The sequence below is a fragment of the Scylla paramamosain genome, chromosome 8, assembly GCF_035594125.1.
Source record: "Scylla paramamosain isolate STU-SP2022 chromosome 8, ASM3559412v1, whole genome shotgun sequence".
In the NCBI taxonomy this organism is placed as follows: Eukaryota; Metazoa; Arthropoda; class Malacostraca; order Decapoda; family Portunidae; genus Scylla; species Scylla paramamosain.
Window position 1 is genome coordinate 6867184 of NC_087158.1, and position 72089 is coordinate 6939272.

The 72089-nt window shown below is 33.0% G+C and overlaps 1 long non-coding RNA gene across 2 annotated transcripts; it reads left to right on the forward strand.

Annotated features, from left to right (window-relative positions):
* Positions 1-19809: 19809 nt before the first annotated feature.
* Positions 19810-41523, forward strand: LOC135102743 (uncharacterized). 2 transcript variants are annotated; one of them, XR_010269758.1, is made up of 4 exons: positions 19810-20369; positions 22075-22206; positions 36283-36765; positions 40991-41523. It is a non-coding gene; the product is annotated as an uncharacterized LOC135102743 (long non-coding RNA). The 2 variants fall into 2 exon arrangements; XR_010269757.1 differs by lacking the exon at positions 40991-41523 and adding an exon at positions 39239-39371.
* Positions 41524-72089: the final 30566 nt, after the last annotated feature.

The following is a 72089-nucleotide window of genomic DNA, read 5'->3' on the forward strand; positions in this document are numbered from 1 at the left end:
TTCAGCATTTTGGTATGTAAGAAACTTTTCTAATACACACATTTGGTAAGGTATTTCTGTTTCAAAATTAAAAGTGTTATTCATGAATTTCAGCTATTTGATATGTAAGAAACTTCTTTATGTACACGAGTTTTTGAGTATTTTACCTTTTGGTTCTTGTCAAACTATATAACACTCATACACGTTTCTCGTAATGTCCTCTTCTTTGCTAATATAAAGTGCTTTCCATCCATTTTTGCATTTTTTGTAGGTAACAAGCTCAATATATCTTTTTGGTAATGTTATTCTATTTCTTCATATTGATTGGTTTGCATCCGTTTTAGCGTTTTTCTACGTAAATCACTGAAAAAAAACATGTTTTAAGTAATATTGTTGAGATTGCAGAAAAACACTCAAAATACAGGTTTCTCGTAAAGTCGTGTAATTTCCCCATATAGGTGGATTTGCATGCACTTGAGAGTTTGTACATAACTCCAGAAAAAGAAGCTAAAATTATTTCTTTTATAATGATTTTTTTTACAAAATTTCCATGAATTTTGCCATCTCGGTACGTATGAAGATGAATAACAAAATTTTTTTCTCTCTCTCTATAAAGTGTTATTTGTGGGTTTTAGCTTTTTCGTACTTAAGGAACTTAAAAACACTCATAATACACGATTTTCGTAATGTCCTTTCATTTTCCAAACATAGGGTTCTTTGCATGTATTTAGGCATTTTTATATGTAACATGATCAAAAACGTGCAAAATACATGTTTCTGGTAATGTTATTCTGTTTCTCCATAAAGGGTGTTTTGCATGCGTTTTAGCGTTTTGGTATGTAAGAAGCTCAAAAACACGTAAAGGCAGGTTCTTGGTAAAAGTTGGTTTTATTCCCATATAATGTAATTGCCCTCCTTTTTAGTGCTTTATTGCCTATCACGCTCAAAAACACTCAAAAGACACTTTTTTGGTAATGTCATTTTTTTCCCACATAAAGTTAGTTTCGTATGCAATTTTTGGTTTTGGTAACTAAGAATGTGAAAAGCACTCAAAATACATGCATTTGGTAAGGTTGTTCTGTATTCTTAATTAAGAGTGTTATTTCTGAGTTTCAGCATTTTGGTATCTAAGAAACTTCTCCATATACACCGAGTTTTTGCGATTTTTGCCTTGTGGCTGTTGTGAAACTAAAAAACACTCATTATACACGTTTCTCGTAATGTGTTTTTTATTTCCCAATATAGAGTGCTTTCCATTTATTTTCGCGTTTTTTGAGGGTAAGAAGCTCAAAAACACTCAAAATGTACCTTTTTGGTAATGTTATTTTATTTCTCCATATTCGTTGGTTTGCATCCGATTTAGCGTTTTTCTACGTAAAACACAGAAAAGACACTTTTTCAGTAGTTTTGTGAGGGATTCCCACATTTAGTGACTTCCATATTATTTATCGTTTTGGTGCCTAACATGCTGAAAAACACTCAAAAGACAGGTTTCTGGTAAATTCGTTTAATTTCCTCATATAGGTGGCTTTGCATGCACTTTAGGGTTTGGTACATAACAGTCCGAAAAAAAAGCTAAAATTAAATTTTTTTCATAATTTTCTTTTTTCACATAATTTTCCTGAATTTTGCCAGAATTTTGGCATCTTGGTACCTATGAAGATGAATAACAAAAAAATAAATAAATTCCTATCTTTTTATATATTTTTTTTTCTATAAACATTGTTATTTATGGGTTTTAGCTAAATGGTACTTAAAGAACTTAAAAACACTCGTAATACATGTTTCTTGAAATGCCCTTTAATTTCCCAAACATAAGGTTCTTTGCATGTATTTAAGAGTTTTATAGGTAACATGATCAAAAACACTCAAAATACATGTTTTTGGAAATGTTATTGTTTCTCCATAAAGGGTGTTTTGCATTCGTTTTAGCGTTTTGGTATAAAAGGAGCTCAAAAACACTTAAAGGCAAGTTGTTAGTAAAAGTTAGTTTTATTCCCATGTAATGTGATTGCCCTGCTTTTTAGTACTTTATTGCCTATCATGCTAGAAAAAAAAAAACACTTAAAAGACACTTTTCTGGTAATGTCATTTTTTTCCCACATAAAGCTACTTTCACATAAAATTTGGAGTTTTGGTAACTAAGAATGTGAAAAACACTCAAAATACACGCATTTGGTAAGGTTGTTCTCTTTCTCAATTTAGAGTGTCATTCAGGAGTTTCAGCATTTTGGTATGCGTTTTGGTATATAAGGAGTTAAGAAACACTTAAAGGCAAGTTCTTGGTAAAAGTTGGTTTTATTCCCATGTAATGTGATTGCCCTCCTTTTTAGTGCTTTATTGCCTAACTCTCTAAAAAAAACCCTGAAAAGATACTTTTCTGGTAATGTCATTTTTTTTCCCACATAAAGCTAGTTTCGCATGCAATTTGGGGTTCTAGTAACTAAGAATGTGAAATACACTCAAAATACACGCATTTAGTAATGTTATTCTGTTTCTTAATTAAGAGTGTTATTCAGGAGTTTCAGCATTTTGGTATCTAAGAAACTTCTCCATATACACTAGTTTTTGCGTTTTTTGCTTTTAGGTTCTTGTGAAACTATAAAATACTCATTATACACGTTTCTCGTAATGTGTTTTTTATTTCCCAATATAGAGTGCTTTGCATCCATTTTCACGTTTTTTTTTTTTTTGTTGGTCACAAGCTCAAAAATACTTAAAATATACCTTTTTGGTAATGTTATTCTATTTCTTCATATTGGTCTGTTTGCATCCGTTTTAGCGTTTTTTACGTAAAACACTGAAAAGACACGTTTTCAGTAATTTTGTTTTGGATTCCCATATAGAGTGACTTCCATATTATTTATCGTTTTGGTGCCTAACATGCTGAAAAACACTCAAAAGACAGTTTGTAAAGTCGTTTAATTTCTCCATATAGATGGCTTTGCATGCACTTTAGGGTTTGGTACATAACAGTCCGAAAAAAAAGCTAAAATTAACTTTTTCGATAATGTTCTTTTATCCACATAATTTCCCTGAATTTTAACAGAATTTTGGCATCTCGGTACCTCTGAAGATGAATAACAAAAAAAAGTTATTTTCTTTTATTTCATTTATTTATTTTTATTTATTTATTTATTTTTTTTTTTTTTTCTTCATAAAGAGTGTTATTTGTGGGTTTTAGCTTTTTGGTATTTAAGTAACTTAAAAACACTTATAATACACGTTTCTCGTAATGTCCTTTCTTTTCCCAAACATAGGATTCTTTGCATGTATTTAAGCGTTTTTATAGGTAACATGATCAAAAACACTCAAAATACATGTTTTTTGTAATGTTATTGTGTTTCTCCATGAAGGATTTTTTTGCATTCGTTTTAGCGTTTTGGTATGTAAGGAGCTCAAAAATATTTAACGGCAAGTTCTTAGTAAAAGTTTTTTTTTATTCACATGTAATGTGATTGCCCTTCTTTTAAGTACTTTATTGCCTAACACGCTCATAAACACTAAAAAAAACATTTTCTGGCAATATAATTTTTTCCCCACTAGTTTCGCATGCAATTTTGTGTTTTGGTAACTAAGAATGTGAAAAACACTCAAAATACACGCATTTCGTAAGGTTGTTCTGTATCTCAATCAAGAGTGTTATTCATGAGTTTCAGCATTTTGGTATCTAAGAAACTTTTGCCTTGTTGTTGTTTTTGAAACTATAAAACACTCATTATACAGGTTTCTCGTAATGTCCTTTTGTTTCCCAATATAGAGTGCTTTGCATCCATTTTCGCGTTTTTTGTAGATAACAGGCTCAAAAACACTCAAAATATACCATTTTGGCAATGTTATTCTATTTCTTCATATTGGTTTGTTTGCATCCGTTTTACCGTGATTCTACGTAAAACACTGAAAAGACAAGTGCTAAGTGATTTTGTTTTGGATTCCCATATAGAGTGACTTCCATATTATTTATTGTTTTGGTGCCTAACATGCTGAAAAACACTCAAAATACAGGTTTCTGGTAAAGTCGTTTAATTTCCCTATAGAGGTGGCTTTGCATGTAATTTAGGTTATGGTACATAACTGTCTGAAAAAAAAGCTAAAATTAACTTTTTTCATAATGTTCTTTTGTCCACATAATTTCTTTGAATTTTGCCAGAATTTTGGCATCTCGGTACCTATGAAGAAGAATAACAAAAGAAAAAAAAAGAAAATTACTTTTTTTTTCTCTCTATAAAGAGTGTTATTTGTGGATTTTAGCTTTTTGGTGCTTAAGGAATTTAATAACATTCATAATACACGTTTCTCGTAATGTCCTTTCGTTTCCCATACATAGGGTTCTTTGCATGTATTTAAGCGTTTTTATAGGTAACATGATCAAAAACACTCAAAATACATGTTTTTGGTAATGTTATTCTGTTTCTTCATAAAGGGTGTTTTGCATGCGTTTTAGTGTTTTGGTATGTTAGGAGCTCAAAAACACTTAAAGGCAAGTTCTTGGTAAAAGTTGGTTTTATTCCCATGTAATGTGATTGCCCTGCTTTTTAGTGCTTTATTGCCTAACACGCTCAAAAACACTCAAAAGACACTTTTCTGGAAATGTCTTTTTTTTTTTTTTCTTTCCACATAAAGCTAGTTTCGTATGCAATTTTGGGTTTTGATAACCAAGAATGTGAAAAACACTCAAAATACACGCATTTGGTAAGGTTGTTCTGTTTCTCAATTAAGAGTGTTATTCATGAGTTTCAGGGTTTTGGTATCTAAGAATCTCAAAAACACTTATAATGCACGTTTCTCGTAATGTCCCTTTTTTTCCTCATTTAGGGTGCTTTGCATGCATTTTGGCATTTTTTTTTCACGGAATACCTGAAAAACACTGAAAATACACCCTTTTGGTAATAAGAACATAAGAACATAAGAAAAGTAAATATGCAAGAAGGCATCAGGCATACACGTGGCAGTACTTGTATGAAATATGCCTACGTATTTCCACCTATCATCCCCATCTATAAATGTGTAATTTTCTCTTACAGTTGCCAAATGTCTCAGCACTAACAGTTTGATTACTAAGTCCGTTCCAATCATCTACTACTGTATTTGAAAACCAATTCCTTCCTGTTTCCTTTTTGAACATCAAGTTTTCAGGCTCAAGCCTGAAAACTTGATGTTCTATTTTTCTTGTTCTATCATGGTTACAGATTCTAAGAATTTTCATTATGTTCCCCTTGTTATAACCCATATACCACTTAAAGACTTCTATCAGGTCCACTCTTAACCTACGTCTCTCTAAAGAATGTAAATTTAACAGCTTGAATCTCGCTTCGTAAGGAATACTCTTCATCCCCTGTATCCTTTTAGTTATTCTCCTTTGAAGTGATTCTAATAGACCTTTATTCTTCCTGTGATGTGGTGACCAGAATAGGACAGCGTAGTCTAGATGAAGTCTGACCAGCGCTAAATGTAACTTTAATATTACTGGGGGGTTTTTACTTTTAGCACTCTTGAAAATGAATCATAATACAAATAAAATTAACTATTTGACTTTGTTTCTGGCCTCTTTGCATTGCTTTCTTAGACGGAGTTCATAGCTAACTTTAAATCTCAAATCTTTTTCTAACCCTGAACCTACCAGAACTTGATTGTTCATTGTGTAACTATTGTGTGGGTTTCTTCTACTTACGCTATGTGCTTTGCATTTGTTGATATTAAACTGCATTTGCCATCTGTCTGTCCATTCGTTCATCCCATCCAAATCTGCCTGCAAGGCGATGGTATGCGATTCTGACCTAATTAATCTACATACTCTCGTGTCATCCGGAAATTTACTAACAACACTACTAATTCCACTATCCAAGTCATTGACATATATTACAAACAACATCGGCCCTAATACTAATAATCCCTTTGTCACCCCACTAATTACTTGACCCCACTCGGATTTAGAGCCGTTTATTACAACACTCTGTCGCCTGCCGCTTGGCCATGACCTTATCCAGATTACTTATAACCTTTTTCCAATTCTTAAATACTGTGGAATATATTTCATCTGGTCCTGGTGACTTGAACTTTTCTGCTTATCTATCTCCTGTTCCACTATCTCTTTACTTACGGTAATATCTGTCAGCTTCTCATTTTCTTCTACTCTAAATATCTTGTCACTATTCGGCAAATACTGCATGTTTTCCTGGGCAGACAGTTAAAAAATAGTCGTTCACAGTTTTACTAATCTCCTCCCAACAACTAAGCAGGTCCCATTCTGCTGTCTTTAAGGAACTATTGTTTCTCTATTCTTCGTCTTATATGCCTGGTAAAATCCCTTGGGGTCCATCTTCGCTTGGCTGGCTACCTTTAATTCATAACTATTTTTAGCTTTCCTTGTTAAACTCCTGACTTTTCTAATTCATTATATTATGGCCTTAAAACCACTTCCCCTGTCTTTAATCTCTTATATACTTCTTCTCTTTCGCCCTATGTAATGTTTTAACCTCTGTCATCCATTTAGGATCATTTTTCTGCGATCTTATTCTTCTGTAAGGGATATTCCCTAACTGTCCTGAATGTAATTTATCAACGAAATATTTATTTCGCTTCTCTATAAAGGGAGCGCTTTATGGAGCTTTCTTTATGGAGCGCTTTCCATGCTTTTCAGCGTTTTGGTGTCTAACACGTTGAAAAACACTCAAAAGACACGTTGATGATAATGTCGTTTCGTTTCCCGATAAAGGGGGCTTCCAAAGCATTTTGTCTTTTGGTTCTTAACAATATGAAAAAAAAGTTTTAGCAAAAGTTCTTGGTTGAGTTATTTTTCCATATAAAGTTCAAATCATGTGTTTTTGAGTCTGGGTACCTAAAAAGCTCAAAATCTCTTATAATACACTTTTCTCGTAATGTCCTTTCTTTTCTCCATGTAGGATGCTTTGCGTGTAAATTGGCACTTTTATACTTAACAAGCACAAAAACAATCAAAATACAAGTTTTTGGTAATGTTAATTTGTTTCTCCGTAAAGGTTGTTTTCCACGCTTTTCAGTCAGCGATTTCGGATGTAAGAAGGTGAAAAACACTCTAAAGATACTTTCTTGGTAATGTTATTTTATATTGCCAAATAGGGTGCTTTCAATGCTTTTTAGCATTTTGATTCCTAACACTCAAGTAAACACTCAAAAGACACGTTTCCTGTAATATCGTTTTCCTTCTTAATATAGGGATCTGCATGCATTATGATGTTTTGCTACATAATGTGAAAAACGCTCAAAATAAAGATTTTAGGTAATGTTGTTCTTTTTCTCTATATAGGGTGCTATTCATCCTTTTTAGCGTTTTGGTACTTAGGAAGCTTACTTAGGAAGCTCAAAAGCACAAATAAAACTTGTTTCTCCAAAGGTCTTTCCATTTACCTATATAGGATGCTTCCTATGTATTTTGACGTTTTGATACATAAAAAAAGAAAAAAAACACTCAAAAACACGTTTTTGGTGATGTTCTGTTTCTCTATTAAGAGATATAGAATATATTTAATTTTCATTCAGGCGGTTTAGTGTTTGGTACCTAAGAGACTCAAAACTCTGATAATGCACGTTTCTCATAATGTCCTATCGTTTCCTCATACAGGGTGCTTTACAGGCATTTTTAAGATGATGTACGTAACAGACTCAAAAAGTCTCAAAATACAAGTTTTTGGTAAGGTTTTTTTTCTGTTTGGTAAGATTATTCGTGTTTGTTGCACGTGTTTTAGCGTTTTGGAACGTAAAAAGTTTAAAACACTTAAAAGAAGTGCTTATTATTTTGCATTTCTATATAAGGTGCTTTCCATGCTATTTAGCGTTTTCGTGCCTAACACGCTGAGAAACATAAAAACACATTTCTTACATTGTTGTTTAATTTTCTCGTATAGCGAGCAAGCATTATGGTGTTTTGCTACCTGACAATGTGAAAAACATTCAAATTACACGCTTTTGGTAATGTTTTTTTCTTTCTCGATTTTTGCGTTTTGGTACCTGAGAAGCTAAAAAAAAAAAAAAAAAACTCGTAATACACGTTTTTTGTAATGTCCTTTCGTTTCCTCATATAGGCTGTTTTTGCTGCTTTGGTACCTAACAGGGTGTTTGCATGTATTTTGACATTTTAGTTCGTAAGAACCTAAAAAAAAAAAAAAACTCTAAAGGCACGTTTTAGTAAAGTTGTTTTGTATTCCCCTATGGGGTGATTTCGTTGCTTCTTACTGATTTGGTGCCTAACACGCCCAAAAAATAACAAAAGACAAGTTTCTAGTGATTTCGTTTCGTTTCTTCATATAGGTTGCTTTACATGCATGTTGGCGTTTTGGTAATTATCAATGTAAAAAAATACCCGTTTTTGGTAAGTTTGTTCTTTTTCTTCAGAGCACTATTGAAGTACTGATTTGGTACTTAAGAAAGTAATAAAAAAAAAAAAACATTTCTCGTAATGTCCTTTTTATTTCCATATGCAGGGTGATTTGTTTGATGACAGGCGATTTTGTACATAATAAGCTCAAAAAAAAAAATAAAAAACACAAAATACACGTTTTTGGTTAGTGTATTCTGTTTCTCTATACATGGTATTTTCATACGTTTTTAAAGTCGTTTCATATATCTATATATGGGTCTTTGCATGAATTTTGGCTTTTTGGTAACTAACAATGTCATAACACTCAAAATGCACGTTTTTTTTTGGCAGTATTGTTCTGTTTCTCCATATAGAGTGTTTTTCATGCGTTTTACCCTTTTGATACCAAGTAAATAAAAAAAAACACTCATAATACACGTTTCTCGTGATGTCTTAATTTTTCCCATATAGGATATTTCCGATTCATTTAAGCTTTTTTTTACAAAACACTCAAAATAATTGTTTTGTATGCGTTTTAGCGTTTTCGTATGAAAGGAGCTTAAAAACACTTAAAGGCTAGTTATTGGTAAAAGTTGGTTTTATTCCCATGTAATGTGATTGCCCTGCTTTTTAGTGCTTTATTGCCTAACACGCTCAAAAAAACTCAAGACACTTTTCTGGTAATATTTTTTTTTTTCACACAAAGCTAGTTTCGCATGCAATTTGGTGTTTTGGTAAGTAAAAATGTTAAAAATATTCAAAATACACCCATTTGGTAAGGTTGTTCTGTTTCTCAATTAAGAGTGTTCTTCATGAATTTCAGCATTTTGGTATCTAAGAAACATCTCCATATACACGAGTTTTTGCGTGTTTTGCCTTGTGGTTCTTGTGAAACTATAAAACACTCATTATACACGTTTCTCGTAATGTCCTTTTCTTTCCCAATATACGAGTAGAGTGCTTTGCAATTATTTTCGCGTTTTCTGTAGGTAACAAGCTCAAAAACACTCAAAATATAACTTTTTAGTAATATTATTCTATTTCTTCATATTAGTTGGTTTGCATCCGTTTTAATGTTTTTCTAAGTAAAACACTAAAAAAACACGTTTTCAGTAATTTTGTTTTGGATTCCCATAAAGATTCCAAATTATTTATCGTTTTGGTGCCTAACTTGCTGAAAAACACTCAAAAGACAGGTATCTGGTAAAGTCGTTTAATTTCCTCATGTAGGTGGCTTTGCATACACTTTAGGGTTTGGTACATAACAGTCCGAAAAAAAAAAAAGCTAAAATTAACTTTTTTCATAATATTATTTTTTCATATAATTTCCCTGAAATTTGCCAGAATTTTGGCATCTCGGTACCTATGAAGATAATTAACAAAAAAAAAAAAATTCCGTTTTAATTAATTTATTTATTTCTCTATAAAGAGTGTTATTTGTGGGTTTTAACTCTTTTCGTACTCATGGAACTTAAAAACACTCATAATACACGTTTCTCGTAATGTCCTTTCGTTTCCCAAACATAGGGTTCTTTGTATGTATTTAAGCGTTTTTATACGTAAGGTATCAAAAACACGTAATTTTTCGTAATGTTATTTTGTTTCTCAATAAAGGGTGTTTTGCATGCATTTTAGCGTTTTAGTATGTAAGGAGCTGAAAAACACTTAAAGACAAGTTCTTGGTAAATGTTGGTTTTTTTCCTATGTAATGTCATTGCCCTGCTTTTTTGTGCTTTATTGCCTAACACGCTCAAAAACACTCAAAAGACACTTTTTTTCTGGTAATGTCATTTATTTCCAACATAAAGCTAGTTTCGCATATAATTTCGGGTTTTGGTTACTAAGAATGTGAAAAATACTCAAAATACACTCATTTCCTAAGATTGTTCTGTTTCTCAATTAAGAGTGTTATTCATGAATTTCAGCATTTTGGTATCTAAGAAAAATCTCCATATACACGAGTTTTTGCGTTTTTTGCCTTATGGTTCTTGAAAACTATTAAAACATTCATTATACAATTTTCTTGTAATATCCTTTTGTTTCCCAATATAGACTGCTTTGCATTCATTTTTGCGTTTTTTGCAGGTAACAAGCTCAAAAACACTCAACTTTTTTGTAATGTTATTCTATTTCTTCATATTGGTTGGTTTGCATCCGTTTTAGCGTTCTACGCTAAAACTGAAAAGACACGTTTTCAATAATATTGTTGAAATTGCTGAAAACACCCAAAGACACGTTTCCTGTAAAGTCGTGTAATTTCCCCATATAGGTGGCTTTGCATGCACTTCCGGGTTTCGTACATAACTCCGGAAAAAGCTAAAATTATTAGCTATTATTAAAATTTATGTTTTTTTTCACATAATTTCCCTGAATTTTCTCAGAATTTTGGCATCTCGGTACCTATAAAGATGAATAACAAAAAAAAAAATCTATTTTTTTATTTATTTTTTTTCTCTATAAAGAGTGTTATTTGTGGGTTTTAGATTTTTAGTACTTAAAAATACTCATAATACACGATTTTCGTAATGTCCTTTCGTTTCACAAACATAGGGTTCTTTGCATGTATTTAAGCGATTTTATAGGTAACACGATCAAAAACACTCAAAATACATGTTTTTGGTAATGTTATTCTGTTTCTCCATAAAGGTTGTTTTCCATGCGTTTAACGTTTTGGTATGTAAGGAGTTAAAAAACACTTAGAGGCAAGTTCTTCGTAAAATTTGGTTTTATTCCAGTGTAATGTGATTGTTCTGCTTTTTTAGTGTTTTGTTGCATATAACGCTCAAAAACACTCAAGACACTTTTCTAGTAATGTAATTTTTTTCCCACATAAAGCTAGTTTCGAATGTAATTTGGGATTTTGGTAAAAATGTGAAAAACACTCAAAATACACACATTTGGTAAGGTAGTTCTGTTTTTCAATTAAAAGTGTTATTCATGAGTTTTAGCGTTTTGGTATGTAAGAAACTTCTTTATATACACGAGTTTTTGCGTTTTTTGCCTTGTGGTTCTTGTGAAACTATAAAACACTCATTATACACGTTTCTCGTAATGTCCTTTTGCTTCCCAATATAGAGTGCTTTCCATCCATTTGCGCGTTTTTTGTAGGTAAAAGCTCAAAAACACTTTTTGGTAATGTTATTCTATTTCTTCATATTTGTTGGTTTGCATCCGTTTTTGCGTTTTTCTACGTAAAACACAGAAAAAGACACGTTTTCAGTAATTTTGTTTTGGATTCACATATTGATTGACTTCCATATTATTTATCGTTTTGGTGTCTAACATGCTGAAAAACACTAAAAAGACAGGTTTCTGGTAAAGTTGTTTAACTTCCTTATATAGATGGCATGCACTTGAGAGTTTGGTACATAAAAATCCAAAAAAAGAGCTATAATTAACTTTTTTGATAATGTTCTTTTTTCCACATAAATTCCCTGAATTTTGGCAGAATTTTGGCATCTTGGTACCTATGAAAAACAATATAAAAAAAAAAAGCTATTTTTTTATTTTATTTTATTATTTTTTTTCTCTATAAAGAGTGTTATTTTTGGGTTTTAACGTTTTGGTACTTAAGGAACACTTAAAAACACTTAAAAACACTTAAAACACATGTTTTTAGTAATGTTATTCTGCTTCTCCATAAAGGAGTTTTTTGCATGCCTTTTAGCGTTTTGGTTTGTAAGGTCAAAAACACTTCAAGGCAAGTTCTTGGTAAAAGTTAATTTTATTCCCATGTAATGTGATTGCCCTGTTTTTTTTTTTTTTGTGTGTGATTTATTGCCTAACACGCTCAAAAACACTCAAAAGACACTTCTAGTAATGTCATTTCTTTTTCCAACATAGTTTCGCGTGCTATTTGGGGTTTTGCTACGAATGTGAAAAACACTCAAAATATACGCATTTGGTAAGGTTGTTCTGTTTCTCAATTAATACTGTTATTCGTGAGTTTCATCATTTTGGTATCTAAGAAACTCCTTTATATACACGAGTTTTTGCATTTTTTGCCTTGCGGTTCTTGTGAACCACAAGTTCTTTTGCTCAAAAATAATAAGACACTCATACACGTTTATCGTAATGTCTTTTTGTTTCCCAATATGGAGTGCTTTTCATCCATTTTCGCGTTTTTTGTAGGTAACAAGCTCAAAAACCCTCAAAATGTACCTTTTTGGTAATATTATTTTATTTCTTCTTATTGGTTGGTTTGCATCCGTTTTAGCGTTTTTCTACGTAAAACACCGAAAAGACACTTTTTCAGTAATTTTGTTTTAGATTCCCATATAGAATGACTTGCATGTTATTTACCGTTAGGGTGCCTAACAAGCTGAAAAACACTCATAAGACAGTTTTCTGGCAAAGACGTTTAATTTCCCCATATAGGTAGCTTTGCATGCTCTTTAGGGTTTGGTACATAACAGTACAAAAAAAAAAGCTAAAATTAACTTTTTTGATAATTGACTCATAATTTCCTGAATTTTGCCCAAATTTTGGCATCTCGGTACCTGTGAAGATGAAAAAAAAAGAAAAAAATATCGTATTTTTTTATTTTATTTTATTTTTTATTTTTTTTCTCAATAAAGAGTGTTATTTCTGGCTTTTAGCTTTTTGGTAAAGATCTTAATAACACTGATAATACACGTTTCTCGTAATGTCTTTTAGTTTCCCAAAAATAGGGTTCTTTGCATGTATTTAAGCGTTTTTATTGGTAACATGATCAAAAACACTCAAAATATATGTTTTTGGTAATGTTATTCTCTATCTCCATAAAGTGTGTTTTGCATGCGTTTTAGCGTTTTGGTATATAAGGAGCTCAAAACACTTAAAGGCAAGTTCTTGGTAAAAATTGATTTTATTTCCATGTAAAGTGATTCCCCTGCTTTTTAGTGCTTTATTGCCTATCACGCTCAAAAACACTCAAAAGACACTTTTCTGGTAATGTCATTTTTTTTCCCACATAAAGCTAGTTTCACATGCAATTTGGGATTTTGGTAACTAAGAATGTGAAAAGCACTCAAAATACACGCATTTAGTAAAGTTGTTCTGTTTCTTAATTAAGAGTGTTATTCATGAGTTTAAGCATTTTGGTATCTAGGAAACTTCTCCATATACAGGAGTTTTTGCGTTTTTTGGCTTGTGGTTCTTTTGAACTATAAAACATTCATTATACACTTTTCTTGCAATGTCCCTTTGTTTCCCAATATAGAGTGCTTTGTATCAATTTTCGCGTTTTTTTTTTTTGTAGGTAACAAGTTCAAAAACACTCAAAATATACCTTTTTTGTAATGTTTTTCTACTTCTTGATATTGGTTGGTTTACATCCGTTTTAGTGTTTTTCTTCGTAAAACACTGAGAAGACACGTTTTCAGTAATTTTGTTTTGGTTTGCCATATAGAGTGAGTTCTTCATTATTTATCGTTTTGGTGCCTAACATGCTGAAAAACACTTAAAACACAGATTTCTGGTAAGGTCGTTTAATTTCCTCATATGGGAGGCTTTGCATGCACTTTAGTGTTTGATACATAACTGTCCGAAAAAAAGCTAATATCAACTTTTTGATATAAATTTCTTATCATATAATGCCCTAATTTTTCCCAGAATTTTGGCATCTCGGTACCTATGAAGGTGAATACCAAAAAAAAAAAAAAAAAAATCCTTATACTTATTTATTTTTTTATTTATTTATTTTTTTTTCTAAATAACGAGTGTTATTTGTGGGTTTTAGCTTTCTGGTAGTTAAGGAACTTAAAAACACTCATAATACACGTTTCTCGTAATGTCCTTACGTTTCCCAAACATACTCGTAAGGTTCTTTGCATGTATTTAAGCGTTTTTATAGATAACATTATCAAAAACACTCAAAATACAGGTTTTTGGAAATGTTATTATGTTACTCCATAAAGTTTGTTTTCCATGCGTTTTAGCGGTTTGGTATGTATGGAGCTCAAAAACACATATTGGCAAGTTTTTGGTAAAACTTGGTTTTATTCCCATGTAATGTGATTGCCCTGCTTTTTAGTACTTCATTGCCTAACACGCTAAAAAACAATTAAAAGACACTTCTGATAATGTCATTTTTTTCCCTCATAAAGCTAGTTTCTTATGCTATTTTGGGTATTGCTAACTAAGAATACGAAAAACACTCAAAATACAGGCATTTCCTAAGGTTGTTCTGTTTCTCAATTAAGATTGTTATTCATGAGTTTCAGCATTTTGGAATCGAAGAAACTTCTTTATATACACGAGTTTTTGCGTTTTTGTACGTAAAACACTGAGAAGATACATTTTCAGTAATTTTGTTTTTGATTCCCATATAGAGTGAGTTCCTTATTATTTATCGTTTTGGTGCCTAACATGCTGAAAAACACTCAAAAGACAGATTTCTGGTAAGGTCGTTTAATTTCCTCATATAGGAGGCTTTGCATGCACTTTAGGGTTTGGTACATAACAGTCCGACAAAAAAGCTAAAATTACCTTTTTTGATAATATTCTTTTGTTCATATAATTTTCCTGAATTTTTCCAGAATTTTGGCATCTCGGTACCTATGAAGAAAAAAAAAATCCTATTTTTTGTTTTTATTTTCTAAATAAAGAGTGTTATTTGTGGGTTTTAGCTTTTTGGTACTTAAGGAACTTAAAAAAAACACTCATAATACACGTTTCTCGTAATGTCCTTTTGTTTCCCAAACATAGTGTTCTTTGCATGTATTTAAGCTTTTTTATAGATAACATGATAAATATCACCCAAATTACATGTTTTTGGTAATATTATTCTGTTTCTCCATAAAGTTTGTTTTGCATGCGTTTTAGCGGTTTGGTATATAAGGAGCTCAAAAACATTTAAAGGCAAGTTCTTGGTAAAAATTGGTTTTATTCCAATGAAAAGTGATTGCCCTGCTTTTTAGTGCTTTATTGCCTATCACGATCAAAAACACTCAAAAGACATTTTTCTGGAAATGTCATGTTTTCCCACATAAATCTGGTTTCGCATGAAATTTGGGTTTTTGGTAACTAAGAATATGAAAAACACTCAAAATACATGAATTTGGTAAGGTTGTTCTGCTTCTCAATTAAGAGTGTTATTCATGAGTTTCAGCATTTTGGTATCTAGGAAACTTCTCCATATACACGAGTTTTTTGCGTTTTTTGCCTTGTTGTTCTTTTGAACTATAATACACTCATTATACACTTTTATAGCAATGTCCCTTTGTTTCCCAATATAGAGTGCTTTGTATCAATTTTAGCGTTTTTTTGTAGGTAACAAGCTCAAAACACTCAAAATATATTTTTTTGGTAATGTTTTTTTCTATTTCTTGATATTGGTTGGTTTGCATCCATTTTAGCGTTTTTCTACGTAAAACATTGGGAACACACGTTTTCAGTAATTTTGTTTTGGATTCCCATATAAAGTGAGTTCCTTATTATTTATCATTTTGGTGCTTAACATGCTGAAAAACACTAAAAAGACAGATTTCTGGTAAGGTCGTTTAATTTCCTTATATAGGAGGCTTTGCATGCAGTTTAGGGTTTGGTACATAACAGTTCGAAAAAAAACAACTAAAATCAACTTTTTTTGATAATATTCTCTTATCATATAATTGCCTTGAATTTTCCCAGAATTTTGGCATTTCGGTACCTATGAAGATGAATAACAAAAAAAAAAAAAATCCTATTTTTTTTTTTTTTTATTTATTTATTTATTTTATTTTTTTTCTAAATAAAGAGTGGGTTTTAGATTTTTGGTACTTAAACTTAAAAACTCTCATAATATACGTTTCTCGTAATGTCCTTTTGTTTCCCAAACATAAGGTTCTTTGCATATATTTAAGCGTTTTTATAGATAATATGATCAAAAATACTCAAAATACATGTTTTTGGTAATTTTATTCTGTTTCACCATAAAGTGTATTTTGCATGCGTTTTAGTGTTTTGGTATATAAGGAGCTCAAAAAGACTTAAAGGCAAGTTCTTATTAAAAATGGGTTTCATTCAAATGTAATGTGATTGCCCTGCTTTTTAGTGCTTTATTGCCTATCAGGCTCAAAAACACTCAAAAGACTTTTTTCTGGTAATGTCATTTTTTTCTTACATAAAGCTGGTTTCGCATGCAATTTGAGGTTTTGGTAACTAAGAATGTGAAAAGCTCTCAAAATACACGCATTTAGTAAGGTTGTTCTGTTTCTCAATTAGGAATGTTATTCATGAGTTTCAGCATTTTGGTATCTAGGAAACTTCTCCATATCCACAAGTTTTTGCGTTTTTTGCCTTTTGGTTCTTTTGAACTATAAAACACTCATTATACACTTTTCTTGCAATGTCCTTTTATTTCCTAATATAGAGTGCTTTGCATCAATTTTCGCGTTTTTTGTAGGTAACAAGCTCAAAAACACTCAAAATATACCTTTTTGGTAATGTTTTTCTTTTTTTTTTTTTTAATTGGTTGGTTTGCATCCCTTTTAGCGTTTTTCTACGTAAAACACTGAGAAGACACGTTTTCAGTAGTTTTGTTTGGATTCCCATATAGAGTGAGTTCCTTATTTATTTATCGTTTTGGTGCCTAACATTCTGAAAAACACTCAAAAGACAGATTTCTTTTAAGGTCGTTTAATTTCCTCATATAGGAGGCTTTGCATGCACTTTAGGGTTTGGTATATAACAGTCAGAAAATAAAGCTAAAATTAACTTTTTTGATAATTTTCTTTTATCATATAATAGCCCGGAATTTTCCTAGAATTTTGGAATCTCGGTACCTTTGAAGATGAATAACAAAAAAAACAAAATCCAATTTTTTTTATTTTTATTTATTTATTTTTCTAAATAATGAGTGTTATTTGTGGGTTTTAGCTTTTTGGTACTAAAAAAACACTCATAATACATATTTCTCGTAATGCCCTTTCGTTTCCAAAACATAACGTTCCTTGCATGTATTTAAGCGTTTTTATAGATAACATGATCAAAAACACTCAAAATACATATTTTTGGTAATGTTATTCTGTTTCTCCATAAAAGGTGTTTTGCATGCGTTTTAGCGTTTTGGTATGTAATGAGCTCAAAAACACCTAAAGGCAAGTTCCTGGTAAAAGTTGGTTTTATTCCCATGTAATGTGATTGCCCTGCTTTTTAGTGGTTTATTGCCTAACACGCTCAAAAAACACTCGAAAGACATTTTCTGGTAATATTTTTTTTTTCCAACATAAAGCTAGTTTCGCATGGAATTTGGGGTTTTGGTAACTAAGAATGTGAAAAACACTCAAAATACAGGCATTTAGTAAGGTTGTTCTGTTTCTTAATTAAAAGTGTTATTCATGTGATTCAGCATTTTGGTATGTAAGAAACTTTTTTATGTACACGAGTTTTTTGAGTTTTTTGCCTTGTGGTTCTTGTGAAACTGTAAAACACTCATTATACACGTTTCTCGTAATGTCCTTTTCTTTCCTAATATAGAGTGCGTTTCATCCATTTTCGCTTTTTCTGTAGGTGACAAGCTCAAAAACACATCAAAATATATCTTTTTGGTAATGTTATTCTATTTCTTCATATTGGTTGGTTTGCATCCGTTTTAGCGTTTTTCTACGTAAATCACTGAAAAGACACATTTTCAGTAATATTGTTGAAATTGCTGAAAAAAAAAACACTCAAAAGACAGGTTTCTGGTAAAGTCGAATAATTTCTCCATATAGGTGGCTTTGCATGCACTTCAGGGTTTGGTACATAACTCCGGAAAAAAGCTAAAATTATTTATTTTATAATTATTTTTTTTTACAAAATTTCCCTGAATTTTTCCAGAATTTTGGTACCTATGAAGATGAATAACAATTTTTTTTTTCTCTATAAAGTGTTATTTGTGTGTTTTAGCTTTTTGGTACTTAAGGAACTTAAAAACACTCATAATACACGATTTTCTGAATGTCCTTTTCTTATACAAACATAGGGTCCTTTACATGTATTTAAGCGTTTTTATAAGTAACATGATCAAAAACACTCAAAATACATATTTTTGGTAGTTATTCTGTTTCTCCATAAAGGCTGTTTTACATGCGTTTTAGCGTTTTGGTATGTAAGGAGTTTAAAAAAACACTTAAAGGCAAGTTCTTCGTAAAAGTTGGTTTTATTCCCAAGTTGTGTGATTTTTCTGCTTTTTAGTGCTTTGTTGCATATCACGCTCAAAAACACTTAAAAGACATTTTTCTGGTAATGTCATTTAAGCGTTTTTATTGGTAACATGATCAAAAACACTAAAAATACATGTTTTTGGTGATGTTATTCTTTTTCACCATAAAGTGTATTTTGCATGCGTTTTAGTGTTTTGGTATATAAGGAGCTCAAAAAGACTTAAAGGCAAGTTCTTATTAAAAATTGTTTTTATTCCAATATAATGTGATTGCCCTCCTTTTTAGTGCTTTATTGCCTAACACGCTCAAAAACACTCAAAAGACATTTTTTTCTGGTAATGTCATTTTTTTCCCACATAAAGCTGGCTTCGCATGCAATTTGGGGTTTTGGTAACTAAGAATGTGAAAAGCACTCAAAATACACACATTTAGTAAAATTGTTCTGTTTCTCAATTAAGAGTGTTGTTCATGAGTTTCAGCATTTTGGTATCTACGAAACTTCTTCATATACACTAGTTTTTGCATTTTTTGCCTTGTGGTTCTTTTGAACTATAAAACACTCATTATACACTTTTCTTGCAATGTCCTTTTCTTTCCCATTATAGAGTGCTTTGCATCAATTTTCGTGTTTTTTTTATAGGTATCAAGCTCAAAAACACTCATTGTTATCGGTGGTATTGGAATTTTAGATTTATCAATTTATCAGTTATTGGTTATTGGGCAATAAATTTATTGCCAATTATCAGTCATCACTGATAAGGTTATTGTTACCGATTTATCAGTTATCATGATTAATTTTTTTCGTCATCACGACCAGCTATATATATATATATATATATATATATATATATATATATATATATATATATATATATATATATATATATATATATATATATATATATATATATATATATATATATATATATATATATATATATATATATATATATATATATATATATATATATATATATACACCACTTTCAAATTTTTCAACATTTATTTAGTTCTTGAAGTAATCTTATTCATTTCTCTAGTGCTACTTCCAAGTTTCTCTCACTCTATCACTTTGTTCTACGACTACCCATCTTTGTTTCTTTATCCTCTTGTTCCATTTCCAACATATGCTATTTCTTAGCTCCATTTGTCAATCTTGACTCCGTCATATTCATGTTAATAATCAGATTGGCTCCATTATATTCAGAATTTTCTGATAATTCTCCACTTTTCATTTTGCATGATTATCTTCATACATGCTTCATACATACATTATCTTCATGACATGCTGTTGCTACAATGAGACAGATCATTTGTTGTGGGGGCTGTTGAACCACACTTAACAAGCTGAGGGAAGTGTAAAATATGTGGTCATTTATATATTTTGGTTGTGTGCAAGTACGGTGAGACAAGTCATAAAGGTTCACATGACTGCTGTACTGACAGGTGTGACCCTTTTATTCAGTGTGGAGCCTGCAGGGGCTGACAGATGATATGGAGTGTTTAAGTCACTATAACAGCAGTTTTGTTTTGTATCTGATGAAATTTTTAAGGATGCTAATGAAGGTCAGTATTGACTTTTTTTTAAGGAGGCAAGATAAAAGATATTTTGTAGCTTTATTCATCCATATACAGTATGTACAGTATTAGTAACAAGGGGAACCCACCAACCTCCTTGTAATCTCCTAAATTTCATTTTCATCTTCCTTTTTCCATTCTCCCTTTATTGCATATTTTCAGAAGTTCTTATATCCTTACCCACTGTCTTTTTTCTCTTCACCTCCCCTTTCCTTCTGTTCCATTTCCTGGTGATGGCACAGAATTATCAACAACAAGCTTTTGATGGCTGAGGATGAAGCCCGAATGAACCAGATACAGGCCAGGTCATTAGCAGCAGGCATGGCCGCCGTGCCCTCCAAGCCCGGGTGTTGAACCTGAGACCAAGCCAGGTAGGTGTGTGGCCTGTACACCTAGCCACTTGTACTTCTTGTGCTTCACTTCCTATGCTGTCACATGAAACATATTTATTCCTTGTTTTCACAATGTTTCACTCTTAATTTTTGTACTTGTGTTTTGCTATGTATGTATGGCAGCATGTCCTCAAAACACTAAGCAACATAAGAGGAAAGGAAATGAGGTGGTGATTTATTATTTCTCTTATATGACAATAAAAAAGTTGTCAAAGGCATGTCAAGTTTGTGTGCAGGATTCTGTATTTGAGTGTTGAAGCATGTGTAAATTCACTTGATAAGTATTTAGCTTTTTAAATTGATGTTTGGATGATAATGTGAAGGTTAACATGGCATTGTACTAATCTCCTAAAAAAAAGGCTGGGAACCATCTGTTCATAATGTGTGTAGGAGGCTCAAGGTATCAGGTGTTTAAGCTTTTAGATTGTGATTTGATAGGAGGAGTTATGTTAAGAAGGTCACATGACCTTGGTTGTTCATGTTGTATAGAATGTTTTCCAATTAAATTTCTTTCAGTCTCCCTATCTTTTTTACAGAGATGTAGTTTAGATATTTGATTCCAAAGTCAGTTAAGTTTTTCTTTTTTCATTCCTGATCAACTCTGTGCTCTTTCATAAGAGGCATTGATCTGTGCCTTTTCATAGAAGCATGGTCCATGACCTAGTGACATGCAAGGTTTATTGAAGGGACCTGAAAAAGAACCATTTTACAGTGATGAAATTATTCCTTTGAAAGTATTGACGGCTGATCTCTTTCTATAGGTGAGGGTTAGTGTTCTCTACTGTACCAAATACTGAACTGTCTTTTGTACTATTTCTCCATCTGTATCCTACCCAGTAAAGGTAATAGACTGAGGAACTCCCCACCTTTGTTAATTTTTACTAAGTATTGTCCTAGTGGTAATCAGATGCAGCATTGATTTGCTTAGGAGTTGGGTATCTGAGAATGAGTGGTTATTGGCACCAAGTGCAGCTCAGTTGTGGGTAACTCCAGTTGTTGGGAGCATTCCATGGTACACAGATGGTGGGATAGTCTTGCCTTGGACTCTTACAAATGTGTACTATGTCCCAGTGAGTTTTGTTTTTATTTGACATGAATCCCAAGTTTATTTAGGCATTTCAGGGACTTATTGTGGGTGATGGAGATCTCCACAGCACTCTTCTCTTGCTGGGTGGGTAGCTGTAGAAAAATTCATATGAATACAGATGTCAGATGTAGGTAAAATAGAGAAATGTTGATTTGAATGTGAACTAAATCCCACAACTTATATTATCTTTGATAAGAAAGGTTTCATTTAGACCATGAAAATTGGATAAAAGAAGCTGAACATTATTTTACTGCAACAAGAAGGCACACAAAGTGAAGGAGATCGCATACTTGACTTTAGTTTGTTGTTCCTTTGATGGGGAACTTGTATCATTGTTAAAAGCTTAAATCCTGTAAAATAGCATGGATCCATCTGAATCTTTATTCAGTCAAAAGTTTATATGATGTGTAGACTATTCAAGCTTGCCAGCCTGGAGCCTGGAGCCTGCTTGTTGTAGAGTTGTCCTATGTTCTGTAGATTTGCTTGATATTATAAACAATTATGATAAAATTTTTGTAAACAATTTTGTTCTTTATTTCTGTCAGTATCAGATTCAGTATTTTCTCCATCTTATGGCAGCATATATTTTCAACACAGAGTGAGGGCAGTGTCATTCCTCCTGTCAACTACCCCAACTTCTACTCCCAACACTACCACAGCAATGAGCGGTCTGGTGTGGTGGCTGAGGATTCTTTTGAAGAGGACAACGCTTCTGCTTCATCTGAGCAGGTCAGAAGGTGGATGGCAGCAGTATTAGTAGCAGACTGGTGTTACCTTGATGCTACTGCTACATTTCATTATTTGCATAGTTTTTTCAGTTGTCATGGACTTTATGTAATATATATAAAAGTATATGAAGCTCAAGAAACTTGTTGATAAGGTTTATGTTCAGCATACAAATTGTAGGATGCAAAGACAAGGATTGAAATATCATTGCCACAATTCCTGACAAAGCATTTGGTGCCACAGAATATTCAGCAATGTAATGTTTGTTTGGCAAACAAACCAGTTTCCCTGAATGATAGCTTTATTTCTGCAAGTTAATACAGTCTCTCTATGGGGGAGAGTTTGGAGACAAAAGCCAAGCATATATATATATATATATATATATATATATATATATATATATATATATATATATATATATATATATATATATATATATATATATATATATATATATATATATATATATATATATATGTGGTTTGTGAGCCAAGCATACTGATCATTACACTATCATGTGTAGTTTTAATATGTAATTTAGATCAAGGACAGTGCAGTGATAGAGGAAAAATTGTTCACTAGATTTTTTCAGAGAAGTTTTATGACATAAAGGATTAATTGAACGATCAGTATATATATTGGCTTACTAGCTGCATCTCTTTAACACAGAAGTGCATCGCTGTTGTGGGAGGGAAGATATGCAGTGTTTCCCTGCCATCTGTGGGAGTTACATTCCAGAGCCTCCTGCAAATAGTTAAAATCTGTGAATATGGGAAACCATCCCTATAAGGATCAGAACTACCTATATTTATAGTTTAAACCTTAAACTATGCATCTCACATTTACTAAGCAATTCACTTTAAGACAATAAAAAACAGTTATTATATGTATAGTACATGATATTTTAATTAAAAAATACAGTGCACTATAAAATAAAACGGGAATAAGTTGATATGTACAATAAACCCTTGATATAATGAACTTCTATTACCAAATTTCAGGTATAACAACCTATTTAAGGCTGCTGTCTGCTGTCTCTCTCTCTCTCTCTCTCTCTCTCTCTCTCTCTCTCTCTCTCTCTCTCTCTCTCTCTCTCTCTCTCTCTCTCTCTCTCTCTCTCTCTCTCTCTCTATACACATATATAGCAAATTTTCATCTCAAGTGACCCATTCTCCCCCCATATGTGTTCATTATATCTTGGGTTACTGTAATTTATAACTGAAAAAATAATTTGGGCTCTTTGGGCTGAAAGACTGAGCTGGTGGTGACACCTGGCAACTCTGAAAACTCCCCATTAGTTAGTTTAGGTTAGGGAAAACTCTGCAAATATGCAAAACCATGAATATGTGAGGGAACGCTGCTATAGGCTATCTCTTATTTGTTGTAGATGTATTCCATTCTATTGGCATAGAACGATAGGAAAATGGCATCAAGGAAGTAGGGATGCCACCAAACTAAGGAAATAGAGAAGTCAAAATTTAGTCATTGCTCTGTTTTGTGAATTGGTAGATATTGTGCCTGGTGGCTCCACTTCACCATTCCTCAAATCAGGGCGGTCAAGTTCTCAACTTAAGCCAAAAGTATTCTAAAAAAGTAGCTTGAGAAAAAATATGTATTTAGTACAGTCCATGTAATGAAAAGGAACTAATCATGATTAAACAAAGAACTCTATGTTCTCCTTTATGAAAGAGAGAAATTCATATATTATAAATATGGGAGGTATGTATATTACAGTCCCTGTATTGAAGGGGAACTCATCATGATTGAATGGATAACTATGTTCTCTTTTATGAAAGAGTGAGAAATTCATATATTATAAATATGGGAGGTATATATATTACAGTCCCTGTACTGAAGGGGAACTCTTCATGATTGAATGGATAGCTATGTTCTCTTTTATGAAAAAGTGAGAAATTCATATATTATAAATATGGGAGGTATATATATTACACTCCCTGTATTGAAGGGGAACTCATGATTGAATGGATAACTATGTTCTCTTTTATGAAAGAGTGAGAAATTAATTATGAGCGAAACAAAGTTTACTATGGAGGTTGTTGTTTCGTTTTGAGGGGCCTGGCTTGGTCTGACCATAACCCTATTCAATCGCTAATATCTCCAGAACTACGTGGCTGATCGTAACAAAATTAGCATCATATAATAGCACACCTCTATCAATTTTTTATGATATAGCTTTCATCTCTTCTATTGGGTGAAGTTAACTTACTAAAAGTAGAAGGGTGTCAGAAATGGGATTTCTCAAAAACTACTCAACCAGTTTTAATGAAACTTAAGAGGTGTCATGTTATAATTTTAATAAAATTCCTTACGTCAACTTTGAAGTAGCACTGTACATGCACAAAGTCAAAATTACAACTTTTTAAGTAATTAACTGATCAAGCTCAAATTTTTGTTGGTAATAAGAGTAATACAAGTTATGATGAAAAATCATGTGAAATTTGCAACACTACTGTGCATATGCAAAATACAATACAAAACTTTTTGTAAAGTGACCATCAGTTTTCTGCAATTTTCACCAATTTTCTTTTATCTCAATGAGAGTGGATAGATACCACTGAACACAAAATGAAATTTCCTACCAAGTGGTATATAGCACAACCACTGGGCTCTTGTAGAGTTTTGAGCTAGAGTGATTTGAATATTAGGCAAGTGCATGATGTGTGGGGTGCCTGAAGTTGCCTCTCTCTCTCTCTCTCTCTCTCTCTCTCTCTCTCTCTCTCTCTCTCTCTCTCTCTCTCTCTCTCTCTCTCTCTCTCTCTCTCTCTCTTCTTGAAATACCCCTTCCACTGATGCATTACTGACATCTTTGCTCGTTAATCGCCTTCCAAGGCATTTTACTGGTATATTATAACTTTTCTTCATTAAATTGTGTAACATTTGCTGTCTTAGATATAATTTTCTATCTGTACAACATCACCTCTCCTCTAGTAAACCTCATCTTTATTTATGATATGCATGTACAGTATTATGAATAAAATAATAAAAAATAATTAGGTAAAAACCAACTTAAAATTTTCTTGATGTGTCCTGTTGGTGATGCTCATCAAGGCTAGTGTCTTCTGGTATCAACCCTAAGTCTCTTGAGACCCCCCCTCAACTTTTTCTTCATTAATTTCTGCAACATTCACAGTCTTAAATCTAGTTTTCAATTTCTAGAACACAATCTCTCCTCTACTAAACCTCATCTTCTTTTCCTCACTGAAACATAGGTGTCTGAGGCAACTTACAATAGCCCCTTTTCTGTTCCCTCCTACTTTCTTTATTCTCATTTTCAATCCAAAGCTGAATGTTGCGTTTATGTGCGCAATGACTTAACCTGCTGTTGTGCCCACACTCTTGAATATTCCGAGTTTTTCACCATCTGGCTACTATTACAGAGTCACTCTCAAACTAAATTTATCTGTGCTGTATACCTCTCACCTAACTCCTCAGACTATAAGAAATTCTTTGACTACTTAACCTCCAAAGTGGAGCACATTCTGACTCACTTCCCTTTTGCAGAGACCTCCATTCTTGGAGACTTCAATGTTCACCACCAGCTTTGGGTTTCCTCTCCCTTCACTGACCATCATGGTGAACTAGCCTTCAACTTTGCTATCCTCCAATTGGTGCAACACCCTGCTCATATCCTTGACCGTTTTGGAGATACACCCAACATTCTTGACCTTTTCCTAACCTCTAATCCTTCTGCTTATGCTGTTACCCTATCTTCTCCATTGGGCTCCTCCAATCACAATCTCATATCTGTATCTTGTCCTATTGCTCCAATCCATCCTCAGGATCTCCTAAGGAGAGGTGCCTCTGGTGTTTTGCCTCTGCTAGTTGGGGGGAACTAAGGAGGTATTTTGCTAAATTTCCTTGGAATGACTACTGCTTCTGTGCCAGAGACTGTGTGCCGAGCGCATAACGGAGGTGATAGTGTCTGGCATCGGGCCCTACATTCCTCACTCTTTTTCTCGACCTAAACCTTCCAAACCTTGGTTTAACACAGCCTGTTCTCCTGCTATTCATGATAGAGAGGTAGCTCACAAAAGGTACTTGAGCCTTCCATTACCAGAATCTCTTGCACTTTATATTTCTGCCCATACCTAAACTTTCCAAACCTTGGTTTAACACAGCATGTTCTCCTGCTATTCATGATAGAGAGGTAGCTCACAAAAGGTACCTGAGCCTTCCATTACTAGAATCTCTTGCACTTTATATTTCTGCCCGGAACCATGCCAAGTCTGTTCTCCGACTAGCCAAAACTCCTTCATTAATAGAGTGTCAAAATCTTTCAAGATCTACCTCCCCTCGTGATCTCTGGCACCTAGCCAAAAACACCTCCAATAACTTTGCTTCTTCTTTCCCTCCTTTATTTCAACCAGATGGTACCACTGTTATCATATCTATCTCTAAAGCTGAACTCTTTGCTCAAACCTTTGCTAAAAACTCTACCTTGGACAATTCAGGGCTTGTTCCTCCCTCTCCTCCATCCTCCATGCTACCTATTAAAATTCTTCACAATGATGTTTTCCATGCCCTTGCTGGCCTAAACCCTCAGAAGGCTTATGGACCTGATGGGGTCCCTCCTATTGTTCTCCAAAACTGCTCCTCTGTGCTTGCACCTTGCCTAGTCAAACTCTTTCATCTTTGTCTATCAACATCTATCTTTTCTTCTTGCTGGAATCTTGCCTACATTCAGCCTATTCCTAAAAAGGGTGACCGTTCTAATCCCTCAAATAACCATCCTGTTGCTGTAATTTCCTGCTTATCTGAAGATTTTAATGCATCAACAGGAAGATTCTTAAACATCTATCACTTCACAACCTTCTATCTGATCAACAGTATGGGTTCCGTCAATGCCACTCTACTGGTGATCCGGCTTTCCCTACTGAGTCTTGATTATCCTCTTTTAGAGATTTTGGTAAATCTTTTGCTGATGCCTTAGACATATCAAAAGCTTTTGATAGAGTGGCACAAAGCTTTGATTTCCAAATTACCCTCCTACAGCCTCTATCCTTCTCTTGGTAACTTGATCTCGAGTTTCTTTTCTGACCATTCTATTGGTACTGTGGTAGATGGTCACTGTTCTTCTCCTAAATCTATTGACAATGGTGTTCCTCAGGGTTTTGTCCTGTCACCCACTCTCTTCCTATTATTCATCAATGACCTTCTAAACCAAACTTTTGTCCTATCCATTCCTATGCTGATGATACCACCCTGCACTTTTCCGCGTCTTTTTGTAGACGTCCAACCCTTCAGGAAGTAAACAGTTCACACAAGGAAGCCACAGAATTCCTGACTTCTGATCTCTCCAAAATTTCTGACTGGGGGAGAGTGAACTTAGTATTGTTCAGTGTCCCAAGAATTCAATTCCTCCGTCTATCAACTCGACACAACCTTCCAGACAACTATCCCCTCTTCTTCAGTGAAACTCAACCATCCCCCTTCTCTACACTGAACATCCTCAGTCTGTCCTCTGTCCTTTAATCATAATCTAAACTGGAAACTTCACATCTCATCTCTAGCTAAAACAGTTTCTGTGAAGTTAGGCATCAGTCTTCTTCACCAGTTTTTCTCACCCCCACCCCTCCTTATCCGTCCATGTATGTAGTATGCTATCTTTTAGATAGGGTGTAATCAAAAGTTTTCCATCTCATCAACTCCTTTCCTCTAACTGACCATCTTCAGCCTCATTCTCATTGCTGCAATGTTGCATCTCTTGCTATCTTCTACTGCTATTTTCATGCCAACTGCTCTTCTTATCTTGTGAAGTGCATGCCTCCCCTCCTCCCTTGGTTTTGCTGCATAAGACTTGCTTTTTTCTCTCATCCCTATTCTGTCCACTTCTCTAATGCAAGTTAACCAGTATTCTCAATCATTCATCCCTTTCTCTAGTAAACCTTGGAACTCCCTGCCTGCCTCTGTATTTCTACCTTCCTATGACTTGAACTCTTTCAAGAGTGAGGTTTCAAGACACTTAACTTGTATTTTTGACTAACATTTTTTACTGTTTGGGGACTGGCACCTCAGTGGCTGTTTTTTTTTTTTTTTTGCTGGAATTTTTGTTTCCCTTGGCCTGTGCCACTCCTACATGAAGGGGAAGAAAAGAAAAAAAAGGGAGGTAGATCTGATCAGGGACTGAACCAGGAATGAACATACCAGAATACCAAGCCTTAACTAACTGGACCATGAGGTACCTCACAGCTAATCTAGCTTTGGCTCATATTTGTGTCCTATCACTGCATTACATGGCTCTTCCTTCTAGGTTAATTTCTGATGTTTCATTAATTTAATGTGCTACAATAAGTATCCAAACAATCCAAAGTGTGTGTCTGGGAAGTGTGGTTCTGGTCTTGCAAGGTTTACCAGAGTATTCACTAGGAAGCCCCTGCTCCATTCATGTTTTCTCCCTTTTTTGGGTGGGACACTCATTTCCTGTTTGACTCAACAAAACAATGCCATCATAAGTTCGTACTAGGCTTTATTCTTTCCCCTATATGAAATCTTTTAAGACCATCCCACCACCATGTTGCCAATGTCATAGTTAAACAAAGAAATACATTTCCTATTACAAAATTAAAAATTATGAAAAAAAAAAAAATATATATAAACATGGGAAGTGGATGTGACCAGGGATTGAAACCAGATCTGACAAGCTTAAAGGACAAGCCTTTAGCTGACATAATCATAAAGTACATCACATCTAGTTTAGCTTTAGCTCATGTTTTCACATCCTAGCTGAGGTCTAAAAATGTGTACTAAGCATTTATGTTCCTTTTTACATAAGCTACTGTTGTTATTTGTCGACAGTATATAATTTATTTAGAGCTGCCTGTTATTTATTTTTCCAGTTTTTAGAGTAACATCTCTCAGGTATCAATAATTTTAACCCCCTGAGCAACAAGCAACACAGTGGTGTGCATCTCAGGGCTCTGATGGGTAATGAATGTATGTGCCTCATGATTTTCAATCCTTAAATCAAAATGAAAGTGGGAGAGAGATATTTTGAACATAACTTAGCAACATTTACAAAGCTGCTCCCTACCACTTTTAGTGACTTGCCATCTGGTATTCTATACAAGGCAAGTATCATGGAAGGAGGTGATCTGCCCTCATCCTAATGAATGGCTAAGTGCAAATGCAAGCTAACCTCATCCACTCCCATTAAGTGCTGTTAGACAAGGAGTCACAGTGGAAGAACATTCCTTTTGATATGTGGGGAAAGCAGTGAGGGCAGGTGGGGCAAGTGAGCTGTAGCCAGTACTATATCCAGCATAATGAACACACCTTTACTTCCTGTTGAACTAAAATAATGAGTCAGACAAAAGTACCACTAGAATGGAGAAGGATAGGTGCTTCTTATGCTGTAAGTTTCATTATTCTAGAATCTGTACTAAATGAGATATAACTAGGAATAAGAGTTATTTTTCTCTAAAAACTCATTACAAGAAGAGGTTTCTGCACAAAACACCCGTTGCTTAGGGGCTAGCAGAAGTTTCTGCATACTGGTAGTCTAGCTGAGTAGGTAATGCTTTTTGAAAGGTGATTACAAAATAATTTTATTACTGTAATATTTAGAGGCACTAGATCATTGATTATGGGGTATTATGAGTGAAAGAATTCACTGAAGAGTGTCTCTGGTATAATTGGCACCCAATCACTAATTGCACATTATGAAGGAAGAGTAACAACTGTAATGTCAGTGTCATTATCAAATTCTGTCCCCCTCCCCACACACACATACACACACACACACAATGGGCAGCAGAATTCTTATAAAAGAAGGAATAATAACAGACAAACAATATGGCTCCAGGAAAAGAAAATCATGTGTAACAAATCTATTAAGCTTCAGCTCAAGAGTGATGACATCATGTAGGAAAGAGAAGCATTTGTGGACTGTATATAACTAGATCTGATAAAAAGCTTTCGACAAGGTTCCCCCATGAAAGACTTATGTGGAAACTTGAAAATATTAAGAGACTACATGGGACAAGTATAAAGTGGATAGAAAATTACTTCAAATGATGAGAAATGAGAACAGTAGCTAATGATGAAAAGTTGGTTTGGAAAAGAGTAAAGAGTGGTGTGCCACAAGGGTCAGTACTATCACCAATATGGTATTGTTCATTGTTTATATAAATGATATTCTTGAAAAAATTGATAGCTACAACAGCCTATTTGCAGATAATGCTAAATTACAGAAAGAAATAAAAAGTTGCAAAGACTGTGAATATCTACAAAATGACCAATAAAATTTGTGAATGGAGCAAAAAATGGGAAGTTAAATTCGATGTAAGCAAATGTCATATGATGGAGATGTGCAGAAGTGAATAGAAGACCACATTGGACATACAAGGTAGAAAACGAATATATTAAAAGGATCCAGGAAGAAAAGGATCTAGGAGTAGTAAAGCCAGATAACTTCCAACCAGAGAAGCATACAGGTAGAATATGGAGAACATTTACAGATTACTATGAAACATAGTACAGCTTCTTACCTCATGAACAAAAGTAAGATGAGAAAAATAATCCCTATGATAATAAGACCTAGATTGGAATATGCAGCAGTTGTGTAGTCTCTATGTAAGAAGCATGTAAACAAGTTAGGAAGAATACAAACAATAGCAACAAAAATGGTGGCAGAATTTGAGGAATTAAGTTATGAAGAAAGATTAGAAAAAATAGATTTACCAATACTGGAACAAAGGAGAGAAAGAGATTTGATAACTATCTACAAGTTGGCAAACAAAATGAAGTTGGTAATGACAAAACCATTACTAAAAGAGACAAGCAGTCATGACAGTAGAATGGGACACTCACATAAGCAGGGGAAAAGAAGATGTCTAAACAACACAAAGAATAGTTTTCCACAAAGACACACTGAAGTTTGGAATGGACTAAAAGAAGATATGTATAGTTTTGGCAACAAGTGTACACAAACTAAAGGAAAAATTAGATATGTATAGGTATGGAGATGGGACCACATGAGTGTAGCTCGGGCCCTGTAAATTACACCTAGGTAAATACACAACACAGTGCACACCGTGCATGGCTACATGGATTTGTTTCTGACCATTATAGAGATGTTGTGTGATGTTTCAATAAGTGTGATGCCAAGAATGGAGTGTTATCTGAACTAAATGTATACTATCTATGGTAAGAAATAGTGGTACAGATATTATAATAACTTTCTAATTAATTACTGATTTGAAAGGTATATAAAGACAGGTTGCCTGATGGGATCCCTCCTATTGTTCTCCAAAACTGTGCCTCCGTGCTTGCACCTTGCCTAGTCAAACTCTTTCAACTCTGTCAACATCTACCTTTCCTTCGTGCTGGAAGTTTGCCTACATTCAGCCTGTTCCTAAAAAGGAAGACCATTCTAATCCCTCAAACTACCGTCCTATTGCTTTAATTTCCTGCCTATCTAAAGTTTTTTAATCTATCCTCAAGAGGAAGATTCTTAAACACCTGTCACTTCACAACCTTCTATCTGATTGCCGTATGGGTTCTGTCAAGGCCGCTCTACTGGTGATCTTCTGGGTTTCCTTACTGAGTCTCAGTCATCTCTTTTAGAGATTTTGGTGAACCTTTTGCTGTTGCCTTGGATATATCAAAAGCTTTTGATAGAGTGTGGCACAAAGCTTTGATTTCCAAACTACCTTCCTATGGCTTGTGTCCTTCTCTCTGTAACTTCATCTCAAGTTTCCTTTCTGACCATTCTGTTGCTGCTGTGTTAGATGGTCACTTTTTTTTCCTAAATCTATTAACAGTGGTGTTCCTCAGGATTCTGTCCTGGCACCCACTCTCTTCTTATTATTCATCAATGACCTTCTAAACCAAACTTCTTGTCCTATCCACTCCTACACTGATGATACCATCCAGCACTTTTCCACATCTTTTCATAGACGTCCAACCCTTCAAGAAGTAAACATTTCACGCAGGGAAGCCACAGAACACTTGAGTTCTGATCTTTCTAAAATTTCTGATTGGGGCAGAGCAAACTTGGTATTGTTTATTGTCTCAAAACTCAATTCCTCCATCCATCAACTCGACACAACCTTCCAGACAACTATCCCCTCTTCTTCAGTGACACTCAACTGTCCCTCTTCTACACTGAACATCCTCGGTCTGTCCTTTACTTATAATCTGAACTGGAAACTTCACATCTCATCTCTAGCTAAAAACAGCTTCTATGAAGTTAGGCGTTCTGAGACATCTCTGCCAGTTTTTCTCACCCCTCCCACTGCTAACTCTATACAAGGGCCTTATCCGTGCATGTATGGAGTATGCTTCACACGTCTGGGAGGTTCTACTATTACTGCTCTTCTAGACAGGGTGGAATCAAAAGCTTTTCGTCTCATCAACTCCTCTCTTCCAGTTGACTGTCTTCAGCCTCCTTTCATCGCTGCAATATTGCATCTCTAGCTATCTTCTACTGCAGTTTTCAAGCTAGCTGCTCTTCTGATCTTGCTAACTGCATGCCTCTCCTCCTCCTGCAGCCTTGCTGCATAAGACTTTCTTCATTCTCTTACCCCTATTCTGTCCACCTCTCTAATGCAAGGGTTAACTGGTATTCTCAATCATTCATCCCTTTCTCTGGTAAATTCTGGAACTCCCTACCTGCTTCTGTATTTCCACCTTCTTATGACTTGAATTCCTTCAAGAGGGAGGTTTCAAGACACTTATCCTTTAATTTTTGACTACTGGTTTGGACCCTTTTCTGGAACTAGCATCACAGTGGGCTTTTTTTTTATTGGATTTTTGTTGCCCTTGGCCAGTGTCCCTCCTACGTAAAAAAAAAAAAAAAGAAAAGAAAAAAGGGGGGGGAAAGGGGAAAAAAAAAAAATTAATTGCACTATCCTATGATCATATTGCATCAGATATTATATGAGGTTCCCAGAGCCAGAGTGATCTATGTGCCCTTGTGGTCAAAATTACTATTTTATTGCATTGTCTTCCCCAACCTTCCTAACGTGACGAGAGAGAGTGCAGACATCAGAATGGACCCCACATTAGGGTCAAAATCCATCCAAGTGAAATTATCCACAGAACCTTTTTGTCACGCTTGAGTGATAGCTATCAGTTGCTGGGGCCAGAGAGAATAACTCCCTCGCCACAGCAGCACGAGAAGAGTCAGCCAATGACAGCTCATGCAGTGATTCACGTGTCACACTGAGACACTTCCCCGCCACGACACCCACACACTTCACACTCTCCCTCCCTCCAGCCTGCTTGCTATCCATAAATAACAGGCTGCTATCTTAATTTTACTCTTACACAACACATAAGCCTTTCATTATTATGACGGACAACAACATACCCCTGAGGAGCCAGAAGCCACATTCCCAGATGCTTCTAAGATTTATCTTAGTGGGCTATGAACATCTTAGTGCTGGTAATTTTTTAAAGCAAAATCATTCGCAACTAAGAACCATGGAACATTCATAGCTATGAATGGGTCAGGGCTTTCATAGCTCACTAAGACAACAGTTTCTCCTCAACAACAACAACAATGTGAACATATCCTTGTCTGAAAATAAAATCAGAAAAAAAAACCTGAAAGTAAGCATTAAGATGGGTTTTATTATCAATATCAAGTAGTCTTCAAACACACTGAATAGTCTTTTGCTTTGAATAAATCATGTGTGTTTAACTGACTTGCTAGTTGAGTACTGAAATCACATTTCTGGAAATTACACTCATTAATAATCACAGCAGCAACACACATGATCCAGTGTGTGTAGCCAACACAAACTAAGGCTAATTATAGTTAACCCAATCATTCCAAACATGACAATTGCAAATATAACTTTTTTTCATTATGTTCCTTAAAAAGAAAAAATAATTCTGTCAGGGCATTTTCTTTCACATTCACAAAAAAAAAATAAATAAAAATAAAAATAAAAAAATGTAAGTACAAAAGATGAGTGTTTCTTTTCTATGATCAATATTCCTGTGATAATAAGACAAGCAATTTTTTCCTAAATCTAGGTTCAAGATACATACTCATAAGAATATAAGAACATAAAAAATGGAAGCTGCAAGAAACCATCAGGCATACATGTGGCAGTTCCTGTATGAAATATACTTACCTATTTCCACCTATCATTCCATCACATCTCAACCTCCAGGCTAGATATACAGAAGATGGTATAACTATTAATCATATGACCTTAATCATGTAAGATTAAAATGGAAATTAAAAAAGCTCTTCCCTGACAGGCAGTGAGGTTAAAAAAACTTTGCTTCTTCTTCTTTCCCTCCTCTACTTCAACCAGATGGCACCACTGCTATCACATCTATTTCTAAAGCTGAACTCTTTGCTCAAACCTTTGCTAAAAACTCTACCTTGGACGATTCTGGGCTTGTTCCTCCCTCTCCTCCACCCTCTGACTACTTCATGCCTCGTATTAAAATTCTTCGTAATGATGTTTTCCATGCCCTCGCTGGCCTAAACCCTCAGAAGGCTTATGGACCTGATGGGGTCCCTCCTATTGTTCTCCGAAACTGTGCCTCCGTGCTTGCACCTTGCCTAGTCAAACTCTTTCAGCTCTGTCTGTCAACATCTACCTTTCCTTCTTGCTGGAAGTTTGCCTACATTCAACCTGTTCCTAAAAAGGGTGACCGCTCTAATCCCTCAAACTACCGTCCTATTGCTTTAATTTCCTGCTTATCTAAAGTTTTTGAATCTATCCTCAACAGGAAGATTCTTAAACATCTATCACTTCACAACCTTCTATCTGATCGCCAGTATGGGTTCCGTCAAGGCCGCTCGACTGGTGATCTTCTGGCTTTCCTTACTGAGTCTTGGTCATCCTCTTTTAGAGACTTTGGTGAAACTTTTGCTGTTGCCTTGGACATATCAAAAGCCTTTGATAGAGTCTGGCACAAAGCTTTGATTTCCAAACTACCCTCCTACGGTTTCTATCCTTCTCTCTGTAACTTCATCTCAAGTTTCCTTTCTGACCGTTCTATTGCTGCTGTGGTAGACGGTCACTGTTCTTCTCCTAAATCTATTAACAGTGGTGTTCCTCAGGGTTCTGTCCTGTCACCCACTCTCTTCTTATTATTCATTAATGATCTTCTAAAACAAACTTCTTGTCCTATCCACTCCTATGCTGATGATACCACCCTGCACTTTTCCACGTCTTTTCATAGACGTCCAACCCTTCAGGAGGTAAACATATCACGCAGGGAAGCCACAGAACGCCTGACTTCTGATCTTTCTAAAATTTCTGATTGGGGCAGAGCAAACTTGGTATTGTTCAATGCCTCAAAAACTCAATTCCTCCATCTATCAACTCGACACAATCTTCCAGACAACTATCCCCTCTTCTTCAATGACACTCAACTATCCCCCTCTTCTACACTGAACATCCTCGGTCTGTCCTTTACTTATAATCTGAACTGGAAACTTCACATCTCATCTCTAGCTAAAACAGCTTCCATGAAGTTAGGTGTTCTGAGACGTCTCCGCCAGTTTTTCTCACCCCCGCAGCTGCTAACTCTGTACAAGGGCCTTATCCGTCCATGTATGGAGTATGCTTCACATGTCTGGGGGGGTTCCACTCATACTGCTGTTCTAGACAGGGTGGAATCAAAAGCTTTTCGTCTCATCAACTCCTCTCCTCTAACTGACTGTCTTCAGCCTCTCTCTCACCGCCGCAATGTTGCATCTCTAGCTGTCTTCTACCGCTATTTTCATGCTAACTGCTCTTCTGATCTTGCTAACTGCATGCCTCCCCTCCTTCCGCGGCCTCGCTGCACAAGACTTTCTTCTTTCTCTCACTCCTATTCTGTCCACCTCTCTAACGCAAGAGTTAACCAGTATTCTCAATCATTCATCCCTTTCTCTGGTAAACTCTGGAACTCCTTGCCTGCTTCTGTATTTCCACCTTCCTATGACTTGAATTCCTTCAAGAGGGAGGTTTCAAGACACTTATCCACCAATTTTTGACCACTGCTTTGACCCTTTTAGGGACTGGCATTTCAGTGGGCATTTTTTTTATTAGATTTTTGTTGCCCTTGGCCAGTATCCTTCCTACATAAAAAAAAAAAAAAAAAAAGGTGGTGAGCTACAGCTACCTGGCTGCACCTCAAGGCCAAAGCCACTCCAAAGATGTGGTCTATGGGTCTAGTGCAGCAGCCAAGCCTCCTTCCTCTGGCCACAGCTTCTCTGCCAGATCTCCAACTCTTGGCCAGACACTTTCACTGGAAACTCAGAAATCTGGTCATACAGCAGCTCCTGGCCATGCCTCAGACCATACTCACCTCAGCACTACACCACCTGTTATTACTGCCTTCCAGTCCTCAAAATTATCTCACATTTCCTCTTCCCCATTAGTCCATTCCTCATCATTCTCTGCACCATCACCTTTTTTCTCCTAATCCTTCTCACCTTCTGCTCACTCATCATCTCCCCCACAACCATCACTCCCTCCTGCCTCTCCATTTACTCATCCTGAAGCCATATTTGCCATGCACCAAACTTCTGCCACAGTTCACCCTGCTGATCCCAGCCAATTTATCATCAAGGACTCCACTTTCCAGGTTAGTAAGTATTTGTGATTTCTCTCTCTCTCTCTCTCTCTCTCTCTCTCTCTCTCTCTCTCTCTCTCTCTCTCTCTCTCTCTCTCTCTCTCTCTCTCTCTCTCTCTCTCTCTCTCTCTCTCTCTCTCTCTCTCTCTCTCTCTCTCTCTCTCTCTCTCTTTCTCTCTCTCATTAAAAATGGTAATTTAGATTTGGGTCAATCTGTGAAAATACAAATAAGAAACAAATGCAAACACACACAAATGTACAAATTTGATTTTGGCTACCTTCTGTTCATTCATCTCCCTTTCCCCTTGTTTCTCCACCTTTTTATTTTTTGTTTGAGAGAGAGAGAGAGAGAGAGAGAGAGAGAGAGAGAGAGAGAGAGAGAGAGAGAGAGAGAGAGAGAGAGAGAGAGAGAGAGAGAGAGAGAGAGAGAGAGAGAGAGAGAGAGAGAGAGAGAGAGAGAGAGAGAGAGAGAGAGAGAGAGAGAGAGAGAAAATTGCCTCAGACCAGGGTATTTCCACTTGTATAGTCTTAAAACAGGCCATAGCCATTTTTTTCCATGTTCTTATTTGCTTCTACACACCTGCCATTATACCGTTCATGTTTCCCAATTTTCATTTTATAACCGTACAAACTGTTGCATCCCCTCTCTATACTTGCTCAAAAATATCTCATATTTTTCTTGCACTACTTTACCTTCAAATTGCTCTTTCCATTTAATTTTTCAATAAAACTTACTAAGCTCTGCAAAGTTTGCCTTAGCATAGTTCTGTCTCCAATTTCTGTATTGTTCTTTCCTGTGCAATGCTGTTTCCTCCTGTAGTACTATCTCTATTGTCACATAATCACTTCTTCCCATTGAACTCAGACAATGTATACTTGGTCTACTTTCTGGGGTTTTCATAAACACTAAATCCAGCTGTGATGGTTCTTCTTCTCTTCTACATCTTATAGGCTCATTCACCCACTGTCTCGTTGTATTCACCATCATGGTTTGCATAAGTTCTTCACTCCATGACCCAACATTTTCTGTTACTTCCATCTCCTCCCAGTTAATTCTTTTAGTGTTGAAGTCACCTACTAAGAGTACTTTGTTACCTTTCCTTATCATTTCCTCCATACTACTTTTTTGTTTCTAGTTGCATACTTTTGAATTTATTAGTCTACCATGCATTAGTTTTTGGTGGTATGTATTTCACAATGATTTTCCTTTTTTCACATCTTTTGATCTTAATCACAACACTCATTGTTTCTACCATTCCATCACCATATTCCACTTCCTCAACAACAATATCCTTTTTTACCAATATCATCACTTCTCTTCCCTTTCCTTTTCTGTCCCTCTTCCATGTACTGTATCCTTCCTTTGCAAATCCCAACTTTATTTCCTCTTCTAGTTTGGTTCCTGTTAAACATACCACATCTGGTTTATTGTTCTTTAAATAGTCTTCAAGTTCCAGTAGGCTGGACACCAAACCATCTACATTAGTATACATAATCTTTAAACTTCTGTTTGGTGGTCTTGTGTGGCATCTTTGTGCCACCATTTCCTCACTTTCATGTCCACAACTTTCCTGTTCTCTATTCACTTTTTGACTTTTAGTTTACTTCTATATTCTTTGTTCATGTCTCTTTTTATCCATATTTCCTTCAATCCTTTTGCTTTTGCCAATTTTCCTGTTCTTTGCAAGACATGTTCTGCTGCTGTTTGTGACATGATTCTTGTTTTACATTGGCTTTGTTCTATTTTTGTCATACTTTCCGATCCTGTAAACCTCTTCAATTTGTTCGACTCTCCCCTCTCCTTCCTCTGCCACTTCTGCTATAATTTCCTTAGTTCTTTTCACTTCTTTCTCTCTAGCTGTTTTCATGGGTAGGTTCTTTTCCTTGACCCCAAATACCACCATACACATCTTTCTCTGTACTGTGTCTCTCACAAGATTACTTTTTTCCTTTATTATTTTAATCACTTGCTTTTCCATATCCTTGTTGTTTCTGTTGCTGTTGCCTTGTTATGTCCTCCATGTCCACCTTTTGCTGTTCTCTCTCTTTCCAACCTTTGACTTCCTCTGTAACTAACTCTCACTCCTCCAACCCTAACCTCTCTTGCAAAGTTTTCTTTAATTCTTCATTCTCTTTCTTGAGTTTCTTAATCTCTTCACAGTATTTCTTATTTAAGTCCACTATTTTTGTCACCTATTCTCAGTTCTTTGTTTTCTTTTTCCCTTTCCATCTCTATTATATCACTGGATATCTTTTTTTACATTGTCGCCACCCACTTCTGTTTCTTCCTTCCATGCCTTTATCATCGCTGTTAAGCTTCTTGTATTTTCACATTTTCTTCTTTAGTTATCCACATTCATGTATTTATATGAGCTACATTGAGATCCTCTTCCTTGAAGCCCTCAAAAATACTTGTATGTGTGTGTGTGTGTTAACCTAGTTGATTACACTTATCTAGTTGTGACATACTGTTCCATCATTACAGTGCGTGTGTCAAGGCTGAAGGAAGGACTTGGATAGTGAATGTGATAGTGTGGGTGATTGGGCCACTCAGGAAAAATTATACGATCAATCATACAAAAGTGTGATGCATGCTTCAAGTGCCAATGAAGAGCATTATGATAAGGATATATATATATATATATATATATATATATATATATATATATATATATATATATATATATATATATATATATATATATATATATATATATATATATATATATATATATATATATATATATATATATATATATATATATATATATATATATATATATATATATATATATATATATATATATATATATATATATATATATATATATATATATATATATATATATATATATATATATATATATATATATATATATATATATATATATATATATATATATATACACACACACACATTGTATAGGTCTTCTTGATAACTTGTTTTGCAGGGAAACTCCAGTTTCCTTCAACTTTATTCTTTCGTCAGTTGCTGTTTTGCCTATTTCTGCAGGCACCTTCAAGCTAAAAAAAACAATAAAATACTATGTAAAAGTTGTATATAATTCACATCATATGGCACTACACACAAAAAACAAAACACTACAAGCACCAAGATTATAAACTGGATTGACAGAAAACAATAAGTATCCACACACATCTTGCCTGTATGGCAATGAGAGAGGGACTGAAATAGTTGGGTTCCTACACTATGATAATGGTATTGGAACGGGCCTCCGAAACATTATCTTACAATATGTGATTGACTTGATGTTAAGTTATTATTCAGTACTGGATTTATGTGTGTAATATATATTGCCTCTAATAATTTTGTATCCATATTGGACTCTGTCTTGTGTAGTATTCTGAAATCTTTGTCACAAAAAGGGATGATCATGTTCATGTGAATGGGAACTTATTGCTGAAAATGATGGAACAGCTGGTTGATTATTAGTTCAAGGAGAAATACCTTTATGTTCAGCAATTCTATGTGCAAGGTTATGTCTAGTCTCATAAAGTTTGGTGGCATCCCTACTTCCTTGATGCCATTTTCCTATTGTTCTGTGCCAATAGAATGGAATACATCTACAACAAATAAGAGATAGCATATATCAGCGTTCCCTCACATATTCATGGTTTTGCATATTTGTGGAGTTTTCCCTAACCTAACCTAACTAATGGGGAGTTTTCAGAGTTGCCAGGTGTCACCACCAGCTCAGTCTTTCAGCCCAAAGAGCCCAAATTATTCTTTCAGTTATAAATTACAGTAACCCAAGATATAACGAACACACATGGGGGGAGAGTGGGTCACTTGAGATGAAAATTTGCTATATATGTGTATAGAGAGAGAGAGAGAGAGAGAGAGAGAGAGAGAGAGAGAGAGAGAGAGAGAGAGAGAGAGAGAGAGAGAGAGAGAGAGAGAGAGAGAGAGAGAGAGAGAGAGAGGCAGCAGACAGCAGCCTTAAATAGGTTGTTATACCTGAAATTTGGTAAATAGAAGTTCATTATATCAAGGGTTTATTGTACATATCAACTTATTCCCCTTTTATTTTATAGTGCACTGTATTTTTTAATTAAAATATCATGTACTATACATATGATAACTGTTTTTTATTGTCTTAAAGTGAATTGCTTAGTAAATGTGAGATGCATAGTTTAAGGTTTAAACTACAAATATAGGTAGTTCTGATCCTTATAAGGATGGTTTCCCATATTCACAGATTTTAACTATTTGCAGGAGGCTCTGGAATGTAACTCCCACAGATGGCAGGGAAACACTTCATATCTTCCCTCCCACAACAGCGATGCACTTAATGAATTGGGCCAAGATAATTAGTGAAAGCTTTCTGTGTTAAAGAGATGCAGCTAGTGAGCCAATATATATACTGATCGTTCAATTAATCCTTTATGTCATAAAACTTCTCTGAAAAAATCTAGTGAATAATTTTTCCTCTATCACTGCACTGTCCTTGATCTAAATTACATATTAAAACTACACATGATAATGTAATGATCAGTGTGCTTGGCTCACAAACCACATATATATATATGCTTGGCTTTTGTCTCCAAACTCTCCCCCATAGAGAGACTGTATTAACCTGCAGAAATAAAGCTATCATTCAGGGAAACTGGTTTGTTTGCCAAACAAACATTACATTGCTGAATATTCTGTGGCACAAAATGCTTTGTCAGGAATTGTGGCAATGATATTTCAATCCTTGTCTTTGTATCCTACAATTTGTATGCTGAACATAAACCTTATCAACAAGTTTCTTGAGCTTCATATACTTTTATATATATTACACAAAGTCCATGACAACTGAAAAAAAAACTATGCAAATAATGCAATGTAGCAGTAGCATCAAGGTAACACCAGTCTGCTACTAGTACTGCTGCCATCCACCTTCTGACCTGCTCAGATGAAGCAGAAGCATTGTCCTCTTCAAAAGAATCCTCAGCCACCACACAAGACCGCTCATTGCTATAGTAGTGTTGGGAGTAGAAGTTGGGGTAGTGGACAGGAGGAATGACACTGCCCTCACTCTGTGTTGAAAATATATGCTGCCATAAGATGGAGAAAATACTGAATCTGATACTGAAAGAAATAAAGAACAAAATTGTTTACAAAAATTTTATCATAATTGTTTATAATATCAAGCAAATCTACAGAACATAGGACAACTCTACAACAAGCAGGCTCCAGGCTCCAGGCTGGCAAGCTTGAATAGTCTACACATCATATAAACTTTTGACTGAATAAAGATTCAGATGTATCCATACTATTTTACAGGATTTAAGCTTTTAACAATGATACAAGTTCCCCATCAAAGGAACAACAAACTAAAGTCAAGTATGCGATCTCCTTCACTTTGTGTGCCTTCTTGTTGCAGTAAAATAATGCTCAGCTTCATTTATCCAATTTTCATGGTCTAAACGAAACCTTTCTTATCAAAGATAATATAAGTTGTGGGATTTAGTTCACAATCAAATCAACATTTCTCTATTTTACCTACATCTGACATCTCTATTTATATGAATTTTTCTACAGCTACCCACCCAGCAAGAGAAGAGTGCTGTGGAGATCTCCATCACCCACAATAAGTCCCTGAAATGCCTAAATAAACTTGGGATTCATGTTAAATAAAAACAAAACTCACTGGGACATAGTACACATTTGCAAGAGTCCAAGGCAAGACTATCCCACCATCTGTGTACCATGGAATGCTCCCAACAACTGGAGTTACCCACAACTGAGCTGCACTTGGTGCCAATAACCACTCATTCTCAGATACCCAATTCCTAAGCAAATCAGTGCTGCATCTGATTACCACTAGGACAATACTTAGTAAAAATGAACAAAGGTGGGGAGTTCCTCAGTCTATTACCATTACTGGGTAGGATACAGATGGAGAAATAGTACAAAAGACAGTTCAGTATTTAGTACAGTAGAGAACACTAACCCTCACCTATAGAAAGAGATCAGCCATCAATACTTTCAAAGGAATAATTTCATCACTTTTACGAAGAATTTGCCTTTAAGTATTTTTTAACCCCTTATATACCAAACCGCTAAAACACATGGAAAACAAACTTTATGGAGAAACAGAATAATATTACCAAAAGCATGTATTTTGAGTGTTTTTGATCATGTGATCTATAAAAACGCTTAAGTACATGCAAAGAACATTATGTTTGGGAAACAAAAGGACATTACGAGAAACGTGTATTATGAGTGTTTTTATAAGTTCCTTAAGTACCAAAAAGCTAAAACTCACAAATAACACTCTTTATTTAGAAAATAAAAAATCAAAAAATAAAATAAATAGGATTTTTTTTTTTTTGTTATTCATCTTCATAGGTACCGAGATGACAAAATTCTGGGAAAATTCAGGGCAATTATGCGATAAAAGAATATTATCAAAAAAGTTAATTTCAGCTTTTTTTTTTTTTCGGACTGTTATGTACTAAACCCTAAAGTGCATGCAAAGCCTCCAATATGAGGAAATTAAACGACCTTACCAAAAATCTGTGTTTTGTGTTTTTAAGCATGTTAGGCACCAAAACGATAAATAATAAGGAACTCACTCTATATGGGAATCCAAAACAAAGTTACTGAAAACGTGTCTTCTCAGTGTTTTACGTAGAAAAACGCTAAAACGGATGCAAACCAACCAATATCAAGAAGTAGAAAAACATTAACAACAAGGTATATTTTGAGTGTTTTTGAGCTTGTTACCTACAAAAAAACGCGAAAATTGATACAAAGCACTCTATATTGGGAAACAAAGGGACATTGCAAGAAAAGTGTATAATGAATGTTTTATAGTTCAAAAGAACCACAAGCCAAAAAACGCAAAAACTCGTGTATATGGAGAAGTCTCCTAGATACTAAAATGCTGAAACTCATGAATAGCACTCTTAATTGAGAAACAGAACAACTTTACTAAATGCGTGTATTTTGAGTGCTTTTCACATTCTTAGTTACCAAAAACCCCAAATTACATGCGAAAATAGCTTTGTGGGGGAAAAAAAAAGACTTTACCAGAAAAGTGTCTTTTGAGTGTTTTTCAACGTGATAGGTAATAAAGCACTCAAAAGCAGGACAATCACATTACATTAGAATAAAAATATTTTTTTACCAAGAACTTGCCTTTAAATGTTTTTGAGCTCCTTATATACAAAACTGCTAAAACGCATGCAAAACACACTTTATGGAGAAACAGAATAACATTACCAAAACCTTGTATTTTGAGTGTTTTTGATCATGTTATCTATAAAAACGCTTAAATACATGCAAAGAACCTTATGTTTGGGAAACGAAAGGACATTACGAGAAACGTGTATTATGAGTGTTTTTAAGTTCCTTAAGTACCAAAAAGGTAAATCCCACAAATAACACTCTTTATTGAGAAAAAATAAATAAATAAATAAAAAAATAAAAAAAATAGGATTTTTAATTTTTCTTTATTTATCTTCATAGGTATCGAGATGCCAAAATTCTGGGAAAATTCAGGGCAATTATATGATAAAAGAATATTATCAAAAAATTTAATTTTAGCTTTATTTTCGGCCTGTTATCTACCAAACCCTAAAGTGCATGCAAAGCCTCTTATATGAGGAAATTAAACGACCTTATCAGAAATCTCTCTTTTGAGTGCTGTTCAGCATGTTAGGCACCAAAACAATAAATAATAAAGAACTCACTCTATATGGGAATTCTAAACAAAATTACTGAAAACGTGTCTTCTCAGTGTTTTACGTAAAAAAAAACGCTAAAACGGGTGCAAACAAACCAATATAAAGAAATAGAAAAACATTACCAAAAAGGTATATTTTGAGTGTTTTTGAGCTTGTTACCTATAAAAAACACGAAAATTGATGCAAAGCACTCTATAATGGGAAAGAAAAGGACATTGAAAGAAAAGTGTATAATGAGTGTTTTATAGTTCAAAAGAACCACAAGGCAAAAAATGCAAAAACTAGTGTATATGAAGAAGTTTCGTAGATACCAAAATGCTAAAACTCATGAACAACACTCTTAATTGAGAAACAGAACAATCTTACTAAATGTGTGTATTTTGAGTGCTTTTCACATTCTTAGTTACCAAAACCCCAAATTGCATGCGAAGCCAGCTTTATGTGGGAAAAAAATGACATTACCAGAAAAAATGTCTTTTGAGTGTTTTTGAGTGTGTTAGGCAATAAAGCACTAAAAAGGAGGGCAATCACATTACATTGGAATAAAACCAATTTTGAGCTCCTTATATAACAAAACACTAAAACGCATGCAAAATACACTTTATGGTGAAACAGAATAACATTACCAAAAACATGTATTTATTGTGTTTTTGATCATGTTACCAATAAAAACGCTTAAATGACATTAACAGAAAAAATGTCTTTTAAGTGTTTTTGAGCGTGATATGCAACAAAGCACTAAAAAGCAAAAAAATCACATAACTTGGGAATAAAACTAACTTTTACGAAGAACTTGCCTTTAAATGTTTTTTTAACTCCTTACATACCAAAACGCTAAAACGCATGTAAAACACCCTTTATGGAGAAACAGAATAACTACCAAAAATGTGTATTTTGAGTGCTTTTGATCATGTTACTTATAAAAACGCCTAAATACATGTAAAGAACCCTATGTTTGTATAAGAAAAGGACATTAAGAAAATCGTGTATTATGAGTGTTTTTAAATTCCTTAAGTACCAAAAAGCTAAAACACACAAATAACACTTTATAGAGAAAAAAAAAAAATTTATTCATCTTCATAGGTACCAAAATTCTGGAAAATTTCAAGGAAATTTTGTAAAAAAAAATTCATTTAAAAAAAATATCTTTAGCTTTTTTCCAGAGTTATGTAACAAACCATGAAGTGCATGGAAAGCCACCTATATGGAGAAATTACTCGACTTTACCAGAAACCTGTCTTTTGAGTGTTTTTTCCAGCAATTTCAACAATATTACTGAAAACGTGTCTTTTCAGTGATTTACGTAGAAAAACACTAAAACGGATGCAAACCAACCAATATGAAGAAATAGAATAACATTTTCAAAAAGACATATTTTGATGTGTTTTTGAGCTTTTCACCTACAAAAAAAAATGCGAAAATGGATGAAACGCACTCTATATTAGGAAAGAAAAGGATATTACGAGAAACGTGTATAATGAGTGTTTTATAGTTTTAAAAGAACTACAAGGCAAAAAACTAAAAAAACTCGTGTACATAAAGAAGTTTCTTACATACCAAAATGCTGAATCTCATGAATAACACTTTTAATTAAGAAACAGAACAACCTTACTAAATGCCTGTATTTTGAGTGTTTTTCACATTCTTAGTTACCAAAACCCCAAATACCATGCGAAATTAGCTTTATGTGGGAAAAAAAAATATATTACCAGAAAATGTCTTTCGAGTGTTTTTGAGCGTGTTAGGCAATAAACCACTAAAAAGCAATCACATTACATGGGAATAAAACCAACTTTTACCAAGAACTTGCCTTTAGGTGTTTTTGAGCTCATTACATACCAAAACGCTAAAACACATGCAAAACACCTTTTATGGAGAAACAATAACATTACCAAAAATATGTATTTTGAGTGTTTTTGATCATTTTCTCTATAAAAACGCTTAAATACATGCAAAGAACCTTATGTTTGGGAAACGAAAGGACATTACAAGAAATATGTATTATGAGTGTTTTTTAGTTCGTTAAGTACCAAAAAGCTAAAACCCACAAATAACACTCATTATTTAGAAAAATAAATAAATAAAAATAAAAAAATAGGATCTTTTTTTTTGTTATTCATCTTCATAGGTACCGAGATGCCAAAATTCTGGGAAAATTCCGAGCTATTATATGATAAAAGAAAATTATCAAAAAAGTTAATTTTAGTTTTTTTTTGGACTGTTATATACCAAACCCTAAAGTGCATGCAAAGCCTTCTATATGAGGAAATTAAACGAACTTAAAAGAAATCTGTCTTTTGAGTGTTTTTCAGAATGTTAGGCACCAAAACGATAAATAAATAAGGAACTCACTCTATATGGGAATCCAAACAAAACTACTGAAAACGTGTCTTCTCAGTGTTTTACGTAGAAAAACGCTAAAACGGATGCAAACCAACCAATTTAAAAAAAAATAGAAAAACATTACCAAAAAGGTAAATTTTGAGTTTTTTTGAGCTTGTTACCTACAAAAAACGCGAAAATTGATGCAAAGCACTCTATATTAGGAAATAAAAGGACATTGCAAGAAAAGTGTATAATGAGTGTTTTATAGTTCAAAAGAACCAAAAGGCAAAAAACGCAAAAACTTATGGATATTTTCCTAGTTTAGTTTAGTTTTCCTTAGTTTCCTAGATACCAAAATGCTGAAACTCATGAATAACCTTCCTAATTGAGAAACAGAACAACCTTACTAAATGCGTGTATTATGAGAGCTTTTCACATTCTTAGTTACCAAAACCCAAAATTGCATGCGAAACCAGCTTTATGTGAGAAAAAAATGACATTACCAGAAAAGTCTTTTGAGTGTTTTTGAGCCTGATAGGCAATAAAGCATTAAAAAACAGGGCAATCACATTACATTTGAATAAAACCAATTTTTAATAAGAACTTGCCTTTAAGTCTTTTTGAGCTTCTTATATACCAAAACACTAAATCGCATGCAAAATACACTTTATGGTGAAACAGAATAAAATTACCTAAAACATGTATTTTGAATATTTTTGATCATGTTATCTATAAAAACGCTTAAATACATGTTTGGGAAACAAAAGGACATTACGAGAAACGTATATTATGAGAGTTTTTAAGTTTAAGTGCCAAAAATCTAAAACCCACTCTTTATTTAAAAAAAAAAAAAAATAAATAAATAAAAAAATAAAAAAAATAGAATTGTTTTTTTTGTTATTCATCTTCATAGGTACCGAAATGCCAAAATTCTGGGAAAATTCAAGGCAATTATATGATAAGAGAATATTATCAAAAAAGTTGATTTTAGCTTTTTTTTTCGGACTGTTATGTACGAAACCCTAAACTGCATGCAAACCCTCCTATATAAGGAAATGAAACGACCTTACCAGAAATCTGTCTTTTCATTGTTTTCAGCATGTTAACCACCAAAATGATCAATAATAAGCAACTCACTTCATATGGGAATCCAAAACAAAATTACTGAAAACGTGTGTTCCCAGTGTTTTACGTAGAAAAACGCTAAAATGGATGCAAACTAACCAATATCAAGAAATAGAAAAAACATTAACAAAAGGTATATTTTGAGTGTTTTTGAGCTTGTTACCTACAAAAAAAACGCTAAAATTGATACAAAGCACTCTATATTGGGAAACAAAGGGACAATGCTATAAAAGTGTATAATGAGTGTATTATAGTTCAAAAGAACAACAAGGCAAAAAACGCAAAAACTCGTGTATATGGAGAAGTTTCCTTGATACCAAAATGCTGAAAGTCATGAATAACACTCTTACTTGAGAAATAGAACAACCTTACCAAATTCGTGCATTTTGACTGTTTTTCATATTCTTAGTTACCAAAAACCCAAATTTCATGCGAAACCAGATTTATGTGGGAAAACATGACATTTCCAGAAAAATGTCTTTTGAGTGTTTTTGAGCGTGATAGGCAATAAAACACTAAAAAGCAGGGCAATCACTATTCATTGGAATAAAACCAATTTTTACCAAGAACTTGCATTTAAATGTTTTTGAGCTTCTTATATACCAAACCGTTAAAACGCATGGAAAACAAACTTCATGGAGAAATAGAATAACATAACCAAAAACATGTAATTTGGGTGTTTTTATAATTTTATCTATAAAAAACGCTTAAATACATGCAAAGAACATTATGTTTGGGAAAGAAAAGGACATTACGAGAAACGTGCATTATGAGTGTTTTTTTTTAAGTTCCTTAAGTACCAAAAAGCTAAAACCAACAAATAACACTCTTTATTTAGAAAATAAAAACAAAAAATAGGAATTTTTTTCATCTTCATAGGTACCGAGATGCCAAAATTCTGGGAAAATTCAGGAAAATTATATGAACAAAAGAATATTATCAAAAAAGTTAATTTTAGCTTTTTTTTTCGGACTGTTATGTACCAAACCCTAAAGTGCATGCAAAGCCTCCTATATGAAGAAATAAAACGACTTTACCAGAAATCTGTCTTTTGAGTGTTTTTCAGCATGTTAGGCACCAAAATGATAAATAATAAAGAACTCACTCTATATGGGAATCCAAAAGAAAATTACTGAAAATGTATCTCTTCAGTGTTTTACGTAGAAAAAGGCAAAAACTCGTGTATATAAAGAAGTTTCTTAGATACCAAAATGCTGAAACTCATGAATAACAATTTTAATTGAGAAACAGAACAACCTTAGCAAATGCTGTATTTTGAGTGTTTTTCATATTCCTAGTTAGCAATACCCAAAATAGCATAAGAAACTAGCTTTATGAGCGAAAAAAATGACATTATCAGAAGTGTCTTTTAATTATTTTTGAGCGTGTTAGGCAATGAAGTACTAAAAAGCAGGGCAATCACATTACATGGGAATAAAACCAACTTTTTCCAAGAATTTGCCAATATGTGTTTTTGAGCTCCATACATACCAAACCGCTAAAACGCATGGAAAACAAACTTTATTGAGAAACAGAATAGCATTACCAAAAACATGTATTTTGAGTGTTTTTGATAATGTTATCTATAAAAACGCTTAAATACATGCAAAGAACCTTATGTTTGGGAAACGTAAGGACATTACGAGAAACGTGTATTATGAGTGTTTTTAAGTTTCTTAACTACCAAAAAGCTAAAACCCACAAATAACACTCGTTATTTAGAAAGAAATAAAAAAATAAAAAAAATAAAAAAAAGATTTTCTATCTTTCTTTTTTTTTTCATTCACCTCCATAGGTACCGAGATGCCAAAATTCTGGGAAAAATTAGGGCAATTATATGATAAGAGATTTTTATAAAAAAGTTGATATTAGCTTTTATTCGGACTGTTATGTACCAAACAATAAAGTGCATGCAAAGCCTCCCATATGAGGAAATTAAACGACCTTACCAGAAATCTGTGTTTTGAGTGTTTTTCTGCATGTTAGGCACCAAAACGATAAATAATAAAGAACTCACTCTATATGGCAAACCAAAAAAAAAATTACTAAAAACGTGTCTTCTCAGTGTTTTACGTAGAGAAACGCTAAAACGGATGCAAACCAACCAATATCAAGAAGTAGAAAAACATTACCAAAAAGGTATATTTTGAGTGTTTTTGAGCTTGTTACCTACAAAAAAACGCGAAAATTGATACAAAGCACTCTATATTGGGAAACAAAGGGACATTGCAAGAAAAGTGTATAATGAATGTTTTATAGTTCAAAAGAACCACAAGCCAAAAAACGCAAAAACTCGTGTATATGGAGAAGTCTCCTAGATACTAAAATGCTGAAACTCATGAATAGCACTCTTAATTGAGAAACAGAACAACTTTACTAAATGCGTGTATTTTGAGTGCTTTTCACATTCTTAGTTACCAAAATCCCAAATTGCATGTGAAACTAGCTTTATGTGGGGAAAAAAAATGACATAACCAGGAAAGTGTCTTTTGAGTGTTTTTGAGCGTGATAGGCAATAAAGCACTAAAAAGCAGGGGAATCACTTTACATGGAAATAAAATCAATTTTTATCAAGAACTTGCCTTTAAGTGTTTTGAGCTCCTTATATACCAAAACGCTAAAATACATGCAAAACACACTTTATGGAGAAAGAGAATAACATTACCAAAACATATATTTTGAGTGTTTTTGATCATGTTACCAATAAAAACGCTTAAATACATGCAAAGAACCGTATTTTTGGGAAACGAAAGGACATGACGAGAAACGTGTATTATCAGTGTTTTTAAGATCATTATTTACCAAAAAGCTAAAAGCCACAAATAACACTCTTTATAGAGAAAAAAAAAATAAATAAATACAATAAAATAAAAAAAATACGATATTTTTTTCTTTCTTTTTAATCTTCACAGGTACCGAGATTCCAAAATTTGGGCAGAATTCAGGAAATTATGAGTCAATTATCAAAAAATTAATTATTTTTATTTTTTTCGTACTGTTATGTACCAAACCCTAAAGTGCATGCAAAGCCACCTATATGGGGAAATTAAACGTCTTTGCTAGAAAACTGTCTTATGAGTGTTTTTCAGCTTGTTAGGCACCCTAACGGTAAATAACATGCAAGTCACTCTATATGGGAATCTAAAACAAAATTACTGAAAAAGTGTCTTTTCGGTGTTTTACATAGAAAAACGCTAAAACGGATGCAAACCAACCAATAAGAAGAAATAAAATAACATTACCATAAAGGTACATTTTGAGTGTTTTTGAGCTTGTTACCTACAAAAAACGCGAAAATGGATGCAAAGCACTCCCTATTGGGAAACAAAAAGACATTACGAGAAACGTGTATAATGAGTGTCTTATTATTTTTGAGCAAAAAAACTTGTGGTTCAGAAGAACCACAAGGCAAAAAAACGCAAAAACTCGTGTATATAAGGAGGTTTCTTAGATACCAAAATGCTGAAACTCATGAATAACAATATTAATTGAGAAACAGAACAACCTTACCAAATGCGTATATTTTGAGTGTTTTTCACATTCTTAGCAAAACCCCAAATAGCACGCGAAACTATGTTGGAAAAAGAATGACATTACTAGATGTGTCTTTTGAGTTTTTTTGAGCGTGTTAGGCAATAAATCACACACACACACACACAAAAAAAAAAACAAAACAAAACAGGGCAATAACATTACATGGGAATAAAATCAACTTTTACCAAGAATTTGCCTTGAAGTGTTTTTGACTTCCTTACAAGCCAAAACGCTAAAACGCATGCAAAAAACTCCTTTATGGAGAAGCAGAATAACATTACTAAAAACATGTGTTTTAAGTGTTTTTAAGTGTTTTTAAGTGTTCCTTAAGTACCAAAACGTTAAAACCCAAAAATAACACTCTTTATAGAGAGAAAAAAAAAAAAAAATAAAAAAATATCTTTTTTTTCATATTGATTTTCATAGGTACCAAAAAGGCCAAAATTCTGCCAAAATTCAGCGAATTTATGTGGAAAAAAGAACATTATCAAAAAAGTTAATTATAGCTCTTTTTTCGGATCTTTATGTACCAAACTGTAAAGTGCATGCCACCTATATAAGGAAGTTAAACGACTTTACCAGAAACCTGTCTTTTCAGTGTTTTTGAGCATGTTAGGCACCAAAACGATAAATAATATGGAAGTCAGTCAATATGTGAATCCAAAACAAAATTACTGAAAACGTGTCTTTTCAGTGTTTTACGTAGAAAAACGCTAAAACGGATGCAAAAAAACAAATACGAAGAAATAGAATAACATTACCGAAAAGTGTTTTTGAGCTTTTTACCTACAAAAAACGCGCAAAAAGATGGAATGCACTCTATATTGGGAAGCAAAAGGACATTACGAGAAACGTGTATAATGAGTGTTTTATAGTTTCACAAGAACCACAAGGCAAAAAACGCAAAAACTCGTGTATATAGAGAAGTTTCTTACATACCAAAACGCTAAAACTCATGAATAACACTTTTAATTGAAAAACAGAACTACCTTACCAAATGTGTGTATTTTGAGTGTTTTTCACATTCTTAGTTACGAAAATCCCAAATTACATGCGAAACTAGCTTTATGTGGGAAAAAAATGACATTACCAGAAAAGTGTATTTTGAGTGTTTTTGAGCGTTATATGCAACAAAACACTAAAAAGCAAAATAATCACATTACACTGGAATAAAACCAAAATTTACGAAGAACTTGCCTTTAAGTTTTTTTTAACTCCTTACATACCAAAACGCTAAACGCATGGAAAACAACCTTTATGGAGAAACAGAATAACATTACCAAAAACATGTATTTTGAGTGTTTTTGATCATGTTACCTATAAAATCGCTTAAATACATGCAAAGAACCCTATGTTTGTGAAACGAAAGGACATTACGAAAATCGTGTATTATGAGTATTTTTAAGTTCCTTAAGTACCAATAATCTAAAACCCACAAATAACACTCTTTATTGAGAAAAAAATAATAAAAAAATAGATTTTTTTTGTTATTCATCTTCATAGGTACCGACATGCCAAAATTCTGAGAAAATTCAGGGAAATTATGTGAAAAAACAAAAAAAAATAATAATTCTAGCTTTTTCCGGAGTTATGTACGAAACCCGGAAGTGCATGCAAAGCCACCTATATGGGGAAAATTACACGACTTTACAAGAAACATGTCTTTGGGTGTTTTCAGCAATTTCAACAATATTACTGAAAACGTGTTTTTTTCAGTTTTAGCGTAGAATGCTAAAACGGATGCAAACCAACCAATAAGAAGAAATAGAATAACATTACAAAAAAGTTGAGTGTTTTTGAGCTTGTTGCCTACAAAAAACGCAAAAATGAATGCAAAGAAGTCTATATTGGGAAACAAAAGTATATTACAAGAAAATTGTATAATGAATGTTTTAATAGTTTTCAAAAACCATAAGGCAAAAAACGCAAAAACTCGTCTATATGGAGATTTTCTTAGATACCAAAATGCTGAAATTCATGAATAACACTTGTAATTGAGAAACAGAACAACCTTACCAAATGAGTGTATTTGAGTGTTTTTCGCATTCTTAGTTACCAAAACCCGAAATTACATGCGAAACTAGCTTTATGTTGGAAATAAATGACATTACCAGAAAAAAAGTGTCTTTTGAGTGTTTTTGAGCTTGTTAGGCAATAAAGCACAAAAAAGCAGGGCAATGACATTACATGGGAATAAAACCAACATTTACCAAGAACTTGTCTTTAAGTGCTTTTCAGCTCCTTACATACTAAAATGCTAAAATGCATGCAAAACACCCTTTATTGAGAAACAAAATAACATTACGATAAACATGAATTTTCAGTGTTTTGATCTCTTACGTATAAAAACGCTTAAATACATGCAAAGAACCCTATGTTTGGGAAACGAAAGGACATTACGAGAAACGTGTATTATGAGTGTTTTTAAGTTCCATGAGTACGAAAAGAGTTAAAACCCACAAATAACAGTCTTTATAGAGAAAATAAATAAATAAATTAAATTTAGGATTTTTTTTTTGTTATTTATCTTCATAGGTACCGAGATGCCAATATTCTGGCAAAATTTAGGGAAATTATTTGAAAAAATAATATTTTGAAAAAAGTTAATTTTAGCTTTTTTTTTGGACTGTTATGTACCAAACCCTAAAGTGTATGCAAAGCCACCTACATGAGGAAATTAAACGACTTTACCAGATACCTGTCTTTTGAGTTTTTTTCGGCAAGTTAGGCACCAAAACGATAAATAATATGGAAGTCACTCTTTATGGGAATCCAAAACAAAATTACTGAAAACGTGTCTTTTTTAGTGTTTTACTTAGAAAAACATTGAAACGGATGCAAACAAACCAATATGAAGAAATAGAATCATATTACTAAAAAGTTATATTTTGAGTGTTTTTGAGCTTGTTACCTACAGAAAACGCGAAAATAGTTGCAAAGCACTCTATATTGGGAAAGAAAAGGACATTACGAGAAACGTGTATAATGAGTGTTTTATAGTTTCACAAGAACAACAAGGCAAAATACGCAAAAACTCGTGTATATGGAGATGTTTCTTAGATACCAAAATGCTGAAATTCATGAAGAACACTCTTAATTGAGAAACAGAACAACCTTACCAAATGGGTGTATTTTGAATCTTTTTAACATTCTTACTTAGCAAAACCCCAAATTGCATGCAAAACTAGCTTTGTGTGAAAAAAAATATTACCAGAAAATTGTCGAGTTTTTTTGAGCGTGTTAGGCAATAAAGCACTAAAAAGCAGGGCAATCACATTACATGGGAATAAAACCAACTTTTACCAATAACTTGCCTTTAAGTGTTTTTAAGCTCCTTACATACGAAAACGCTAAAACGCATACAAAACAAGTATTTTGAGTCTTTTGTAAGATTGTTACGTAAAAAAAACGCCTAAATGAATCGGAAATATCGTATATGGGAAAAATTAAAAGATATTACGAGAAACGTGTATTATGAGTGTTTTTGATTTTCGTGGTATCAAAAGGGTAAAACGCATGAAAAACACTCTATATGGAGAAACAGAACAATACTGCCAAAAAAAAGAAAAGTGCATTTTGAGTGTTATGACATTGTTAGTTACCAAAAAGCCAAAACTCATGCAAAGACCCATATATAGATATATGAAACGACTCAAAAACACTCAAAATATACCTTTTTGGTAATGTTTTTTTCTATTTCTTGACATTGGTTGGTTTGCATCCATTTTAGCGTTTTTCTACGTAAAACACTGGGAACACACGTTTTCAGTAATTTTGTTTTGGATTCCCATATAAAGTGAATTCCTAATTATTGATCATTTTGGTGCTTAACATGCTGAAAACACTGAAAAGACAGATTTCTGGTAAGGTCGTTTCATTTCCTTATATAGGAGGCTTTGCATGCAGTTTAGGGTTTGGTACATAACAGTCCGAAAAAAAAGCTAAAATCAACTTTTTTGATAATATTCTCTTATCATATAATTGCCTTGAATTTTCCCAGAATTTTGGCATTTCGGTACCTATGAAGATGAATAAAAAAAATAAAAAAAATCCAATTTTTTTATTATTTTATTTATTTCTTTTTTTTCCAAATAAAGAGTGGGTTTTATGTTTTTGGTACTTAAACTTAAAAACACTCATAATATACGTTTCTCGTAATGTCCTTTTGTTTCCCAAACATAAGGTTCTTTGCATGCATTTAAGCGTTTTTAGAGATAACATGATCAAAAATACTCAAAATACATGTTTTTGGTAATTTTATTCTTTTTCATTATAAAGTGTATTTTGCATGCGTTTTAGTGTTTTGGTATATAATGAGCTCAAAAAGACTTAAAGGCAAGTTCTTATTAAAAATTTGTTTTATTGAAATGTAATGTGATTGCCCTGCTTTTTAGTGCTTTATTGCATATCAGGCTCAAAAACACTCAAAAGACTTTTTTCTGGTAATGTCATTTTTTTCTCACATAAAGCTGGTTTCGCATGCAATTTGGGGTTTTGGTAACTAAGAATGTGAAAAGCTCTAAAATTACACGCATTTAGTAAGGTTGTTCTGTTTCTCAATTAGGAATGTTATTCATGAGTTTCAGCATTTTAGTATCTCGGAAACTTCACCATATCCAGAAGTTTTTGCGTTTTTTGCCTTTTTGTTCTTTTGAACTATAAAACACTCATTATACACTTTTCTTGCAATGTCCTTTTATTTCCTAATATAGAGTGCTTTGCATCAATTTTCGTGTTTTTTATAGGTAACAAGCTCAAAAACACTCAAAATATACCTTTCTGGTAATGTTTTTCTATTATTTTTAAATTGGCTGGTTTGTATACGTTTTAGCGTTTTTCTACGTAAAACATTGAGAAGACACTTTTTCAGTAGTTTTGTTTGGATTCCCATATAGAGTGAGTTCCTTATTTATTTATCGTTTTGGTGCCTAACATTCTGAAAAACACTCAAAAGACAGATTTCTTTTAAGGTCGTTTAATTTCCTCATATAGGAGGCTTTGGATGCACTTTAGGGTTTGGTACATAACAGGCCGAAAAAAAAGCTAAAATTAACTTTTTTTGATAATATTCTTTTATCACATAATTACCCTGAATTTTCCCAGAATTTTGGCATCTCCGTACCTATGAAGATAAATAAAGAAAAAAAAAAAAATCTTATTTTTTAATTTTTTATTTATTTATTTATTTTTTTATCAATAAAGAGTGTTATTTGTGGGATTTAACTTTTTGGTACTTAAGGAACTTAAAAACACTCATAATACACGTTTCTCGTAATGTCCTTTTGTTTCCCAGACATAAGGTTCTTTGCATGTATTTAAGCGGTTTTATAGATAACATGATCAAAAACACTCAAAATACAAAGTTTTTGTAATGTTATTCTGTTTCTCCGTAAAGTGTGTTTTGCATGCGTTTTATCAGTTTTTTATATAAGGAGCTCAAAAACACTTAAAGCCAAGTTCTTGGTAAAAAATGGTTTTATTCCAGTGTAATGTGATTGTCCTGCTTTTGAGAGCTTTATTACCTATTACGTTGAAAAACACTCATAAGACACTTTTCTGGTAAAGTCGTTTTTTTTCCCCACAAAGCTATTTTTTGCATGTAATTTGGTGTTTTTGGTAACTAAGAATGTGAAAAGCACTCAAAATACACGCATTTAGTAAGGTTATTCTGTTTCTCAATTAAGAGTGTTATTTATGAGTTTCAGCATTTTGGTATAAAAGAAATCTCTCCATATACACGAGTTTTTGCGTTGTGGTTCTTTTGAAGTATAAAACACTCATTATACACTTTTCTTGCAATGTCCTTTTGTTTCCCAATATAGAGTGCTTTTGCTTTCTTGTTTTTGTAGGTAAAAAGCTCAATAACACTCAAAATATACTTTTTTGGTAAAGTTTTTCTATTTCTTGATATTGGTTGGTTTGCATCCGTTTTAACGTTTTTCTACGTAAAACACTGAGAAGACACGTTTTCAGTAACTTTGTTTTGGATTCCCATATAGAGTGAGTTCCTTATTATTTATCGTTTTGGTGTCTAACATGCTTAAAAACACACAAAACACAGATTTCTGGTAAGGTCGTTTAATTTCCTCATATTGGAGGCTTTGCATGCACTTTAGGGTTTAGTACATAACAGTCCGAAAAAAAAAGCTGAAATTAACTTTTTTGATAATATTCTTTTATCACATAATTGCCCTGAATTTTCCCAGAATTTTGGCATCTCGGTACTTATGAAGATGAATAACAAAAAAAAAAAAAAAATATCCTATTTATTTTATTTTTCATTTTTTATTTTCTAAATAAAGAATGTTATTTGTGGGTTTTAGCTTTTTGGTACTTAAGGAACTTATAAATACACTCATAATACACGTTTCTCGTAATGTCCTTTTGTTTCCCAAACATAATGTTCTTTGCATGTACTTAAGCGCTTTTTATAGATCACATGATCAAAAACACTCAAAATACATGTTTTTGGTAATGTTATTCTATTTCTCCATAAAGTTTGTTTTGCATGCGTTTGAGTGGTTTGGTATATAAGGGGTTAAAAAATACTTAAAGGCAAATTCTTCGTAAAAGTTGGTTTTATTCTCATGTAATGTGATTATTCTGCTTTTTATTGCTTTGTTGTATATCACGCTCAAAAACACTCAAAAGACACTTTTCTGGTAATGTCATTTTTTTCCCAAATGATGCTAGTTTCGCATGTAATTTGGCAATTTTGTAACTAAGAATGTGAAAAAAACTCAAAATACACAATTTGGTAAGTAGTTTCGTTTATCGATTAAAAGTGTTATTCATGCATTTCATCATTTTGGTATGTAAAAATTTCTCTATATACACGAGTTTTTGCGTTTATTGCCTTGTGGTTCTTTTGAAACTATAAAACACTCATTATACACGTTTCTCGTAATGTCCTTTTGTTTCCTAATATAGAGTGCTTTACATCCATTTTTGCATTTTTTGTAGGTAACAAGCTCAAAAACACTCAAAATATATTTTTTTGGTAATGTTATTCTATTTCTTCATATAGGATGGTTTGCATCCGCTTTAGCATTTTTCTACGTAAAACACCGAAAAGACACGTTTTCAGTAATTTTGTTTTGGATTCACATATTGACTGATTTTCATATTATTTATCGTATTGGTGCCTAACATGATGAAAAACACTGAGAAGACAGGTTTCTGGTAAAGTCGTTTAACTTCCCTATATAGGTGGCTTTGTATGCATTTTAGGTTTTGGTACATAACAATCGGAAAAAAAAACAAACTATAATTAACTTTCACGATAATGTTCTTTTTTCATATAAATTCCCTGAATTTTGGCAAAATTTTTGGCAATTCGGTACCTATGAAGATGAAAAAAAAAAAAAAATTTCCCAATTTTTTATTTTTTCATTTATTAATATTTTTTTGCAAAACGTGATATTTGTGGGTTTTAGCTTTTTCGTACTGAAGGAACTTAAAAAACACTCATAATAGACATTTCTCGTAATGTCCTTTCGTTTTCCAAACATAAGGTTCTCTTTGCATGTATTTAAGCGTTTTTATAGATAGCATGATCAAAAACACTCAAAATACATGTATTTGGTAATGTTATTCTTTTTCTTTATAAAATGTATTTTACATGCGTTTTAGCGTTTTGGTATGTAAGGAGCTCAAAAACACTTAAGGGCAAGTTCTTGGTAAAATTTGGTTTTATTCCAATGTAATGTGATTGCCCTGGCTTTTAGTGCTTTATTGCGTAACACGCTCAAAAACACTGAAAAGACATGCAAAGCCTCCCATATGAGGAAATTAAAGACCTTACCATAAATCTGTCTTTTGAGTGTTTTTCAGCATATTAGGCACCAAAACGATAAATAATAAGGAACTCACTCTATTTGGGAATCGAAAAGAAAATTACTGAAAACGTGTCTTCTCAGTGTTTTACGCAGAGAAACGCTAAAACTGATACAAACCAACCAATATGAAGAAGCAGAAAAACATTACCAAAAAAATGTATATCTTGAGTGTTTTTGAGCTTGTTACCTACAAAAAAAAAAACGCAAAAATGGATACAAAGCACTCTATATTGGGAAACAAAGGGACATTGCGAGAAAAGTGTATAATGAATGTTTTATAATTAAAAAAAAAAAAAAACACAAGGCAAAAAACGAAAAAAACTCGTGTATATGGAGAAGTTTCCTATATACCAAAATGCTGAAACTCATGAATAACACTTAATTGAGAAACAGAGCAACCTTAGTAAATGCGTGTCAAAAACACTAAAAGGCAAGTTCTTCGTAAAAGTTGGTTTTATTCCCATGTAATGTGAATGCCCTGCTTTTTAGTGCTTTATTGCCTAACACGCTCAAAAACACTCAAAGACACTTTTCTGGTAATGTCATTCTTTTTCCACATAAAAGCTAGTTTCGCATGGAATTTGGGGTTTTGGTAACTAAGAATGTAAAAAAACACTCAAACTACACGCATTTAGTAAGGTTGTTCTGTTTCTTGATTAAGAGTGTTATTCATGAGTTTCAGTATTTTGGTATCTTAGAAACTTCTCCATACAGTCGAGTTTTTGCGTTTTTTGCCTTGTGATTCTGGTGAAACTATAAAACACTCATTATATACGTTTCTCGTTATGTCATTTTTTTTCCTTATATAGAGTGCTTTGCATCCATTTTCGCGTTTTTTTTTATTTAACAATCTCAAAAACACACAAAATATACTTTTTTTGGTAATGTTATTCTATTTCTTCATATTAGTTTGGTTTGCATCCGTTTTAGCGTTTTTCTACGTAAATCTTTTAAAAGACACGTTTTCAGACATTTTCTTTTGGATTTACATATAGAGTGACTTTCATATTATTTATCGTTTTGGTGCCTAACATGCAGAAAAACACTCAAAAGACAGGTTTCTTGTAAAGTCATTAAATTTCATCAGATAGGTGGCTTTGCATACACTTTTTGGTTTGGAACATGACTCCGAAAAAAAAGGTAAAATTAACTTTTTCGGTAATGTTTTTTCCACATAATTTCCCTGAATTTTGGCAGAATTTTGACATCTTGGTACCTATCAACATCAATAACAAAAAAATAAAAATGCTATTTTTTTATTTATTTTTTTTCTCTATAAAGAGTGTTATTTGTAGGTTTTAACGTTTTGGTACTTAAGGAACTTAAAAACATTCACAATACACATTTTTCGTAATATCCTTTCGTTTCCAAAATATTGGGATCTTTGCATGTATTTTAGTGTTTTTATAGGTAACATGATAAAAAACACTCAAAACACATATTTTTGGTAATGTTATTCTGCTTCTCCATAAACGAGTGTTTTCCATGCGTTTTAGCGATTTGGTATGTAAGGAGCTGAAAAACACTTTAAGGCAAGTTCTTGGTAAAAGTTGGTTTTATTCCAATGTAATATGATTGCCCTGCTTTTTAGTGCTTTATTGCCTAACACGCTCAAAAACACTGAAAAGATACTTATGGTAATGTCATTTTTTTCCCACATAAAGCTAGTTTCGCATGCTATTTAGAGTTTTGGAAAAGAATATGAAAAAACACTCAAAATACACGCATTTGGTAATGTTTTTCTGTTTCTCATTTAAGATTTTTATTCATGAGTTTCAGCATTTTGGTATCTAAGAAACGTCTTTATATACACGAGTTTTTGCGTTTTTTGCCTTGTGGTTCTTGTGAACCACAAGTACTTCAGCCCGAAAATAATAAGACACTCATTATACATGTTTCTCGTAATGTCCTTTTTTTTTTTTTCCAATAGGGAGTGCTTTGCATCCATTTTCGCGTTTTTTGTAGATAACAAGCTCAAAAACACTCAAAATATACCTCTTTGGTAATGTTATTCTATTTCTTCATATTGGTTGGTTTTCATCTGTTTTAGCGTTTTAGTAAGTAAGTAAGTAAGTAAGTAAGTAAGCTTTATTGTCACATTGAATTACATACAACATGAAAATCTTCTTGGCTTGCTCAGTAGCTCATCCACATAATATAATATAATATACTAAAAATAATACATCATTAAAAATACACACTCACACACATAAAACAAAAGTTAGCGGGAAGCAAAGGAATTGAAGAGATCTATACTCTTAGGAATAAAGGTATTTTTAAATCTAGTAGTTTGCAGCTTTGGGAGGGCAAGTCTTTTACCAGATCTCAGGAACTTGTATTGGCAGTGCAGTGGATGCTGGACATCATTCATAATTTTATTTAGTTGTTTCATCACCATCATAATATATATATCATCTAGGGAATCAGTTCTAGCTTTAAGTTTACCAGCGTTCTTTACAATTCTTTTGAGTTTATTTCTATCTTTACATGTTAAGGATCCATACCATACTGTAATAGCAAAGCTCAAAATGGATTAAATTACTGATTTATAAAATAGTGATAATATTGATTGATCTATATGGATGTTTTTTCAATATTCTTAGAAAATTAATTCTCTGTTTACATTTTTTGTATAATTTAATTGTATTTGAAGATCCTGTTAATTTGTCATCAATTATTACGCCAAGATATTTATATTCATGTACTCTTTCAACTTGCTCATTGGCTATGACTAGTGGATCTGGAATTGTGTTAATTGTACGGAAATCAATTATCATTTCTTTTGTTTTCTTTACATTTAGATTTAAAAAAGTTATTATTGCACCATGTAACAAAGTCTTCAACTTGCTTCAGGAACTCTCGTGAATCATCATTATTGATTTTTCCCACTATTGCCGTGTCATCTGCATATTTAATTATAGAACAACTTTTATATTTACTTCTGCAGTCATTTGTGTACAATACAAAAAGTAGTGGAGCCAGAACACAACCTTGGGGTGCCCCTGTATTTGTTATAGCAATGTCTGATTTAACATTTTTAAGTTTTGTATATTGTGAACGCATTGTTAGGTAACTATGTATCCATTTAATGAGTTTTCTGTTTACATTTAATGCTAGTAACTTTTGTAACAATATGTGGGGTTGGATGGTGTTAAAAGCGCTACTAAAATCTATAAAAAGAATGCGAACCTGTGTATTTCGATTCTCTAAGTGTTCATGGATAGGGTGAAGTAACGTTAATATAGCATCTTGAACACATCTGTTTTCACAATAAGCAAATTGAAAGTTATCTCGCTCTGAGTCTAAATATTTACAGAGATGTGGTTTTACATTGTGCTCCAAACATTTCATAAGAATTGGGGTTAGTGCGACAGGTCTTAAATCATTTAGCTCTTTTGGGTTGTTGGTTTTAGGCACTGGAATAACTTCAGATTTCTTCCACACATCTGGAATTACGGACTGATCAAGTGAAGCTTGGTAAAGTTTACAAACTGGATTAACAAGTTGTTCTGCACAGTTTTTCAATAACCTTGAACCTATACCATCTGGACCACCAGCTTTACCACACTTAATTCGTTTCAAAGAGCGTCTTGTATCTTCTTTTGTGATAGTTACATGGTCTGACTCAATACTATTTGCAAGTGACATAATATTGTTACATTCTTCATTAAAATCATGGATATCAAATCTAGAGTAAAAAGAATTTAATTAATTTACATATTCTTGAGGATTTGACGGGTCTATTCTCTGTTTTCTCTACGTAAAACACCGAAAAGATACGTTTTCAGTAATTTTGTTTTCGATTCCGAAAAAATATTGCCAGAATTTTGGCATCTTAGTACCTATGAAGATGAATAAAAAAAAAATAAAATAAAATAATAATAATAATAATTTTTTTTTTCTTTATAAAGAGTGTTATTTGTGGGTTTTAGCTTTTTTTGGTACTTAAGGAACCTAAAAACACTCATAATACACGTTTCTCGTAATGTCCTTTCGTTCCCAAAAAATAGGGTTCTTTGCATGTATTTAAGCGTTTTTATTGGTAACATGATCAAAAACACTCAAAATACATGTTTTTGGTAATGTTCTTCTGTTTCACCATAAAGTGTATTTTGCATGCGTTTTAGTGTTTTGGTATATAAAGAGCTCAAAAACACTTAAAGTCAAGTTCTTGTTAAAAATTGGTTTTATTGCAATGTAATGTTTTTGCCCAGCTTTTTAGTGCTTTATTGCCTAACACGCTCAAAAACACTGAAAAGACATTTTTTCTGGTAATGTCATTTTTTTCCCACATAAAGCTGGTTTCGCATGCAATTTGGGGTTTTGGTAACTAAGAATGTGAAAAACACTCAAAATACACGTATTTAGTAATATTGTTCTGTTTCTCAATTAAGAGTGTTGTTCCAGAGTTTCAGCATTTTAGAATGTAAGAAACTTCTCTATATAAACGAGTTTTTACGTTTTTTGCCTTGTAGTTCTTGTGAAACTATAAAACACTCATTATACACGTTTCTCGTAATGTCCTTTTGCTTCCCAATATAGAGTGCTTTCCATCCATTTTCGCGTTTTTTGTAGGTAACAATTTCAAAAACACTCAAAATATACCTTTTAGGTAATGTTATTTTATTTCTTCATATTGGTTGGTTTGCATCCGTTTTAGCGTTTTTCTACGTAAAACACGGAAAAGACACGTTTTTAGTAATTTTGTTTTGGATTCCCATATAGATTGATTTCCATGTTATTGATCGTGTTGGTTCCTAAGATGCTGAAAAACACTCATAAGACCGTTTTTCCGCAAAGACGTTTAATTTACCCTTACAGGTGGCTTTGCATTCACTTTACGGGTTTGGTACATAACAGTCCGAAAAAAAGCTAAATTTAATACATAATATCAAATATAAAAACATAATATCCTGAATTTTGCCAGAATTTTGGCATATTGGTACCTGTAAAGATGAATAAGAAAGAAAAAAAATATCGTATTTTTTTTGTTTATTTATTGTTTCTCAATAAAGAGTGTTATTTGTGGCTTTTAGGTTTTTGGTAATTAATGAACTTAAAAACACTCATAATACACATTTCTCGTAATCTCCTTTCGTTTCCCAAAAATAGTGTTTTTTTTCATTGTATTTAAGCGTTTTTATTGGTAACATGATCAAAAACACTCAAAATACATGTTTTTGTTAATTATATTCTGTTTCACCATAAAGTGTGTTTTGCATGCGTTTTAGTGTTTTGGTATATAAGGAGTTCAAAAACACTTAAAGGCAAGTTCTTGGTAAAAATTCGTTTTACTCCAATGTAATGTGATTGCCCTCCTTTTTAGTGCTTTATTGCCTATCACGCTCAAAAACACTCAAAATACACTTTTCTGGTAAATCATTTTTTTTTCCCACAAATCTATTTTCGCATGCAATTTGGGGTATTGGTAACTAAGAATGTTAAAAGCACTCAAAATACACGCATTTAGTAAGGTTGTTCTGTTTCTCAATTAAGAGTGTTATTCATGAGTTTCAGTATTTTGGTATCTAGGAAATCTCTCCATATACACGATTTTTCCGTTTTTTGCTTTGTGGTTCTTTTGAACTATAAAACACTCATTATACACTTTTCTTGCAATGTCCTTTTGTCTCCCAATATAGAGTGCTTTGCATCAATTTTCAAGTTTTTTGTAGGGAAAAAGCTCAAAAACACTCAAAATATACCTTTTTGGTAACGTTTTTCTATTTCTTGATATTGGTTGGTTTCCATCCGTTTTAACGTTTTTCTACGTAAAACACTGAGAAGACACGTTTTCAGTAACTTTGTTTTGGATTCCCATATAGAATGAGTTCCTTGTTATTTATCGTTTTGGTGTATAACATGCTAAAAAACACTCAAAACACAGATTTCTGGTAAGGTCGTTTAATTTCCTCATATTGGAGGCTTTCCATGCACTTTAGTGTTTGGTACATAATAGTCCGAATAAAAAAGAAGCTGAAATTAACTTTTTTAATAATATTCTTTTATCACATAATTGCCCTGAATTTTCCTAGAATTTTGGCATCTCGGTACCTATGAAGATAACAAAAAAAAAAAAAAGAAAATAATAATAATTTTCTTTATTTTTTTTATTTGGTTTTATTTTCTAAATAAAGAGTGTTATTTGTGGGTTTTAGCTTTTTGGTACTTAAGGAACTTAAAAAAAAAACACTCATAATACACGTTTCTCGTAATGTCCTTTTCTTTCCCAAACATAATGTTCTTTGCATATACTTAAGCGTTTTTATAGATAACATGATAAAAAACACTGAAAATACATGTTTTTGGTAATATTATTCTGTTTCTCCATAAAGTTTGTTTTTCATGCGTTTTAGCTGTTTCGTATATAAGTTGTTAAAAAACACTTTAAGGCAAATTCTTCGTAAAAGTTGGTTTTATTCCCATGTAATGTGATCGTTCTGCTTTTTAATGCTTTGTTGCATATCACGCTGAAAAACACTCAAAAGACACTTTTCTAGTAATGTCATTTTTTTCCCACATGAAGCTTGTTTCGCATGTAATTTGGCATTTTCGTAACTAAGAATGTGAAAAACATTCAAATACAGAATTTCGTAAGGTAGTTCTGTTTATCGATAAAAAGTGTTATTCATGCATTTATTCATTTTGGTATGTAAGAAATTTCTCTATATACACAAGTTTTTGCGTTTATTGCCTTGTGGTTGTTTTAAAACTATAAAACACTTATTATACACGTTTCACGTAATGTCCTTTTGTTTCCTAATATAGAGTGCTTTACATCCATTTTTTGCATTTTTTGCATTAATAAGCTCAAAAACACTCAAAATATATCTTTTTGGTAATGTTATTTTATTTCTTCATATAGGATGGTTTGTATCCGCTTTAGCGTTTTTCTACGTAAAATACTGAAAAGACACGTTTTCAGTAATTTTCTCTTGGATTCACATATTGACTGACATATTATTTATCGTTTTGGTGCCTAACATGCTGAAAACACTGAAAAGACAGGTTTCTAGTAATGTCGTTTAACTTCCCTATATAGGTGGCTTTGTATGCACTTTAGGGTTTGATACATAACAATCCGAAAAAAAAGCTATAATTAACTTTTATGATAATGTTCTTTTTTCCACATAAATTAACTGAATTTTGGTAGAATTTTGGCATCTTGGTTCCTATGAAGATGAATAACAAAAAAAAAAAGTCCCATTTTTTAATTTTTTAATTTATTATTTATTTTTCTAAAGAGTGTTATTTGTGGGTTTTAGCTTTTTGGTACTGAAGGAACTTTAAAATCACTTATAATACACGTTTCTCGTAATGTTGTTTCGTTTCCCAAACATAAGGTTCTTTGCATGTATTTAAACGCCAAAATGCATGCAAACCACAATATAAAGGGAACAATAAAGATATCTAGAATCGCGTCTTTTGAGTATTTATGGAGTGGCGGTGACGTAGAATCACGAATCCTATGTTAAATTGCCTATATTTTTTTTTTTTCATTAAAAATGCATTTAATCAGGAAGGATAGACCAACAATTTTTTCTATATATTGTTTTTTTCATGTAAAATGGTAAAAAAAATATATTTCTACGAAAAATATTTAAAAAAATGTTATAACATATTAAAAAAAAAAAAAAACTCTAAACAAAAATTTTGATAGCACATTTTTTTGTCTTATATAGTTTAAAAAGCTGCAATAGCCTGTATATGTGTAACAGGAATAGTAACGATCATTTTTACGTCCGAAAATTCGCTACTTTGAGATATGAAGCGATAATGTTTAAAGGGGTACTATAATTCATTTATTGCAGCTAGGGACGTAAAATTCACATGATATAAACATCAGGATATGTTGAAAATTTGAAAATGAAACGATATTTCCAGAAACATGTATTTTTTAGTATTCATAAGCGTGTTAGTCACCGAAACGCTAAAAAAAAAAAACATGGAAAACTCCAACTATGGGAAAACCAAACATCATTAGCAAATACGTGTCTACTAAATGGGATAAGAAACGACATTTCCAGAAACATGTGTTTTGAGTGTTTATGAGTGTTCTAGGCAACAAAACGCTTAAAAGAATGGTAAGGACCTTGTAAGAGAAAACAAAACATTACAAAACACTTGATTTATGAGTATTTTTGAGCTACTTACATACCATATCGTTAAAACGCATACAAAACAGCTTTTATGGAAACACAGAACAACTTTACCAAAAACGTGTTTTTCGAATGTTTTTGGGATATTTTACGTAGAAAAACGCCAAAATGTATGGAAAATACCATATACCATGGAAACGTGTATTATGAGTATTTTTAAGGTTTTTTTTGGATATTAAAAACACTAAAACTAAAAATATCATTCTAAATGGAAAAAAAAAATAAATAACATTACAATGAACGTGTGTTTTGATTGTATTTCATATTGTTAGTTACCAAATCGCCAAAATGAGTGTAAATCACCCTTTATGGGGAAAGAAGACGACACATACATAAAGGTGTGTTTTGAATGTTTATGAGCGTGTTATGCACATAAACGAAAAAAAAAGGACGTAGGAAGATCCCTATACGGGAAAAAGAAATAATATTTCCAAAAACACTAATACAACTAAAACAACTAAAACAACAATTCCCAAAAATACGTTTCTTTTGAGTGTTTATGAGCTAAATACTTACCAAGTAAACACGCTTTATGGAGATACAGAACAACTTTAATAAATCACGTGTATTTTTAGTGTTTTCAGTTTTATACCTAGAAAAAAACCAAATGCATATATGGGGAAACGAAAAGACATTTCGAGAAACTTGTATTATGAGTGTTAGCGTTTTGGTATGGAAGGAGCTCAAAAATAATAAAAAGATAATTTTTTGGATTTTTTTTTTTCGTTTTCTTGCTTAACGCAGTTTTAAACACTGATAAGACAAGTTCTGGAAATGTCGTTCTGTTTCATCATCAATGGTGTTTGGCATGTCTTTCAGTGTTGTGGTACCTACACGTTTCTCGTAGTGTTCTTTAGTTTCCCTAAGAAGGAAAAAAAAAAAAATAACATTACAATGAACGTGTGTTTTGATTGTATTTCATATTGTTAGTTACCAAATCGCCAAAATGAGTGTAGATCACCCTTTATGGGGAAAGAAGACGACACATACAGAAAGGTGTGTTTTGAATGTTTATGAGCGTGTTATGCACATAAACGAAAAAAAAAAGGACGTAGGAAGATCCCTATACGGGAAAAAGAAATAATATTTCCAAAAAACACTAATACAACTAAAACAACTAAAACAACAATTCCCAAAAATTTCGTGCATTTTGTCTTTTTTTACGTAACAATTTTTAAAACACTCAAAATACACGTTTTTTGGTAATGATCTTGTTTTTCTCCATAAAGGGTGTTTTGCCTGCGTTTTAGCGTTTTGGCTAAAAACTTTCAAAGGCAAGTTTCTCGTAATGTTGTTTTGTTTTCCCATATAGTGTGTTTTCCATAATTTTTAGGGTTTTGGTGCCTAACTCATAAATACTCTAAACACACGTTTCTTGTAATGTCACTTCATTTCCCCATACAATAGGCTTTGCACGCATTTTGGTGATTTCACAGCTAACAATTTGAAACTGTAGCGTTTTGTTACGTAAGAAGTTAAGAAATCCTCAGAAGACACTTTTTTTCATAATTTTGTTCTATTTTATAATGAAGTGTGATTTCTTGGCTTTTTTTTAATGTTTTGGTGCGTAACACGGTGAAAAATACTCAAAAGAAACATTTTTCGTAATGTTTCTTTTTTTTTTTATTTAGGGAGTTTTGCAGACATTTTCGCCTTTTGGTACCTAACAATATTAAACACGGAAAATACCTTTTTTTTTTTTTTTGTGTGTGTGTGTAATATTATTCTGTTTCTTAAATATGAGTAGTGTTTTGGTACCTAAGAAGGTCAATAACACTTATAATACACGTTTCTCGTAATGTTCTTTAGTTTCCCCATGAATTATATTTTTCATGCATTTTGTCTTTTTCTAAGTAACAATTAAAGAAAAAAAAAACACTCAAAATACACGTTTTTGGTAATGATCTCTTCATGCATTTTACCATATTCATACCTAAAACGAAGACATTCATAATACAAGTTTCTCGTAATGTCTTCTCGTTTCATGATAGAGTACTTCTGTATGAATTTTCTACATAAGAAGATGAAAAACACTCAAAATACACGTTTTTGATAAAGTGATAGTGTTTCTCGATTTTTTTTGTGTGTGTTTTAGCGTTTTGGTACATAAGAATTAAAAAAAAAAAAACACTGAATGTATACGTTCAAAGTATTTCATTTTTTTTTTTCCATAGAGGGTGCTTTATATGCTTTTTATCGTTTTGGTGCTTAGAACGCTCATAAACACTGAAAAAAAAAAGAAAACATTTCTGGAGGTCTCGTTTTATTTTTCCATATTGGATGCTTTGCACGGATTTTGTCCTTTACGTATCTAAGAATGTTAAATACACTCAAAATGCATGTTTTTGGTAAAGTTGTTATGTTTCTCTATTTTGAGATTTTTAGGTACCAAAAAATGCTGAAACGCATGAATAGTACTCTCTATCGAGAAATACAAGAGAATTACCAAAAACGTGCATTTTTTTAGGTTTTTCCACATTATTAGGGACCAAAACGCCAAAATGCATGCAAAACAACTATATTGAGGAAATTAGACAACACCAGAAACGTGTCTTTTGAGAGTTTTTGAGGCACTAATACGCTAAAAATTATAAAAAGCACTCTATATGGAAAACAAAACATTACGAAAATAGTGTATTTTGTGAGTTTTTCACCTTGTTAGGTTAAAACACCAAAATGAATCGAAATCCTTTGATATGTGGAAACGAAAAATAACATAACGAATAACATATAATATAAAAATAACATTACGAATAACGTATCTTTTCAGTGTCTTTGAGCTTTTTATGTAATAAAAAGCATGTGTTTTAACACATGCAAAACACCCTTTATGGAGAAAGAAAATAGTGTTTTGTGTGTTTTCTGCTTATTACGTAGAAAATCGCCAATATGCACACAAAGTATTTATTACGAAAAACGTGTATTAGGAGTGTTTTTTGAAGTTTTTGGATACTCCCCAAAAAATGCAAGAGTCATTCTATATGGAGAAAGAGATCAATATTACCAAGAACGTTTATTTTCAGTGTTTATCAAATTATGAGTTATTAAAACGCAAAAATGCATGCAAAGCCTCTTATATTAGGAAGGAAAACATCATTACAAATATATTTTTTTTCATGTTATGCACCAATCAGCAAAAAAAAAAAAAAAAATGCAAGCACTTTATATAGGAAAACAAACAACATGCCAAAATCGTACCTTCTGTGTTTCTTTCAGCTAGATACGTACCAAAACGCTAAAACGCATGCAGAACACCCTTTATGTAAAAAGATGATAACATTACCCAAAACAAGTATTTTGAGTGTTTTTGAGATTGGTGGGAAGAAAAACTCCGAAATGCATGCAAAGTACTCTATTTGAGGAAACGAAAAGACATCAAGAGAAACTTGAATTATGAATATATTTTTTTACTTCTTAGGTACTAAAAGGCTAAAACGCATAAATAGCACTCTGTATGGAGAAACATACATTAAAATCTTGTATTTTTAGTGTATTTCACATTGTTATTTACCAAAACATAAACATGATGCAAAGTAGCTTGTATTTCGGAAAGGAAACGATATCTCCAGAAACATGTCTTTTGAGTGTTTATCAGCTTGCTAGGCAGAAAACGCTATAAAGCATGGAAAGAACCATATATGAGAAAACAAAACATTTCCTGAAAGGTGTCTTTTGAGTATTTTTGAACTATTTGCTTATTAAAGCGCTTGTAAAACGCATGCAAAACATCATTTATGGAGAAACACAATACACAAAAAGGTGCATTTTATGTGTTTTTGAACTTGTTACGTAAAAAAAAAACACAAAATACTCTATTAGGGAAAAAAGAGAAATCATTACGAGAAACGTGTATTACGAGTGTTTTTGAGCTTTTTAGGTATCAAACAGCTAAAACTCATGAAGAGCACTCTACATGAAGAAACAGAACAAAAACTTTTTTTTTTTTTTTTTTTTGTGTGTGTGTGTGTGTGTGTGTGCGTTTATCCCATTGGTAGGTACCAAAACGCCAAAGTGGATGGAAAAAACCTATCGGGAAACAAAACGATATTTCCAGAACATGTCTTTTGAGTGTTTGAATGTTAGGCACCAAAATGTGAAAAAAAGAATGGACAACTCTGTGGGAAAACAAAACAACATTACCAAAAAACGTGTTGTTTAAATGTTTTGATCTACTTATGTACCAAAACGCTAAAACGCAAGCAAAACACCATCTTTAAAAAAACAGAATATTACCAAAAACAAGTATTTTGAGTGTTTTCGAGTTTCTTAGGTGGCAAAACGCGAATACGCGTTAATATCACTCTATATGGAGAAACAGAACAACTTTACCAAAAACAAGAATTATAAGTTTTTTTTTTTTTATTTTAGGTATCACATAGGGTACTTTGCAAGGAATTTTTGCCTCTCTTCCTATGTAATATTCTCCAAAACACTTAAAATGCACTTTTGTTATTTTTTATTTATTTATTTTTTTTTTATTTTTTTTTTCATAAAGGGTGTTCTGCATGCGTTTTAGCCTTTTGGTACGTAAGTTGCTTGAAAACATTCAAAAGACACGTTTTTGTTAATGTTGTTTTATTTCCCCAAATAGGGTTCCTTCCATGTTATTTAGCGTTTTGGTGCATAACACGCTCATAAATACTCAAAAGACACGTTT